The 60,948-nt window shown below is 38.6% G+C and overlaps 1 protein-coding gene across 1 annotated transcript; it reads right to left on the bottom strand.

Moving 5' to 3' along the window:
* Positions 1-2,740: 2,740 nt before the first annotated feature.
* On the bottom strand, positions 2,741-47,235 carry tspan2b (tetraspanin 2b). Its single transcript, XM_065286408.2, has 8 exons — positions 46,872-47,235; positions 20,605-20,704; positions 13,583-13,680; positions 13,360-13,434; positions 11,200-11,280; positions 10,955-11,014; positions 9,749-9,838; positions 2,741-6,492 (listed from the first exon to the last, which is right to left on the bottom strand). The coding sequence occupies exons 1-8, from the start codon at positions 46,938-46,940 to the stop codon at positions 6,427-6,429; spliced, it is 639 nt and encodes a 212-aa protein (XP_065142480.1). The 5' UTR covers positions 46,941-47,235; the 3' UTR covers positions 2,741-6,426.
* Between the last annotated feature and the right edge of the window lie 13,713 nt (positions 47,236-60,948).

The raw sequence follows: 60,948 nt of genomic DNA, 5'->3' as shown, positions 1-60,948 counted from the left end.
TAGGTCTTATTTTAATATACGTGATGCCCCTTGAAAATATTATTAGAAATCATGGGATCAGCTTCCACTGCCATGCAGACGATACTTTTTCCCACCTGGTACCTAAACTGTGGAACGGCCTTCCTGACAGTGTTTAGGACTCTCAGTTTAAATCTTCAGCCTAGTATAACATAACTGCATCCTGTAACTTTGCATTAACTCTTTCCGCGCGATTTACGAGTTATCTCGTCAATTAAGAGTAGACATGTCCTTGCCAATGACGCTTCCCTGGTGAGTTTTTACAGTAATTTGTAATTAAGCTATTATCCACTAGATGACGCTCTTACCCAATTTATAAAAAAACTGAAGCAAGATCGAATTTTTAACAGTTTAAACTCTGTGTATGTTTTGATCTTCCTTCTGAATCTGATCTTTAACAAAATTCCTTTAAAAAAAGTGCAATTATTTCAACTTTTTGTCCAAAATGTTGTATATTTAAAGAAACCTACCCATATTTGAGAGGTTATAGAAAGACAACAAATATGGATAGGATGAAAAGTTTTCCCCCCATTGTGTTTGTTTGAAAGCAGAGGATCTGTTCTTGTATTTAATATATTTGTATGTTTATATATTTGTAAAAGAAAGGTACCTGGAAGGAATTTGTGAAACTTTTGTGAAAATCATAAAAAATGCAAAAAAAAGGCTGTCAGGGAATGAGTTCATTTAATTTTTTGCATGCATAAACTTTAACAGCCATACAAAACAATGCCAATCTGAAAAAAAAAGAAACAACAAAAACAGAACAATAAAAAATTTCAAGACAGTTTATTTTTTTTCTTGCAGCAATGTTCCTGAGAAACCTGGATGCTGTTTTGACTCCATTTATCAAAATAAATTAAACACACAATTTATGAACATCAACATCAACACCTGCAGTGTTATTTGTGTTTACAGTACACAACATCTATACATCGTTTACACAAATAGCAGGAATAACACACAAACATTGTTTACAACAAAGCCAAGCTACACTACACGCTTCATGCTGTTTTACATTTTGAACAAATACAATTGAACTGAGTTGTTTGTTGCTATTAGAACAACACAGATCTGAAGCAACATTAAATGTGAACACTTTTAAGATGACTGACACTCTTTCTTGTGTTACTGTTTATTAGACTACTGTTTAACCTTTAAAATGCCCTTCAGCAGTGATGCACCAGCAGAAATGTCTGACCAACTAACGGTTGCCCCTCTATAAATTACAAATAATAATAATAATATAAAACATTCAACATAAAAAAACTCAACTAAATATTAAGCTGTCTTTTAGGATAAATTAAAAATTGCACTTTAATATTAAAATCAAATATATATACTGTACACTAACCAAATCTGCCTCTATACACATTAACCACACAAATCTTTATGATAACTATAACTACAGAAAGCATATACGTTTACATTAGTGCATTTTAAAGCGCATTACTTTTGTTACGGTTACGCCTGGCATCCACATTACTCGCAAGTTTTCCACGCTCATAAACTGAGACTTTAGTGAAAACTGCAGACCCTGTTTTAATGTGAAAATGCAGTAAAGTTGGACCTTACCGGACACTTGTAAACAAAAGCGTGAGTGCCCACATCCGCTTCCTGATTGGGTCTTATGGATCATTGCACATTCTTCCCTGGATCCATTATGCTATCGAAAGATGACAATGACCAGCCGCAACGACCGTGTAAACAACATGGAGGTGGAACGGCAAGCCTTGAAAATGTTCAAACGCTCTTTTAAGCATTAACTAAGGTTGCAGGCTAAATAATGCAACAGCAGTACTACAAATAAAAATAGTACTATACCAGCTATTGCCACAGATTAGTTTTGAGTTTCAATACAAAAAGCTAAAAGCCACTGTGCAGTTATAACACTGTGGCTGCATACAGCACATGCACAAGTACATGAATGGTCATTTTTCATGCGTTTACGGCCATGTATAGTGTGGATAGGGAACTTTTGTGAAACGCCTTTATAAAAAAAAGGATCATTTTTAAACAAAAATGCACTAATGTAAACAGGCCCTAAACCTTGCACAGATATGTATACAGTATGTTTCATGAAATAAAAACTTCAGGACTAAGACATGTGTGGCAATGTTCATTTATAACTTGGAGCTGGTTTAAAGCAAAGTTTTTATGTTGTACAGTATTTAAGGTGCTGTAATAAGTTAACAATATTTACATTTAAAAGAAATCCTAATTTTGCCACACAATAATGGTGGAAAATGTCACACTTTCAACCTTAAAGGTGCCAAAGAATGCATTGAATAATATGTTAAATTGTTCTCTGATATGAAGGTATGTAGAAGTGGTGTCAAACTTTTTCAGAGACAGTTTTACATACTGGATATATGTCTCCATTTACAACCCTAGGATTGATCCCCAGAATGAAATGGTTGATTATTACCTTATTTGAAAGGGTCATGAATAATAATGTTCAGCTCTGCTCTGATTGGCTGTTTTTCAGAGCTGCTCATTTAGTAGCTCTGTGTGTGTCTTATCAGATTTTGAGGAAAAATCAATTATTTGGAGATTGTTAATGGACGTTTATGAGTGGTACGTTTGTGTTTTTTTCAGTATGGACCTGCAAAACGTAACTTTAACGTCAATAGTAGAACTTCAGCATAAATGTTAGCATATAGCATTAACTAGCATATATCGCCAACTCAGCAGTTACAACTTTGTTTTTAGTATTGTTAAATATTGTAATTAATTAGGGCCCGAGCACACCGGGGTGTGAGGACCCTATTGTTCTTCAAGGAGTTATTATTATTATTATTTTTCTCCGACTTCAGCGGGACTTTAGAGGGCCTAAACATACTCAAAAACTCATGAAATTTTGCACGGATGTCAAGAGTGATGAAAATTTACATGTGGTGTAGGCTTTGGAATTAGGCGTGGGAAAACGGCTCTATAGCGCCACCTACAAATTTTCAACGAAGCAGCCCTCGGACTGTGTTTAACGTACAATTACGAAATTCGGTACGCTTCTGTAGCATGACAAGACCTACAAAAAAGTCTCTTGGAGCGAAGCCATAAACCAAACAGGAAGTCAGCTATTCTGAGTTATTTTTGTGATTTGGGCGCAGTTTTTGTCATTTCCAGGCGTCATACTTTAACTAACTCCTCCTACAGTTTTCGTCGGATCATCTTCATATTTGGCGAGTGTCATCTTAAGGCCTTTGTGATGCTAAATTGCGAAGGATTTGACTCTACATTAAAATTTGTGTCGGTTCTGGCCCGACAAAGTTTGATGTTTTCCGATGAAACAGGAAGTTGCTGGAACTCATGCATACAATGTCTGATCTGTCCCAAATTTCACATGATTGCTAAGAGTCCTGACCTGAACACATCTACATAACAATTTTCATTTATAGCCATAGCGCCACCAGCTGGCAACCTGAAGGAACATGTTTTAGCGCCACTTTCAAATATTCAATGCAGCAGCCCTTGGATTGTGTTTAACTTACATGTACGAATTTCGGTATGCTCATGTATTATTACAAGCCCTACAAAAAAGTCTCTTGGAGCAACGCCCTACACCAAACAGGAAGTCAGCTATTTTGAATTATTTCTCAGATTTTGGCTCAGTTTTTCTCATTTTCAGCAGTCATACTTTAACTAACTCCTCCTACAGTTTTCGTCGGATCATCATCATATTTGGCGAGTCTCATCTTAAGGCCTTTGTGATGCTAAATTGCGAAGGATTTGATTCTATATTAAAATTTGTGTCGGTTCTGGCCCGACAAAGTTGGATGTTTCGCTATGAAACAGGTTGCTGGAACTCAGGCATACAGTGTCCGATCTGTCCCAAACTTCACATGATTAATAAGAGTCCTGACCTGAACACATCTACATGTCAATAGTCACTTATGGTTATAGCGCCACCAGCTGGCAACAGGAAGTGACATGTTTACACTGATTATGCAATGTCCGATCTGTCCCAAACTTCACATGATTAATAAGAGTCCTGGACTTGAACATATCTACATGTCAATAGTCACTTATGGTTATAGCGCCACCAGCTGGCAACAGGAAGTGACATGTTTACACTGATTATGCAATGTCCGATCTTTCCCTAACTTCACATGATTAATAAGAGTCCTGGACTGAACACATCTACATGTCAATAGTCACTTATGGTTATAGCGCCACCAGCTGGCAACAGGAAGTGACATGTTTACACTGATTATGCAATGTCCGATCTTTCCCTAACTTCATATGATTAATAAGAGTCCTGGACTTAACACATCTACATGTCAATAGTCACTTATGGTCATAGCGCCACCAGCTGGCAACAGGAAGTGACATGTTTACACTGATTATGCAATGTCCGATCTTTCCCTAACTTCATATGATTAATAAGAGTCCTGAACTGAACACATCTTCATGTCAATAGTCACTTATAGTTATAGCGCCACCAGCTGTTAACAGGAAGTGACATGTTTACAATGATTATGCAATGTCTGATCTGTCCCAAACTTTACATAATTGACAAGAGTCCTGGACTGAACACATCTACATGCCAAAAGTCACTTATGGCCATAGCGCCACCTGCTGGCAACAAGAAGTAAGATGTTTTACACTGATTATTCAAAGTCAGATCTGCCCTACATTTTACATGATCAATAAGAGTCCTGGACTGAACACATCTACGTGCCAATATTTACATGTAGTCACTCATACTCTCATACACTTTTAAATGGTTCACCTATGTTTACATGCTTAAATGCCTATTTACTACTGTTCCCTTTAATTCTTATGCCACGGCGTGGCGGTGTCATGTGTGCGAGGGCCCTTCCATCACTGCTTGCAGTTTTAATTGAATGTGTAATTTAAAGGTATAGCGGAAGATTTTCTTTTTCCGGGTGGATCATCAAGACTATTGGTCATCCCAGTTGTCAATCATTCTGATGATATGTTTACGTAAAGCCGTGCTTGTACCTAGGTTCGCTTTCTGCGCATGCGCACTTTCAAGTGTTTATGTGTGGTGGGCTACGGTTTCAGCCATTCATTGAAGCTTGCATTCTCACCGTATTTTTTCTAAATGTCCAAAAAAATTTGGGAAATTCTTCCGCTATACCTTTAATGTTGGGCCGTACATCTCGGGTTTAACGTCACAGTCTGTGTTATGTTGAGATTGGCCTGTTTTCCAGCGGTCTTTTGCATGCACAAGGTTTATATAAATATAAGGGAAACATTCGTGTTTAAGTCTCACGATATGTCATTACCATGGCCGAACTCGTATTATTCATCTATGCCTATGTAAATACATTCTACGGCACCTTTAATATGCTATCAACTGGACAATTGTAAAATAATCATTTCAATAATTTCAAGTCACACTGCAAAACGCAGCTCTCGCTACTTGAAATTTGATATCAGCTACCCTAAAAAATCAAACATTTACTGATTCAGATTGAAGTTTTATATTTTTGTCTAATTACTTTCATTTCCTGTGCTTCAGTTTTCAGGTTCACCAGTATGCAACCACAGCGTCTTTAGTGTAGAGTCTTTATTTAGTTACGTAAGTAAAATAACCAGGAAACTCTACACCAAAAAATTTGCCATGTATATTATAAGAGAAGATTTGGCTTCAACAAGCCCAAGGATACTGGGCTGTGCCATTATGGATATTGCAAATGAACTGCAGAAACCTCAACAGAAACCTGATCATCTTTGCACGAGTCCCAACACTAAACAGGGAATTTGCTACATTTTGTTCTACGTTTCTTTTAAATAGAAAGAGTACGGATAAATTCTAGGTAAACCAAACCAAAAAAAGAGTTTACTAAAAACGTCAGCTCTTCAACATGCAAGTTTGCACATGTAAACCATTAGATTTCTGTATTGGAATGTCTCTGCGATGTAAAAGACTGTTTTGTTGGTGTCTCTGGGTAAGAGATCATTAAACCCACTCGCCATGGGCATGCCACAGAACCCCTGGCTTCACATTACATCATATTTTTATCTGACATGTGACGCCACATAGTAACTGCCAAGAATAACACACAAGCGTTTACATGCAAAGCTTTTGGTTTCGAGAGAGACCTGATCAGATTATGGCTTTTGGAAAAGCTATGCACTTCATTTGTATGTTTAACTTAAAATTATGTTAAAAAGATTTTAAAAGTTTTAAAATGATATCTTATTTTTGTTGCTTATGGAAAAGCTACGCACCTAACCAGCAGGCATAAATAAATACAGTCCAGCGATGTGATGAAGTAAATGAGAGAGGGGCTACATTTTGAAAGTGAAAAGAGTTTTGTTGTCCTGAGTTTACATGGTGGAATGAGTGGAACTTCTTGAACTTAGCCCAAATGGTGGTGTATGTCCAGCAAAGGTTAAGTGTCAAAGGTGAAAGGTCACTTAAGGATGAGGAGAACGGTGTTAGATCACCTCCCTGCTGTTACGGATTGCACAGCATAGAACCATACTGAAAACCATGCCGATAATCTGTAAAAAGAGACATGATGTGTTACACACATGTGACCTTGGACCACAAAATCGCACGGGTAAATTTGTAGCAATAGCCAACATTGTATAGGTCAAAAATTGTAGGTTTTTATGCTAAAAATCCTTAGGATATTAAGTAAAGCCATGAAGATATTTTGTACATTTCTTACAGTAAATATATAATGTATTTATAATTAGTAATATGTGTTGCTAAGGACTTCATTCAGACAACTTTAAAGATGATTTTCTCAATATTTAAATTTTTTGTACCCTCAAGTTCCAGATTTTCAAATCTCGGCCAAATATTGTCTTATCCTAACAAACCAAACATCAATAAAAACCTTTTTTATGCAACGTTCAGATGCATAAATCTCAATAAAAAAAAAAAAGACCGCTATGACTGATTTTGTGGTCCAGGGTCATATATAATGTACAGACATGACATGAACAAAATTATTCTATGTTGGTGGTTTTATAATATAGTTACACTAAGCACACATTGATTCACAGCAAAAAAGCGTCAACTGAAAGTTCGGTAAAACTTTACTTTTACCTTTAAATAATGTCTCTAAAATTATTTCAGTGATAGAACAACTTTTAACTGGACAAATTGTACTGTTGCTGCAACCCGAGCAGCCTCCTAGCTGCTACAAGCACACTCTGAAAGTGGCGGTGGAGGGTAGGAAACACAGCCCCGCCCCTCCCCCTGCCTGCAGAAGAGTGTCTGATACCAGGCACTGTTGCGCTTTTCAACCACATGGGGGAGCTGTAAGTCATTTTTACATGAAAACTACATAGTGTTGCTTTAAGGGGTGTTCATAAGACTGACAGGACACCTTCATAATCACAACATGACATGTGTCATGAACATGAAGGAGATTTTATGCACATTTATGATTTTAATTTAATTATCAAATTTTCAGGTGAATCTGTCTCCAAATGCAATAAAATATAATTTTATTAATTTTAATTAATAGTATTATTAAATGACAGCGTATTTACACTTAATGACATTTGAATGACAAATTTTATTTTTGCCACTGTAGTTGAGGTCAAGAAAAATATTCATGATGCTGTTATAAAACTATATGACAGAGTATTAACACGTAATGATATTTTAATGACGAATTCAATTTGTATCAATGGTAAAAAGTGGTCAGACACAATTATAATTGTATTAATTTTAATTAGTAGTATTATTAGATTTTGTTTATCTAACACCTGGAGAAAAAAAATGAAATGAAGAATATTCATGACACTGTTATAAAAATATATGACAGCCTATTTTAATGACAAATTTTATTTATGCCACTATAGTTGAGGTCAAGAAAAATATTCATAACGCTGTTATAAAACTATATGACAGAGTATTAACACGTAATGATATTTTAATGACAAATTCAATTTGTATCACTGGTAAAAGTGTTCAGACACAATTATAATGGCCCCACGCAGGCCCGTATCGGCCATAGGAAGGAACGGGAGAATTCCCGGTGGGCCGGTCTGTTTTTTTTTGGCCATGAGGGCCGGTGTTGTCATGCCACCGGGTTTAAGGTTGGTGTCCCTAGGTTGCCAGCCCCACTCGCGTAATTTGCAGGTGAGAGATGTCCACGTCCACTTTATGCCCAAGATGATTGTGTCCCGAGTCCTGACCACTTATTTGAACAATTCTTGCATTAGGGTTCATAAACATCTTAAACGCAGGACGCACATCGTTCTTAGTGATTGCCTGTAAAGTATGAACACGAGTTTTGTTTCAGACGCGGGTTATAAGTGTGCTTGCAGCGCGTCTAGAATTAAAATAAACTTGAACGTGACTTAATACGAACGGCCTCTAAAATGAAAATAATTTACAAATCATATTTTTAAATCTTAGTTATAGACAACATAACATTTGTTATAAAGTATGCCTACCTTACATTATTTATCAATATCCATGATCTAAGTACTAAAAACTTAGGATAGAATATAAGATATAATAAGATTTTTATTTTTCCATCTGTTTCCTCTGCATACTTGATCAATCTTGCTTGTGTATTGCATTGCATATCAGGGGTTTCCAAACCAAAAATAACCCTAAACCGAAGCGACAATGGTTTGAAAATAGGAAAAAGCAGTTGCGTAAACAATCCATGAGAATGCCACGGAAAAGAAAGTCTGTGGCAGGGCCACGGAAAAATTCGGAGATCCATGAGAATGCCACAGAAAAATGAGGAAAACATCTTTGTGAGATCATGTTGCGTGGGCCGGTCTAAGGCATAAAACTCCAGGGCTGAAAATGAGTCCCACTCCAGCCCTGGCCTCATGACAGCCAATGTCACAACCAACCACATGACAGTTTAATGTAATGTTAACCCATAAAGCTAGGTAGTTTCTTAATTTTGATAATTTATCTGCTTTGTCATGTTTATGACAGATTTATGACAAGTTATGTTGTCTTGGTAATGTCAAGTTGTCATGAGAAGTTATGATGCATTGGTTTATGTCAAGTTGTCATTACAAAGACATCTCAAACAATGTCATCTTTGCATTAAAAATGACATAATTGAGCGAATGAAACATGCATAAAATCTCCTTCATGTCATGATAACGAAAACATCTTATGAACACCCCTTCAAGTAAAGTGTTACTGAAAGTTTAATATAATGATGTTTGATGCTAGCCTGGCTCCGCCCTCCTACGTGCTTCCGCTTAATTTTCATTTCGCTTCAGCAGTACGTCTGGGATTTCTCTATAGAGTTTCGTTTTCTCCTGCAAAAATCTGCAGGACCAATCAGCGAACAGATGTGGGTGGCTAAGAACGATGACGTTGAGGTCGTGCGTCAGTTTGAGTTGTAGTTCAGTAATGGCAGCGGAGAAAGACGTGAGAAAAGCTATTCGGTCCATTGTTGCAAAACTGCCGAATATACAGAAGTTAAAGCCGGAGCAAGAACCAGGTTTGCTAAGTTTTGTTTGTCTGATTATTCTGACTTGTTGTTTCCGTTTGGTGCATGAAATACGTCACGACCACACGTTAGCGATTGGCTTTGGCAGATCCTGAGTGACTCTGGGCAGATCCAATAGTTTTAAACTTCAACAATGGACCCTCCTTAATGGAAGTAACGCTTTGCAATGGAGCGTGGCCAGACTCTCTGTACAAATGAAATGAATGTACGAGAGTCTGGTTGGAGCAGGCTAGTTTGATGCTTGTAGTTAAAGTAAACTTACAAATGCATAAAATTACATATCTGGAACTTTAATGGAAAAATGGCATTACCATGACTCCAGCGATTCCAATTCCTACATATCCCACGATGAAGAGTTTACTGTTGAAAAACTCTTCAATGGCCGAATCACATTTATTTGTCTACAAACAGAAGAAAATTATTATATGCATACTGTAAAATCTTTATATGCTTTTGCTATGTAGTTCAAGAATACAAAGACCTTCCACGGACGTTCCCAGCAAGCAGTTTTGCATTTAAAAGATGTCTAATATAAGATGTCTTAAAGGTGCAGTGTGTAAATTTTGGTGGAATCTAGTGGTGAGGTTGCGAATTGCAAACAACGGCTCAGTTCACGGCTCACCCCTCGCTTTGGAAATGCATAGAGAAGCTACGATATCTGCCACCGGACAAACATGTCATCTTCGGAGACAACTTAGTTTAAAAAAAGTTTGTCCGTTAAGAGCTGCTGTAGAAAAATGATGCACAAAATGGCGACATCCATGTAAGGGGACCATCGGTTTGTAGATAAAAACGTCTCATTCTAAGGTAATAAAAACATAACAGTTCATTATGAAAGGTCTTTATACACCCCTGATAATATAGTTTTGTATATTATTGTGCATTTCTGTCAAGAGATCTCTCTGAAAATTACACACTGCACCTTTAACAGCCCAGACGTCTAGGCTAAAACAAGGCAAAATTGGGGCTGTCAGTGACAAAATTTGAGATGTCTAACCATAGCCCAGAAATAAATTAAATACATAAATGAAACCTCACAGATTGTAACCACTGTTGACTTTGCTTACATGATGAAATATCACACATCTCACAAGTTATTTTTGCAAAAACGACCAAATTTAAGTAAAAATTTAACTTTAAGGATATTTTGGCTAAGAGTGTGTTATTCATACAGTAGCTAAACTATATGTTTGACGCATTTGGTGGCACATACTCAAAATGTGACCTCTGCATTTAACCCATGCCAGTAAGTAGTAAACACACCCACCCAGAGCAGTGGGATGCCGGGTCACTACAGCACCAGGGGTGCAATTGGGGTTAAGACGCTTTGCTTAAGGGCACCTCAGTCGCAACCTGCCGTCACTATATCGGGTCTATAGTAAACCAAGACTATGAAATGACAGCTATTGCTTGCTGGGTTGATTCATTTTCACGTTAAATGATCCCCATGTTAATTGTGGAATTCAAAAAAGATATACAAAAAGTAAATATACATTGCTATTAACCAAGATTCTCACCTTGTTTGAAAATCCTTGACACGAACTGGGGCTTTTTGAAGCTGAGCCACAGCAGTTCAACTGCCAAAATATACAAGCAAAGATACACATTAAATACGGGTAGAACCAGAAGTTATCAGCTTATTATATGCCTGGGGCTGACTATTTCCTAAATACTAAATATTTCATTACAGGGCAAATAAGAGCGAATTAGGAAATGATTACAGTGTGATGTACTGTAAAAACATTAGTAACATGGAACTCACAATGGTATAATAGGACTGGATGGTTGCAGTGTTGTTGTTGTTTTCAGATTTGTCATAGTACGTTTTTATTTCTGAAATGATCTGAAAAATAAATAAAAAACTTTTGTTAGAATCATTTTTAAATAAAACAACAGTGTTCATCTTTTACAACAGTGTTTCTCAAACTTTTTCAGCCCAAGGACCACTTCATCTTCCAATATTTTTCTGAGGACCACCTAACAGAATCTGACTCTAACACGCCCCCCAAAAAACAACAAAATAGGAAGGATAAGCTAAATTTAAGTTTAATATGCAACTGTTTTAAGTCAAAAACAAATTTTTTAAACACAAATGCAATGCTATTTCAGAAATTATTATATGAATTTTATTTCATTTGAAAAAGTAAATGTAAAATGAGTTGCAGCTTAATATGAACAACAAACTGCACATGTGAAAAAAAACTCCAATTAAACATACTGTAACAGCCTAGGTCCCACTTAATGTCATTCCAAAGAGCCATTAATTTAAAACTGAGGTGGTGGGTATATGAAGTTTATGGTTGTATCTATGGTAACAATATAATGCTGAAAAAAAATTCCCCTTAATGTCCAAAATCACTGAAATTACAGGGATTTTACACATGAAACAAAAACTAGTACATTACAAAACTAATAGATCTGTGGATTTTAGCTGCTTTCAGTTTATGCTTGACATTAAGCTTTATTCTACATTTAAATAGGTAAATAAGATCCATATCACACTCATTGAGAATTTAACTCATTTACTCACTTCAGTGCACATATCAAAAAAGTTTATAACATGGAACATAACATTGTTTTATGCAGTTTTTTGTCAAAGCTAATTATTACAGTAGCCCTATTTCAACAACAACAGCCATCTTAATAATTGGCAAACATTAGGCTAGCTTCTAATAAGACAGAATATGTTTTTAGATTTCGCAAGAGCAGTGAAATCAGGTGTATGTTTGTCAGCACGATACGCATACAGTGGTGCAAATGAACTGTTACTTGTTTAAATTGCATTATTGTGTGAGAACGATGCTTTGAATTTTGGAAAAACGGCAGTTTCATTTATTAAGACATGTAACGTAAATGTCATTGTTGATAAGCAAGTCATAATTGAGCAGACTTATCAGACAACAATTGTCGGAAAAGGCAGTGTTTTAAAGCTGGAAATACAACAAATAAAGTTAAAACAGCCATAGAGTCCGGTCTCTTAACTCACCACAGTCAGCTATCGCGTCTTGAGACGCAGGCGCGAGCGGGGGAGGCGATCGCGTTGAACTTGTGGACCAAAGCGCGAATATAAACACGTGACACAGCTGCTCGCACCAGTCACGTGTCTCGCGCTCTGCAGCTCATGCTGTATGAAACAGACGCACGCGCATCAACTCGTAACTGTAGGGCCCGTTGTCTAACTTACTAAATTTATTCTAGAGATGTCTTTTTTACAGACTGCATAAAGGGACGGATCAAATTACCTTGGGGGCCGGGTCTGACCCGTGGGCCGCCAATTGAATAGCCCTGGTATAAACACTTGCCTAATTTAGGTCATCTTTTGGCGGACCACTAGGGGGGTTTGGCGGACCACTAGTGGTCCGCGGACCACACTTTGAGAATTACTGTTTTACAATAACATGAGGATTTTCACTGCAATTATTGCATTGTTTTAAAGTATCACATAGGCCAGGGGTGTCAAACATACTGCCCATGGGCCGAACACGGCCCACAAAGGCGTCCAATCCGGCCCGCATGATTATTTAGTCATAAATATTAAATACATATTTTTAAAATCCTTTTACGTGGGACACTGCAGTCACGTGCACAGCAAAACGTGTAAAGACGGACCTCATGCGATCCTCGTTTACCCAAACAATTTGACGTTTTTGTGCCGTGTGCTTTCTAGTTTTCTTGATAAATAATTAGTAGTTTCAACACACTAAGGTTTGAAAAAGTTTTCTGGCCCTTACATGTTAACGTTATTTACCATCCGGCCCTCAACCTAAAATGAGTTTGACACCCCTGACTAAGTAAGAGAATCAGAATCATGTATAAAAGATTAACAAAGTATGGCAGAATTGAGATTTCTGGGTGAAGTGTTCCTTTATGTTTGAATCAATATTACAATATTATTATTTCTATACATCATTTGCAGAAATACCTCATCTTTATTTAGAAAGCCAAACACCCCGGCTGCAACTTCTGCTCCAAAGATGGTCAGAAGACAAGCGAAAAACTACCGTAAAAGACAAGACAAACAGGACATAAATCATTATGCAACCTGTAATTACAGAAATCACATGATAACATAAAACAGGACTTTTTAATGTAAGGTTCAATTTATTATCAAAAGTTGTATAAAATTGAAAAAAAAAATTACTCACCATTCCAAGAAGGCACTGAGACTCCCTCACGGCACCACAGCATCCAAAAAAGCCCACCAGCATCATCAGACCACCAGCCCCAATAAGGATATAGACACCTGTGAAGGATACACACGCAAGTCAACATATTACATCTCAAGTAACTCTCAACACATTCAGTTGGAACAGAAAACACATTTCTGATGAAATGCAATAGCAAAACAAAAATGTTTAAATGTCATTTCTTGTGCTTTCTGGAGCATGGGCAGTTGTATTTCTTTTACCATAGTATTTGTGTTATCATAGTTTAGAACAGCATGAGGCTGATGAGCAAAAAATATTCAGTCAGTTCTGCCATGAGAACACTTATAGTTTCAGAAAGGTGTAATGTAATATAACTACCATCAGAGGGCAGCAGAAATGCACCGTTAGTCTGAGCAAATGTCTGAGAACAGCCAGACCACATGAGAACACTTTAATGATGATATCATTCACTTTTGGGAGAGAGAGAGAGAGAGAGAGAGAGAGAGAGAGAGAGAGAGAGAGAGAGAGAGAGAGAGAGAGAGAGAGAGAGAGAGAGAGAGAGAGAGAGAGAGAGAGAGAGAGAGAGAGAGAGATCTATCACCTAGCATCAGCCTATAATACAAACAGCAGACTCGAATTGGTCAAACTACAGTGTGAGTGCGTGCTTCTGGGGGAGTATGGAGGGGGTCAATCACGCTCGGGCACGGTTCGATTGGGTTAGGTATAATATGAGTGAGCCCTTAGCCATTGGTTGCAGTTCGCAACCTTACCACTAGATGCTGCTAAAATTGATACATTGCACATTTAAATCATTGGCTGAATCCGAAACCGCATACCTTTCATATTATATAGTAGGCAAAAGGCAGTAGGCGAACGAATAATATGTCCGAAACCTCACATGGGTAGGCGAGAATTACCGGGATTTTGGACTATTTCTCGCAAGATTCAGAGGCACATGTACTTAAGTATCGTCCGAAACCGCATACTTACCTAAAATGTAGTAGGGGAAACAGTGCGAGTCCGAATCATCAGTATTCATTAAATCAGTAGGAGAGAAATCCCCGGATGCCCTACTGAGTCTGCCCAAATTGGGAAGCAAGCATCGGATGGACACTTCTATCCCAGCTTTCCCATGATGCCACGGGAAAGCAAAGCAATCGACCGGAGTCCAGCCAATCGGGGTGATTTCGATACGTTACACAGGGCTGTTCCTCAGCACCCTGACTTCATGCACAAACCAAGGATATCCCACAAAGTGCTCAGCTGATTCATCAAAATAAGGCTGCAGAATTGCCACAGCTGTGTTGAGATGGCAGTAAATATGTGATATAGTTTGTTAGAAAAATACATCTGAATAAAGTTTTGTTTCATATGGGATTCACTTCTATACGTTTTCATTTATTGTGATGGTTTTATTCATTCATTTTTTATCATGTTTCCTGATGTTTAAAGTAAATACAAGAGATTGCTTCACTAAAATGTATATAATCACATTGCCTGCATTTTCTAGTTTGTATCCAAGCACAGTTGTCATCTGAAAATACATATTACTTTACAATCTGCTTGTTTTACTTATTTTTGTCCACTACAAAATAATGTGTAATATAATATCTATAACACTGACAGAGACCGTAGTAGAGTTGTCAAGTTACTGATGCAATCAGGTGTTAGTGCACCTGTCCCTCATACAAACGCATACGTTTTCATGCCTGGTATTAGGTTTCTTCGAGTTCATGCACCGCTGTAAGAACCAACAGGTGGATGACATCAAAGTAGTGATGGGTGATTTCGAAGCACGCTTCGAATCATTGGTTCGGAGCTTGTTTCAAACTGGACAAAGTCACGTGATTTTAGCAAACGAGGCTTCATTACGTCATAACTGTTTCGAAAATCCGACGATTCACCACTAGGGGGAGTTGATCACAAATGACCAGTGTAGGTGAACTCGGTTTAATTTTATTATAAAAGTTCATAAAACATTCATCCTTCTGACTAATAACACTACACTGACATTTGGTCTACTTTTTGTTTATAGACAGATTTAATGACAAAAATGTGCAGAATTAAAAAGGGAGTTCGTTTAAATTATTTGTTTGTGATAAATAAAACTAAAAACACAGAATACACTTTTAATTATGTCTTAAATAAGTTAAATAACTTATTTTTCTTTAAAACATATTTTTAGAACAATCTTGCTATTATTTTGTAAAAAGTTGCTGTTTTTACACTATTTTGACCAGCAGGTGTCGCCAGCGTGTATGGTGTTTCGAACGCTTCGAAAAACTGAATCAATTTGCGAAGCAATTGGTTCAAGTGATTCGAAGCTTCAAAAAGCTTTGTTTCTCCCATCACTACATCAAAGAACTGTGAGAGTGATTCCAGAAATCTTACGGAGAAGTCTGATTTCTAGTCGCTCTTGAAGTATTCTACTGGATAGGTTAGAAAAGTATGTCGGCATCAGTGGTCAGGCATTAGCCTGGTTAAGGTCTTATTTATCCAACTACACAGAGGACGAAAGAGAGCAGTGAAGGGGGAGATGGGGAGGAGGAGGGATCCCGGAAACATTGCAGCTGGATGCAGAGGCCTGGAGGCTGCCTTATATACGCTCTTAATGATGATTGACCGGCCTGAATGTCGCCAAGTAAATAAAATAAGTTATCAAAAAAAAAAACCCACGCTGAAACCACGCCCGCTCGCAGGAAAGCTGCCGTCTCTCTTAACTTTTAAATATCGCTACAACCTGAATGGATGCTCGCGGTTTTGTAAGGGGCGGGGCCATGGGCCGTTGTAGGCCCGTCTAAAATCTGCAATTAAGTACTACATAATTTACAGCTTATGTGGTGTGTTTCAGCCATATATTTCTAACATTTATAGTGTGTTTAGAAACAATTTTTAAGATTTACTTTACAGGGACTTTAACATCAACCAAGATCATATTTACCAACGTCATTTAAGTATTTAGCAATTAACATATAGGTCACCTATTGTTAAATAAAAGTAAATCAAATATAGTTATATAGGAGGGTGTGCGACGCAACAGATGTGCTAGATGCATGCGTCGTATTGTGGCACTACGGCCACCTAAAACACCTTTTAGTAGGATCTCTTGACAGAAATGCAATATAATATATATAACTATATTATCAGTGGTGTATAAAGACATTACATAATGAACTGTATTGCTTTTATTACCTTAGTATGAGCTGTTTTTATCTACATACACCGCGGGTCCCCTTACATGGAAGTCGACGCCATGTTTTTACAGTAGCCCTAAACGGACAAACTGCTCAATAGAGGGCGCTTCATCCCTACGTTGTCTCAGCCCGACAACAGGGTTGAGCTGTTGGTTGCAATTCACAATTTCACCACTAGTGCCACAAAAATGTACATACACTACCTTTAAGTTTTGAGTCAGTCACCAAAAATGTATTTTTCTCCTTGTCCAGTAGTCATGCTCATTCCTCTGGACACATAGTGTTATTTACACCAACTAAGTCACTTTAAAAAATATTGTAAACTGTAATAGTTATGAAAACCAGTGTGATAGTAAGTGTGACCACATCCTCTATCTTTCTGAATTGACAAGAGTCTTGCTTCAGGCTGGCAATATTTACACCGTTGCCACAGGAGCCTTGGAAAGGCTATTCTTTGTCATTGCAGACTCTGTGATCTGAAAGTTAGGTTTGCAAAACTTGTGTGTGCGTGTGCATGCAGGAAGCACGCTCGAATTGTTGTCACAGGATGTACTTTACCTAAAGAAGCCCTGATCTGTTAACTGTCAGCATGATGTGGCTTTATATGAAAGGATGAACGGAGCCAACATGATGTCGTAGCTTTATGAGAGATGATTTGTGTTGTGGATGCGTTGGTTAACTAGTCCACACTTGTGATTTTATAGAAATGAATTCCATTGAAAAAACTGAAATCACAACAAACTTCCTGGTAAAAATTTGTGATATAGATGGCCAAAAATGATTGTGTGGATGATGATGTAGGCATGGAATAAACTTTTAAAAACAATTATTTCTAAATTGATAAATTGGCAAAAATTGCAAAAAAGGTTACTTTAATGCTAATATGAAAAACAAGCATATAAGAAAACATATATTTTTAAACAGAAGCGTCATGCCCATTGAAACTGAGTGGGCACGCGCCCCCTCGGTTTTTTGAGCCACATGGATTTTGCATGCAATCTCAAAATCAAAGAAGCGTCCATTAATCTGTTACTTTCTTTTAATCTGTTTAATATGCACAATTTTATCAATTCTGTACTGCATCCTTGTCACTTTTCAGAGATTTTTGCCGTTTTGATAGTGTTTTGATCGTGTTACATTACTTTATTCTGGTGGCAGGCGCTGCAGTCAGTGCAGCCGCTGTTGCTTTTTGCTATCTAAGGAATTAAAATGTGTAAGAAACGCTCACAACATTTCCAAACCCCAGTACGGTAATGTGCAGTTAACCTCCTCTGTGTAGAAAATGTATGGTTTAAAATGTGACCGTCTCGACGTTATAATAGTAGAGATTTCTAGATTCATCTTGGTACAACGCCAAAGTTCGCCAGAGTTCACGGGGACGCGGAATCACACATGCTCACATATGAGGTATAATTTTATGAAAAAATCCATTCCTCTAATAATTTTATCTAAATCTTTTTATTTTAAATCATTATTGAACATTAAAATCAATCACGTGGCAATAGCTTATGTCATTTTCGTTGTTTGTATACTTTATGGATTTAAAATTACATTAATTTCATAGGATAATGCAGTTGTTGTGCAAAATGCATTAATGACACAATTAAATAAGTCATTAAACAAAACGTAAATAAACAAAACATGCCATTTCAGATGTAAATACGATGCCAATATGTCATTAATCCAATTGAATCGTTTTTGAAATAAAAGTTAGTCAACAGTTGTTTTATTTTGGAGGTTTTTGCATGAAGGCAGGGGCGCTCAGATTGTTAGAAATGTAAGTGCCATGGAAAAGACTGAAAGCTCTTTAATATTTTGTTTGATGTCTGTGCATGCACAAATTTCTGTGAGCTGTGCACACTGTGCCCCCTTAAAAAAAATTGGTGCATGACGCCCCTGTTTTTAAATATATTTGAAAATATATAAAAAAATTGCCAAAAAATATGTACTTTTTTGAACATTTTGTACATTTTGAGATTTAATTCAAAGTAAATACATTTAAAGCATTAAAATATATATATTTAGCCCTATATTTCAATCCAAAAAATATATTCACGTCGCATTGGATGTATAAAAAAACATAACAGTTTTAAAAAGGTTCAAATTAAATATATTTTCAACTTCAAAAATATAATTAACTTGTATTTAGCATATATTTAAACAGAGGCGGACACTACTTGAGTATTTTAAGTAAATTTACCAAGCATCTGTGCTTTATCAGAGTGTTTGTCTTGGGAAAAATTACTTTATTTTTTACTAAAAAAATGTTCAGTACATTCTAAACCATAGAATCATACTGTGTATTCCTTTTATATTGAATATTAAAATTTATTTAAAACCTTATTACATAAAATTGTGTAGTTTTACTTTTCTTGAGTACAAAAGTACTTTTTACTTAAGTAAAAGTAAAAAATACTAGATGTTTAATGTACTTAAATATTAAATATAAACCAAAAACTTGAAATTATGAAATGTAGTGGAGTAAAAATTATGATAATATGCTTTGGAATGTATGTTTTCCAACGAAAAACACTGATAAAATACGAATACTTAAAAATAAACTTTTATGTACTTTTAAGTAGTGTCCGCCTCTGTATTTAAAATATATTTAGGCAAAAAAAATTTGTTTTGCCATATGGGATATACAATTAGAAATGTATTTGCTTGCCCTTGAAGTATATTTTGGTTATAACTAAATATATTTCCAAATTCAAAAATATATTCAATTGAGCATAACATTCTACAAAATGTATTTAGCATATATTTAATATATATATTTTGGGCCAGAGGAATTTATTTTTTTGCCGTATGGGAGCATTGCATGACTGTGATAGCACTGAAAGTCCAGCAAGCAATTTTGAAAGGCATCTAATAGCTGACAAACACAGCCCAGATGTCTATGCTAAAACAGGGCAAAATATGGGCGGTCAGTGAAAATGTAATAGATGCCACATTTTCCCTCAGTGAATGATACGATTAAGTTATTGTGATTCTGTCAATATAAATGTTAATATGTATCTATGTATATTTGTATGAAGGCAGTGCTTGCATATGGCAAACAAGTTGTTAAGATTGTTTGTGAGGCCATAAAGTGATACTTTCGTTATGAGATATTGATGTGGGTTTAAGTCTTGCTCTTTCACACTGATGTCTCACTACAGCCTCAAGCACTAACAAGCCACAAATGAGGGTGATGTCATTGACTAAAACAGGCCTTGAGGAGGTTGTTTGAGGATAAGAATGCTTTCTGATGTCAGAAAAGGTTGTGTCCGCCACATGCAGCGTAACTAACAGTAAGTAAAGCAGTAATGTGAAAGTCCAAACATCACTTTTTGTCACAAATGTTATTGTAATTTTAGAAACAGACTATAATATTTAGTACAATGTTGCTGTTCATAACCATGTTTTCATGTAACTCCTACTTGTGTGTGAGATGCTCATTTGTTTCCAGATAAATATTGATAAAAGCATGAGATATTTTCAATCCAGGATGTATTATTTGTAATGCTTGTGGTTTTATTCATCTATGTACACCTTTAAAATGTCACTTCCTGTGACCAAACCACTCCAATGTGCATGAACTTTGATAAGAGGACATGGAAATGTTGCCACCCTGAGCAGCTAATAACTTTTCCATCCAGCACCAATAAACACAAAGAGTCTGTCTGTCTTTTCACAGTTCATTTTAGGACCTCTTTAAATAAGACAGGGTGTGGGACAAAAACAATATTTTCAACGTACGCATGTTTGAAGAAATGTAGCATTTTGTTTACTTTTACAAATAAATACACATCGTCTGTGAAACTAGTCAAGTTAACTGCTTACCGATAAAGAATGTAGCTGGTCCATTTTCCCCCAACAGAGAGACAGTATTTGTATCGAGTCTTAGCCAGAGTCCTACGGCCAGAACCAACGAACCCATCAGCTACAAGAGAAAGAAAAGAAAGGTACTTTACAACACCCAACTGAATTGGAGAAAGAATTACCCAAACATTTTTCCCATCCCCAGTATAGCATGAACTGCAACATTTTCTGAAAAGCTTAACTCATATTAACTTGTACTGTACCAGTATTTTGTTACGTAAGTGCACAGTTAGTAAGTAGGCTACACTTTAAGTGCACATACTCTAAGTAAAAGTGCACATATACTCCTAAAAAGTGTGCATACGCAGAAAGCGAACCTAGGGACGAGCAAGTAAAAAATTCGTTTTTTAGCTCTGTTTTTGCTTAAAAAACAAATATTATGGTAGGTACAAAATATTATGGTAATTGTTGATTGGAAATAAGTTGCTTAACTCTTTCCTCGCCATTGACAAGTTATTTTGTCAATTAAGAGGAAACGCTTCCATGCCAATGACGAGTTTTTACAGCAATCCGTATTTCCAACTTATAAAAGCCGGAAGTATTCCCTTTAGGCAAACAGTTCAAACTCCATTTATGTTTTGAAGATTGCTCTGAATCTGATCTGATGTTTATATTTTTAAAGAAGAACATTTTCTGGAAGGCATTAAACTTTTGTGAAAATTATAAAAAAATCCTGGAAGTGTTACAAACTTAGTGGTAACTAATTCTGCAAACGGTTAGCTGTATAATTTCGGCCTTGTTCCTTATTTATTTGTTAAACCATTTTTGTTCACTATTACACATTGTTATAAAGAAATTGGTATAGCAATATTTTAAAATCTAATTGCCTAATAATTGTGCACACATTATAAAAAAGTGTAATCCCCTAAAAGAGACAAGTCACGCTTTTGTAATAGCAAAACAAAATTTGGACTTACTTATTGTACCGTTATAATTTTCCAGGGTACAGAATGCGCCACAGTTGAAAATAGCTGATGCTTTTATCTATACACAACTTTTTTATCTATTTGTTTAAATATTATGTATGCAAGTTGCCTTTGCATGCTGTTCAGTTATTAAAGAAGTCTAAACTTTGCTGGAATGGGGATTGTTTATTTTATGTTGTTTGTGAAATTTGTACAATAAAAAGGTTGTGTATTATGACTGCAACTGTCATGCATTCTGATTATGTCACTATATTAAAATCTTAGTGTAATTTTTCTACAAAAAATCTAATTCAGTATTTCCTCTCTCAGTAGAAAATGTTTTTAACAACCAGTCATGCATGTCTCCTGCATGTTTGTGCAACTCTCACCCCTGATTACGGTCAGAGCAAGCACCCTCTTTCTTAAAGTTTCTGCTAATATGACAATATTAACAGCAAAAGAGTGTTCACGCTTCAATATGTTAAGCATAACATTATAACAAAATGCAGTACACTACTCTTTCCTGAAGTCAATTAAATAAAGGCAGTGTCATTTGACCGTTAAAACATGTTCTGTGTGATTGGTCCCTTAGCGGGTGACTTTGGGCACTTTTTCATTCACTCAATTGAGTTGACTTCTTTCCAGAGGTGGAAAAAGTAATAAAATATTGTACTCAAGTAAAAGTAAAGTTACTTTAATAATATTTTACTTAAGTAAAAGTAAAGTTACTTTAATAATATTTTACTTAAGTAAAAGTAAAGTTACTTGTCTAAAAATCTACTCAAGTAAAAGTAAAAAGTAACTCATTTTAAATTTACTCAGAGTAAAAGTTACTTTTTTACAGCGGGGAGAGGTGGAGGATTCTAGTAGAGTTCAAAAACGACATGGGGATATAAATCTCAAACTAGTTGTTTTTAATTGTAGGAACATCTTTACAATTAAAGTGCAATAACAAAAAGTTAATAAAATAAAAAGCTTTTTTAAACTAAGAAACATTTATGGAATTGTTTAATGATTTTTACATGTGAGTTAGGCACTTTTGAAGGTGGTCAGCAGCTAGTAAATACAATCACTATAGTAAGGTTGTAATTGATGTATTGCTGGTACATACATTATTTTATTAAACTATATATAGTTTAAATGAGCATATAATGAGATAAATGCCATGGCTATATACCTTTGACACGTTTATTGTCTTCTAGCTTCCCTGACCTGGGTACCTGATGTCAGACCTTTATTCTTCTTTCAATCTCTCTCTCTTCTCTCTCTTTCTCTCTCTCTCTCTGCAATGTCTAATGACCTGCGCATTCTCGAGGACGTTCTGAAGTTGTGTTTGACTTGACGCGAAGCTGCTAGACCTCGGAAGATAATGCGCATATATTAAAAACGCGTCGTGCAAATGAGCGGCAAAAACACGCTCTGCAATTTCGTACTCAAAAGCATGAATCCTACCTTTCATAGGAATGAAACATTTGCTTCGCGTCAGTGGAAAGTGGTCGCTTAAATTTGACCATGGGTTTCTTTCATAAGATTTGAACTGAGGCGGGTCTGCATTAGCGCGCGCCTGTCTCGTCCGTCTCCATGGTTCTTTTTGCGCGTCCCCACCCATCAATCATCAGTTGGGCGTCTTTTCACCTTGCTTTTTTTAAATATTTTTTTACTCAGTAACGGATATGATTTAAAATGTAGCGAAGTACAATACTTTAAACAAAACATACTTAAGTAAAAGTACAGATTTTAAAAACTACTCAAAAAAGAAAAAGTACACAAAAAACTACTCAATTACAGTAACGTGAGTAAATGTAATTCGTTACTTTCCACCTCTGCTTCTTTCAGTTGTGGCTTGAGGTGACATCTCTCCGGATGAGCACCGAACCTACCCCTATACGCTGTTTTTTATCCTACTCCCCAAACCTAACCCTAAACCCAACATTTCAGGGGATTTAGGCCATAGCTGTATCCGGTCTAGCCAGAACTGTTGTTTATTATCCTACTCCCCAAACCTAACCCTAAACCCAACATTTCAGAGGTTTTAGGCCGTAGTTGTATCCTATCTAGCCAGAACCGTTGTTTATTATCCTATTCCTACTCCACACCTAACCCTAAACCCAGCATTTCAAAGAATTTAGGCCATAGCAGTATCCTATCTAGCCAGAACCGCTGTTTTTTATCCTACTGCCCAAACCTAACCCTAAACCCAACATTTCAGGGGATTTAGGCCATAGCAGTATCCTATCTAGCCAGAATCGCTGTTTTTATCCTACTCCCCAAACCTAACCCTAAACCCAGCATTTCAGGGAATTTAGGCCGTAGCAGTATCCTATCTAGCAAGAACCGCTTTTTTTCTCCTACTGCCCAAACCTTACCCTAAACCCAACATTTCAGGGGATTTAGGCCTTAGCTGTATCCTATCTAGCCAGAACTGCTGTTTTTTTATTCTACTCCCCAAGCCTAACCCTAAACCCAACATTTCAGGGAATTTAGGCCATAGCAGTATCCCATCTCCCCAAGCCTAACCCTAAACCCAGCATTTCAGGGAATTTAGGCCGTAGCAGTATCCTATCTAGCCAGAACCGCTGTTTTTTCTCCTACTGCCCAAACCTAACCCTAAACCCAACATTTCAGGGGATTTAGGCCTTAGCTGTATCTTATCTAGCCAGAACTGCTGTTTTTTTATTCTACTCCCCAAGCCTAACCCTAAACCCAGCATTTCAGGGAATTTAGGCCGTAGCATTATCCTATCTAGCCAGAACCGCTGTTTTTTATCCTACTCCCCAAACCTAACCCTAAACCCAACATTTCAGGGGATTTAGGCCGTAGCTGTATCCGGTCTAGCCAGAACTGCTGTTTATTATCCTACTCCCCAAACCTAACCCTAAACCCAACATTTCAGAGGTTTTAGGCCGTAGTTGTATCCTATCTAGCCAGAACCGTTGTTTATTATCCTATTCCTACCTCACACCTAACCCTAAACCCAGCATTTCAAAGAATTTAGGCCATAGCAGTATCCTATCTAGCCAGAATCGCTGTTTTTATCCTACTCCCCAAACCTAACCCTAAACCCAGCATTTCAGGGAATTTAGGCCGTAGCTGTATCCTATCTAGCCAGAACCGCTGTTTTTTATCCTACTGCCCAAACCTAACCCTAAACCCAACATTTCAGGGGATTTAGGCCTAAGCTGTATCCTATCTAGCCAGAACTGCTGTTTTTTTATTCTACTCCCCAAGCCTAACCCTAAACCCAGCATTTCAGGGAATTTAGGCCATAGCAGTATCCCATCTCCCCAAGCCTAACCCTAAACCCAGCATTTCAGGGAATTTAGGCCGTAGCAGTATCCTATCTAGCCAGAACCGCTGTTTTTTCTCCTACTGCCCAAACCTAACCCTAAACCCAACATTTCAGGGGATTTAGGCCTTAGCTGTATCTTATCTAGCCAGAACTGCTGTTTTTTATTCTACTCCCCAAGCCTAACCCTAAACCCAGCATTTCAGGAAATTTAGGCCGTAGCAGTATCCTATCTAGCCAGAACCGCTGTTTTTTATCCTACTGCCCTAACCTAACCCTTAACCCAACATTTCAGGGGATTTAGGCCATAGCTGTATCCTATCTAGCCAGAACCGTTGTTTATTATCCTACTGCCCAAACCTAACCCTAAACACAACATTTCAGGGGATTTAGGCCTTAGCTGTATCCTATCTAGCCAGAACCGCTGTTTTTTATCCTACTCCCCAAACCTAACCCTAAACCCAACATTTCAGGGGATTTAGGCCTTAGCTGTATCCTATCTAGCCAGAACCGCTGTTTTTATCCTACTCCCCAAACCTAACCCTAAACCCAACATTTCAGGGGATTTAGGCCTTAGCTGTATCCTATCTAGCCAGAACCGCTGTTTTTTATCCTACTCCCCAAACCTAACCCTAAACCCAACATTTCAGGGGATTTAGGCCTTAGCTGTATCCTATCTAGCCAGAACCGTTGTTTATTATCCTACTGCCCAAACCTAACCCTAAACACAACATTTCAGGGGATTTAGGCCTTAGCTGTATCCTATCTAGCCAGAACCGCTGTTTTTTATCCTACTCCCCAAACCTAACCCTAAACCCAACATTTCAGGGGATTTAGGCCGTAGCTGTATCCGGTCTAGCCAGAACTGCTGTTTATTATCCTACTCCCCAAACCTAACCCTAAACCCAACATTTCAGAGGTTTTAGGCCGTAGTTGTATCCTATCTAGCCAGAACCGTTGTTTATTATCCTATTCCTACCTCACACCTAACCCTAAACCCAGCATTTCAAAGAATTTAGGCCATAGCAGTATCCTATCTAGCCAGAATCGCTGTTTTTATCCTACTCCCCAAACCTAACCCTAAACCCAGCATTTCAGGGAATTTAGGCCGTAGCTGTATCCTATCTAGCCAGAACCGCTGTTTTTTATCCTACTGCCCAAACCTAACCCTAAACCCAACATTTCAGGGGATTTAGGCCTAAGCTGTATCCTATCTAGCCAGAACTGCTGTTTTTTTATTCTACTCCCCAAGCCTAACCCTAAACCCAGCATTTCAGGGAATTTAGGCCATAGCAGTATCCCATCTCCCCAAGCCTAACCCTAAACCCAGCATTTCAGGGAATTTAGGCCGTAGCAGTATCCTATCTAGCCAGAACCGCTGTTTTTTCTCCTACTGCCCAAACCTAACCCTAAACCCAACATTTCAGGGGATTTAGGCCTTAGCTGTATCTTATCTAGCCAGAACTGCTGTTTTTTATTCTACTCCCCAAGCCTAACCCTAAACCCAGCATTTCAGGAAATTTAGGCCGTAGCAGTATCCTATCTAGCCAGAACCGCTGTTTTTTATCCTACTGCCCTAACCTAACCCTTAACCCAACATTTCAGGGGATTTAGGCCATAGCTGTATCCTATCTAGCCAGAACCGTTGTTTATTATCCTACTGCCCAAACCTAACCCTAAACACAACATTTCAGGGGATTTAGGCCTTAGCTGTATCCTATCTAGCCAGAACCGCTGTTTTTTATCCTACTCCCCAAACCTAACCCTAAACCCAACATTTCAGGGGATTTAGGCCTTAGCTGTATCCTATCTAGCCAGAACCGCTGTTTTTATCCTACTCCCCAAACCTAACCCTAAACCCAACATTTCAGGGGATTTAGGCCTTAGCTGTATCCTATCTAGCCAGAACCGCTGTTTTTTATCCTACTCCCCAAACCTAACCCTAAACCCAACATTTCAGGGGATTTAGGCCTTAGCTGTATCCTATCTAGCCAGAACCGTTGTTTATTATCCTACTGCCCAAACCTAACCCTAAACACAACATTTCAGGGGATTTAGGCCTTAGCTGTATCCTATCTAGCCAGAACCGCTGTTTTTTATCCTACTCCCCAAACCTAACCCTAAACCCAACATTTCAGGGGATTTAGGCCTTAGCTGTATCCTATCTAGCCAGAACCGCTGTTTTTATCCTACTCCCCAAACCTAACCCTAAACCCAACATTTCAGGGAATTTAGGCCATAGCAGTATCCCATCTCCCCAAGCCTAACCCTAAACCCAGCATTTCAGGGAATTTAGGCCGTAGCAGTATCCTATCTAGCCAGAACCGCTGTTTTTTCTCCTACTGCCCAAACCTAACCCTAAACCCAACATTTCAGGGGATTTAGGCCTTAGCTGTATCTTATCTAGCCAGAACTGCTGTTTTTTATTCTACTCCCCAAGCCTAACCCTAAACCCAGCATTTCAGGAAATTTAGGCCGTAGCAGTATCCTATCTAGCCAGAACCGCTGTTTTTTATCCTACTGCCCTAACCTAACCCTTAACCCAACATTTCAGGGGATTTAGGCCATAGCTGTATCCTATCTAGCCAGAACCGTTGTTTATTATCCTACTGCCCAAACCTAACCCTAAACACAACATTTCAGGGGATTTAGGCCTTAGCTGTATCCTATCTAGCCAGAACCGCTGTTTTTTATCCTACTCCCCAAACCTAACCCTAAACCCAACATTTCAGGGGATTTAGGCCTTAGCTGTATCCTATCTAGCCAGAACCGCTGTTTTTATCCTACTCCCCAAACCTAACCCTAAACCCAACATTTCAGGGGATTTAGGCCTTAGCTGTATCCTATCTAGCCAGAACCGCTGTTTTTTATCCTACTCCCCAAACCTAACCCTAAACCCAACATTTCAGGGGATTTAGGCCTTAGCTGTATCCTATCTAGCCAGAACCGCTGTTTTTTATCCTACTCCCCAAACCTAACCCTAAACCCAACATTTCAGGGGATTTAGGCCTTAGCTGTAACCTATCTTACCAGAACCGCTGTTTTTTATCCTACTGCCCAAACCTAACCCTAAACACAACATTTCAGGGGATTTAGGCCTTAGCTGTATCCTATCTAGCCAGAACCGCTGTTTTTTATCCTACTCCCCAAACCTAACCCTAAACCCAACATTTCAGGGGATTTAGGCCTTAGCTGTAACCTATCTAACCAGAACCGCTGTTTTTTATCCTACTGCCCTAACCTAACCCTAAACACAACATTTCAGGGGATTTAGGCCATAGCTGTATCCTATCTAGCCAGAACCGTTGTTTATTATCCTAAACCTACCCCACACCTAACCCTAGACCCAACATTTCAGGGGATTTAAGCCATAGCTGTATCCTATCTAGCCAGAACCGCTGTTTTTATCCTACTCCCCAAACCTAACCCTAAACCCAACATTTTAGGGGATTTAGGCCTTAGCTGTATCCTATCTAGCAAGAACCTGACGAGATTCTCTACCTATGAGAAAGTTAAAGTCTACATGTTCATTTTAAGGACTTAAGATTGTTACATTAAAATTATTTTGAAATTTCACTTGAACACACGCACACGCAAAAAAATACACTACAAAGTAAAGCCAGCGCATGATGAAGTAAAATTAATTTGTTTTATTTAATTTTATATCTAAAATAAAATAATAATGATGAAAAATGGTTTAATCATGACTTACATGGTTCTTTTTTTCATAAATAAATCACAACTTTAATCCTACAATTTTAAAACGGAATAAACAAGTGGGTACATGACAACTACTCAATGTATGATTGAACCCAGAATCGAATCTTGGACAAGTGCCACCACCAGCGGCAATATATCCATTAGCTGGGCGTCCCTGTTCAGTACTCTTAAATGTCAAAACAACATCTCTGAGATGTCAGAAGGACAAAGAAGATCTAAAAGGCCAGAAAAATCTTATTACACATCCATAAAGATGATGCAAGGCCAGCAAGAGTTTCCTCACCATCTGCTGTCTCTAACAGCTGTCATTTAACATAACCCCCATGCAGGTGTCATAACCCTCAACCGCTCAGTAACCCCACTGAACTGTAATATCATCCAAGGGCTTTGCCCCACCCTGAGTCCCTTCCAATCATTACAGTGTCCTTTGGGCATAAGAGCTTATCTGCTGTTTGTCTGCAAATGATACACTCTGATATAGAAGACATTAAGCATTGTGTGTCTGGTTTACATCAACTAATTTGATGTTTCTATACTGCTTAATATATACACATACTCTGTTTCATTAGCTAATAATGTATTGCATGATGTGTATTGTAATATATTGTTCATTCAGAATGCAACATGATTAATACATGAGGAAGCATATCCTTCAGGAAGTTATACACTCCATCAAACCATTTCCCTAATCAGTTTTATCAGATTTATTGCTATAGCACTTTCCACAAATTAGCATTAGTCCAAAGCACATCTACAGTAAATAAATATTAATACAGGCAGTAGATATAAAAGCTTTTCAAACTCATGGTAGTATTGCAAAACAGATCTACATAGATTTGCAATACTAAGTGCCAAAACAATAGTTTGTAGGTTTGCATTCAGATCATTTTATCCGTAGTGTTATTAAACAAGCATGTTTATAATTTTTGTCATTGAACCCCCACAAAAAAACCACGCTGATAAAAATGTGTACCTTGTAATCCACTGCAAGTCACTTTGGATAAATGTGTCTGCCAAATGTGTAATTGACGCTTTGGGAACGCCTTTGCATGACGTGTCTGAAGTACGTATGTAGATTCAGTCTAATGGAAGGGACAGACTTCAAGGGTGGGATAATGTAGGACCCAGGAAGCTATAAAAGGGGCGTACAGCCAAGCCGGCTTAAACTTAAAAGTGACATTTCATAAGAGTTTTTTAAGATGTCAAATAAATCTTTGTTGTCCCCAGAGTACATAATTGAAGTTCTAGCTAAACATTTTTGGGTGTGTCCTTTTAAAAGCAAATGAGCTGATATCTGCACTAAATGGCAGTGCCGTGGTTGGATAATACCGCCCCTCAATCTCTTTCTGACATCACAGGGGGAGACACATTTCAATGACCTATGTTTTCACATGCTTGCAGAGAATGGTTTACCAAAACTAAGTTACTGGGTTGATCTTTTCACATTTTTTAGGATGATACAAGCACTGGGGACCCAATTATAGCACTTAAACATGGAAAAAGTTTGAATTCTGATTTTTAAAGGAACAGTATGTAAGAAATTTATGTCAATTAATCATAAAAAGACCCTGATATGTCATTAGACATTAAGAAATCATTTTCATTTCATATACTTATATCACTGACAACAGTAGTCTGGCCAGGATATTGTCATTTAAAAAGTGGAGTTGCAGCCCTCAACTGATGTTTATGTTGTCATTTTGTGTATTGGCCACCAGTTGTGTCATTGCAGTACCAGTTTTAGCCACAAGTTTTGTGATTGCAATACCAGTTTTGGCCACAATCCTACATACTGTTCCTTTAACTGTGCCAAAGCGAGGCAAGACAGGGATATAGGGAGTATGGCAGGGAGATGCAGTGTCTCATTTCCTTCTCTGGGAACCTTGGTTACGTTAACCATGTTAACATTCTGAACTTTCAACGCTGGCCTGATTCAAAAGACGTAAGTCTAGAATGAGCATGAGACGTCATCTTTTTTGGGTGGTGCATGCTGGGCAATGCTTTTTCTCTGCTGTGCTCTATATGAAGTTGAAGGCTGTGGGAAGTGCCCACAACTGAAAAGTTATATAATGCCTGCGACTGAAACCTCTAGATGACCAGGTTAACAAAATCGCTAAAGAGACCTGAATTAGGAAGTGTGGCATCAAGCAGGAGGGTTTTAACTAATGGTTTAATGTCATTCAAATTGAGCCACACCCTCTGCGGCCACCAAAGTAGACATAGACCGCACAATAGCTCTAGTGGTTGCCCTGGGACCCCTTAGAGAAACATCCGTGGCTCTACAGAGCTCCCTAATCTTTTTGGGACTTTTATCCTCTCCATAAATCTCAAAGCCAATCAGCTTGGTAAACCTGCAGAATGGACAATGTATGCAGGCAGGCACCAGCCTGATCTGCCGAAACAAACGCTGTACCCACTAAGGTCGATGTGGTTCTACATGGCTTAGTGGGATGCGTGGGAGGCTTTAATGATGATGCTGCGGAGGAGACAGAGAGCTCGCAAGCGTCTGTTCCACTTCGGGCATTGCCGCATAACCATTTCCTCTCAGCTCCAGCAGTTTGGAATAAAGCTGGGACTGAGGAGTAAACACATGGGCTGAATAGGGATTTGACTAGGACTTCGACATCTCGCTGTGGAGATCCTGGAGAAAAAGAAGGCTTTAACGAGAAGGCATGGATTCGGTCTTTAAAAACCACTCGTCCAGCTTGTTCTGGGAATGGGTGGTTTTAGACTCAGCGGGATATTTAATATGCAGCAGCTCAACAGCAAGAGTCATAACCTCCTTAACAAGGTGCAAATCAACCTCCTCCAACCTCCTCAGAGCCGGATAGCTGCAACGATGGGCACTCGCTCCGGGCAGGAGAAACTCCAGCATGGGCTCCTGAGGCCGGTGAGAAAGGACTGGAAGTAGCGGGAGAGGGCTGAAAAGGACAGAATCCATCTCCAACTCTTCTGCTTTATCCATCTGGGAACCCCAGGACAATGGACGCCGCCCTGCCTCGACAAGAGCGGTACCCAAGCCCCGGCCTTTACAAGGTCTGTTGTTCATTTAAAAGAGCAACAAATAGGATTGGAGCTTGCACAGTGGCAACCTCTCTCAATGCCGACAGTCAGCTCCCTCAAGATGCTCCACATCCAAACAGCAGACACAGAAATCTTGTGTATCCTTACCTGCAACAAAGCGAGAGCAAGGAGGAACACACCTCTCAAATTTCTCTACCATCTGCCATATTAACTTGAACTGAACTTCAACTACACACGCACTTGCTGAAAGCAAGGAAGCTAAAGCCAGCTTGGCTGGACGCTCCTTTTGTCCTGCCTATGACGTCCATCCCTTTCATTGGACTGATTCTATATATATGCTTCAGATGCGCCACGCAGAGGCGTTTCCAAATCGTTACTTCGGCGACGCAGCGCAAGTTCTCTCGAAAGAGAACTGGTATCATATGAAACCCAACATGCCATTCCACCTTATATGGCCAAAATTCCTGAGAAAAACAGGAAATTATAATTTACTAAACCGGTTTAGTATTATTTGGACTCCATATTTACTCCTTATTGTCTTATTCTTTGGTTGGTTCTCGATAACGTTATGTGTATATTTGCCTGTCATCTGTGGATTAAAGTTCTATGTTTAATACGTGTCGTCCTCCTCGTCTATCGTACATCCCGTGACAGAATACAGTAAAAAATATTTTTCAATTTGAAGCAACTGTCTTTCATGCCAGATGAGTAAGAAAAGCGAGACTTGAGAGTTGAGGCCAGTTTCCACTCTTAAAATTGTCTGGTGGGTCAATTTCTACTTTAGTTGCTTTACATGTATGGAAAGAAGTTTTATTGAATGTTTTATGGTGTCTTTAAATAGACCATTTTATGACACATTTTATGTAAAATGCATATCTGGAACAAAAGCGGTTTTAATTTCTGGTAAAAAAAGAACCAAGCAATGATTAAAGTACCAGACAGTTCTTTGATGGCTTTGAGTGGACAGCTGAACACACTGTAAACTCATCTCACATGTAGTGTAAGTTCATTTTATATTTGAAAGAGGTTTTCGTAAACAAAAACAATTAGGTTGAAAAAAATGTTAAAAAGTGGAACATTTAATACAGAGACATGAAACAAAAAAAAACTGAGAAGAAAAAGAAGGAAATAAAGAATCACTCTATTGAAATTCAGGAAAAGCTGATTCGATCTCCTAGCAGAAAACTTTGAGCTATGGAAAGTTTTCAAGCTTAAAAGTGTTCATGTGGTTTACTTAAAGGTGCATTGTGTAACTTTTAAAATGATGTCTTGACAGAAATGCAATTTTATATACATAATTATATTATGAACGTATATACACCTGAACGTATGTATAGAGCAGAATATCAAACCCAGTTTCACAGAGTTGTGTGGTAGTGGCGCAGGGTGTGAAAATTGTGCAAGAGATATAAAGTGTATAAAGACCTTACATAATGAACTGTATTGTTTTGATTACTTTGACATGGACCGTTTTTGTACATGCACCACGGGTCCCCTTTCAGTACATGGACGTTGTCATTTCCCACGGCGATGTTTCTATCTGTTCTATAGAGAGCATTTTGTCACTACGTTGTCTCAGACAATGACATGTTGACACGTCCTGTGGCGGATACCATAGCTTTACTAATAGGCGGAAATCCCGGGGGGGTCGGGGGGGACAGGACCCCCCCATCTGAGGGTTGTCCCCCCTTAAAATATAATTAAAATATGTGTATTGAAAATATTTTAATGATTGATAATACTTAAAATAGTTGTGTAAGAAGTAAAACAATACAAATGCAAATGGAGCACCAACAAAAAACGTTGTAAACATTTGGATTCCCCCCTCCCTTGCCTCACAGTGGTTTGGTCCACTGCCAGCACCACACAGTCGGGTGGTTGAGAAGTGTACGGAGCTGACGCGTTAATCAGCTATATCCCTCGTTTCCCATCACTTATCAGTTTATCCTCATATGTTTTAAAACGGAACTATTTGGACATATAAACATGAACATATTTCGTTTTATGAAAACAGGAGCAGATAAACGAACAAGAAAACATTTTTATGCATTCATGCAGAGGTGAGGCAGAGGTGAAAGTAACAAATTACATTTACTCACGTTACTGTAATTGAGTTTTTTTTTTGTGTACTTTTACTTTTTTTGAGTAGGTTTAAAATCTGTACTTTTACTTTTACTTAAGTTTGTTTTGTTTAAAGTATTGTACTTCGCTACATTTTAAATCATATCCGTTACTGAGTAAAAAATAAAATAAAAAAGCAAGGTGATAAAGAAGCGCCACGGATGATTGATTGATGGGCGGGGGAAAAAAAGAGCCATGGAGAGGGAAGAGACAGGCGTGGGCTAATGCAGACCCCTGGCCATTGACGCGAATCGATTGTTTCATTCAGGTAGGATTCATGCTCTTGGTACGGAATTGCCACAGGGTATTTACCGCTAATTTGCACGACGCGTTTTTAATACATGCGCATTATCCTTCGAGGTCTAGCAGCTTTGCGTCAAGTCAAACAACTTAAGAACGTCCTCGGGAATGCGCAGGTCATTAGACATTGCAGAGAGAGAGCGAGAGAGCGAGAGAGAGAGAGAGTGAAAGACCACAGGTACACAGGTATGGGAAGCTAGAATACAATAAACGTGTAAAGGATAAAAGTATATGGCACTCATCTCATTATATGCTCATTTAAACTAGGTATATAGTTTAATAAAATAATGTATGTTACCAGCAATACATCAACTACAACCTTACTATAGTGATTGTATTTACTAGCTGCTGACCTCATATTATTTTTGCTTCAAAAGTGCATAACTCACTTGTAAAAATCATTAAATAATTCCATAAATGTTTCTTGGTTATAAAAAAGCTTTTTGATCTATTAACTTTTTGTTATTGCAATTTAATTGTAAAGATGTTCCTACATTTAAAAACAACTAGTTTGAGATTTATATTCCCTTGTCGTTTTTGAACTTTACTAGAATCCTCCACCTCTACCGGCTGTAAAAAAGTAACTTTTACTCTGAGTAAAATTAAAATGACTTACTTTTACTTGAGCAGATTTTTAGACATTTAAGTAAAATATTATTAAAGTAACTTAACTTTTACTTAAGTAGAATATTTAATTAGTCTTTCCACCTCTGCATTCATGTGTATTAAAATTAAATTTGCGTCCGTTCATAGAGAAAGAGAAACGTTTTCTATCTGTACACATTTCCTTGCAAGTACAATTTTGTCTGTATTATTGGTGTCCCCTCCAAAAATTGTTCTTGAAAAATGTTGTTTATTGTCGCCCCTGGCTTTACTATGCGTTTTGAAAGGGAGGGGTCAGTGATGCTTTAATTAGGGAGATAGCAACATTCTGTAGCTACCATTGGAAAACGGTCAACTTGGCAAGCCTACGTCGCCTCAGCCAATCACATTGATCAGTGACATTAGTGGTGGGCGTTCAGAGTGTAACGACATTCAGTTACAGTTTAAGTTTTACCTATGCCTTCTCCTATAAAACATAATTTGAATTACAGTTAAACCTAAATATAATTTTCAGCAAAAGTACTGTTTATTGTAAAACATGTTAGGAACATGAAGAATAAACTTATAATAATACGTATAATAATAATACGTTTTTTATTTATTTATGGATTTGGCAGAAGCTTTTATCCAAAGCGACTTACAGTGCATTACAAGCTATACATTTTTAGCAATATTTGTGTTCCCTGTGTTCAAACCCTTGACCTTTTGCGCTGCAAACGCAATGCTCTACAAACGCAATGCTCTACCACTGAGCTATACAGGAACATACATGAACATTTTTCCTCACAAAGGTGGTTTATTCAGCTCACTTTTCAGTTCGGGCAGCCCGCCTAAGCTGGGAAACCCTACCGCCTTAACTAGGTCGTTCAAAAAAAAAGGCTGTCAAGTGCATCTCGAAAAATAGCGCAGACGCTCTTCACACCGCGAGTGGGCACGCTAACCACACAGCCGAAATGAGAAAGATGTGGTCTGGACCGTCACTGTCTGGAGGATAACTAGCCAGTTGATAAACATCTCGGAGAATAGCACGGACGCGCTTTACCCCACTAGTGTGCCTGAGAGCCACGCGGCCGAAATAAGATAAAGACGTGGTCCGTCATGTCTGGAGGATAGCCAGTTGATAAAACGCGTGTCCGTGAGAACTGTAAGTGGACTTATGTTTTGGGTTTATTTAAGCCTGTTATTGTATTAGTCTATAGTTCTTATAACTTTAAAGTAAGTTAGCTGGTGATTTTGTTGTTTGAACAATCTGCTAGCTAGGTTTCACGTGCCTGTTTAGATATAATTGTTGAGCGCTCTTGCTCACGTTATTTATGTGCATTATTTACATGCTAGTAGTTACACTCCTTTAAGATAATGTCATTAATAGTGGGAAAAATCAGTTTTTACAATTTTTGCGCTATCTATCATCATTCGCCAGACGTTCTACAACATCTGCTTTAGTTTGTGTTTATTAACCCTTTAGTTTCACTAAACATCACGCAGCTTTTCCCGTTAGAGGTAAAAACATTTAATTCATAATCTAGTATGTGTTCATTTTCTGTCATAGTTTCTTCAAAATTAAGTTTTATTTAAAAATATGTTTCAAATAAAAATATTTTAATTTTCATCATAATGCGTACGCCCCGCCCCACCCCCCGTCCAACCCTACCATCTTAACTAACAAATTTTCTGTGGGAAACTCTGTCCTCCATTGCCTTTCATTCAAAGAAAACAGTCTCTCCTTTCCTGCTTACTGCAGCGTTATGCGTTTTTATCATAGACTGTAAAAAAAGATGGACGACGCCTGTTCGCTCTCTTCCATTGGTGAAAAGTGAAGCCGCCAGTGTCCCAATACGGCGCTGACATCTTGGGTCTTGAGTCTGCGCAGTAGCGATTTCGGGACCAGTCATGCGCAGTAGTGGGCAGGAAGTGAAGCCGCGAAATCAAAACCCTTGGTTGGTTTTTATGCTAAGCTTCCAGGCTTCCCTAAAGGGGCATTGGAGAGGTAAGCCGTGGACTGAGCCATTGGTTACAATTCACAGTCTCACCGCTAGATGCTGCTAAAAATCCACACAGTGGACCTTTAACTTCCAATTAGTACAATGAAAGGGTGCGCTACCCTTTCAAAAAGTGCACATTTGTACGTAAAGATTGCATAGTAATATCTCAAAGGTACATATTGGTACCAAATGTTTGAATATCTGTACCTACATGGTACACATTAGATCCTTTTGTCAAGGGTACTTGCCTGGTGACAGCTGTTGTTCCTCTTGTTTCAGAGTATAGCACATTAGCTTAAAGCTGTTTACACAATGAAAAACAATAGCAAAAAGCTATTTTTAATGTTACACTATTAGTTAACAGGAACATGAAAAGAAGAAAATATTATTAAGAATGTTTCTTCTGTAGATTGGCAAAAGACGCATATAGAACATACTAAATATCTCAGTTCACAACAAAAAACTAAACCAAACATGCAAACAAAATAAACAAAATCACACCAACAAAAATAAACAAAATATCACCATTCTAGTCTAAAGAAAACCCTGGAATACCACATAAATACCACATACTGTATATAAATATAGTAATCTCCTAACATGTACCACCAAAGCACTTATAGAACATAAAGACTTTCTCGTAGTTATAATTACATACAGTATTACTACAGCAGATGAGAGTATGATATGATTTATTATAAGAGGAAAAACAGAACAGAGCCAGTGAGAAAGAGATCTATTGTCAGTTGCTCAGGGGTGCGGTTAGAGTATCAAGGGACTCTCATAGACATTATGTTGTTTCCTACCACCTGCTGCTTCTGCTTTGTGTAAATGTTGTGTATCTCATTGCATAGGTCTTATTTTACAGGCTAAAACCTACTGTGTGATTTAGCAAACCACCTGTCCAATTTTGTCAATTTGAGTGAGTCAGTAAAACAGCAAAATCTCTTACATACACACACAACATATTGCAACATCCTATAAATTCTAAATATAAAATCCTAAATATTTTCAATTAAAATAATAAAATAAATAAATAAATGAATAAATAAAATATTCCTATAAGCATTGTGTCTGGTTTTCATTAAACATGTCTACGATAAAGTTAACACCCAGGGTCAACATGTCAACATTTATAGATGTGATAACGCAGTTATGAATATATTTAATATACGTCAATTTACCTAAGCCAAGGTATGGCGACTCTGGTGACGTCATTCAATCTTACTACCTAGACATGACAGTATCATTTGTTTAATTTTAATTATTTCCTGACCCTGTCATACATGCTGGTGCAAAAACCATGCTCAGATATCAAAAAAGCATGGGAGCAACATGGGAGCAATTTGCAAACATGCATGCCAATTAAATTAATCAAAAGGTTATCCAAAGACCTCATAGGGTTAATGCTTATCCCAGACTGAAGATGTAGTTTTGAGTGCTGAAAGTTACAGTATATTATCCGAATATAAACCAGGGTCATTTATCATGAAAGATTAAGGAAAGCTGGATTCTTCTTTAAAATTTATTTCTTTTAGAAAGGAAAAGTAGTCAATGCAAATAGGCTAGTACAGAAGAGATATGATCTCTTTTCCTAGTTTGCACTGAAATCAAGTGAAGCTATAACCAAATGTATTTATTTTTTTAAGTGTATAGCTTGTAAGGCCATTATAAAGTCAAATACAAGAGCTCACTAGAAAACATCAGTGGCCACAATTCATTAATCTGCTCATCAAAATCATTGAAGAACAAAAAAATGCCCCAAAATACCAAGGAGGAGGGCCAAACATTTGTATATTTTTCTAATTTTTGCAGGAAAAAATAACTTCCCAAGTTTCAATAAAAACCTTTTTGTTAAATCACAGTGTGCATGTGGGGTTGGATATGGAGTATGTTCACATCTTCTTTGTTTTTGCTTTGTTTGATCCTTTCTGACCTCACACACTTATGTTTTTCAGTGTTATTAATAATTAATGATGCTCTTAGATTTAACATGCATCATGAAAATGTGGCTTACTTTCAACTGACAGTCAAAGACAAGACATTTTCTATTTTCTATTTGACTTATAAAATATGCAATGTGTATAAAAAGTGCAACACTGCTATTTAATCATAGATATTGTGGAATATTATATAATATTGTATACTGTCTAAAGATTTTTTTCTTTTACTGGCTTTCAGATTTCTGCTATTAAAATAAGTAATTATAAAAGTAAATAATATAAGTAATGTTATAATAAATATTGTATTATATTTTTTAATGAAAAGAAAAAAACCTGTTTGTATAAATTAGGGCTGTCACAATGATTAAATAATAGTTTCATCGTGATTGTTTGACCTCATCGTGATGATTTCAGATCACCACAATGATTGCACATCTCTCTAAAAAACACAAGGGGAGCTGTAGCGCCTGTATAAATGTGACAGTATCAGATGGCGTTCCTTAACTGACACTGTAATGCGCTACATTGCAAAGCCATTTAATAGACCCCTTCAAAGTTCACGTCACGGGCAGTTCCCACTACGCATGTCGGGGTCAGAAAAGTAATTACAGCAGATTGAGGTGCGTATTATTCGGTATCGTCAAAAATGCCTACTTGGGTCGTGGGCTTTGAAAATCGCACCAGGTCTGCCGTTAAGTTTTTCGGGATTCCTGCAGAATCTCAAAAAGAAAAAATACAACATCTGTGATCGCAAGCAATTAAACGTGCAGACTGGGACAATGCAAAGATCAGAGAGGCTTGTGTTTGTAGTGCTCACTTCATTTCAGGCAAGTCATCATTTTTTAGCCCTGTTAGATTAAACTAGAAAGCCTAAATGGTATGAACAGTTTGACCCCATGCTGCGTGCACACCTGATAGTCATTCAATGTTTACAAACCTTGAAGTGGTCTATACAGTGTAAAAAACAGCATTTAAGGAAATGCTGCAAACTTTGATAACCATTATGAACTATTATCATTAAATGATTACTTTTAAATAATGGTGCACCGCTACATCCAAAAGCCAGTGGGCGCTTTCGTGCAGAAACGCAATATGCGCTGTAGACGAAGAACCATACACACGCAGCTATGACCATAGATTTTTATAATAAAGGCTAGATGTCTTGTCCGCGCTGCTGGCCAATGGAGGTCGACGTCCGCACCTGGCGGCAATCTTACCTCAGACAGCTCGCTCACTCGTAGGATTGTGTTTAATGGTGCAGGTACTTTTAAATGACCACAACTTGCTCAATTTTCTACTGTTAGCTATGTTAGCTATAGCTATGACACGCAGCTCCAGGAAATGGCTTAAAGGGATAGTTCGGCCAAAAATGATATTAAACCCATGATTTACTCACCCCCAAGCTGTCCGAGTTGCATATGTCCATCGTTTTTCAGACAAACACATTTTCGGATATTTTAGAAAATGTTTTAGATCTTTCAGTCAATTAAATGTAATGTTACGGGGTCCACGACCTTCAAGTCCAAAAAAAGTGCGTCCATCCTTCACAAATTAAATCCAAACGGCTCCAGGATGATAAACAAAGGTCTTCTGAGGGTAATCCGGGCAGTGTTGTTGTAGAAATATCCATATTTAAAACTTTATAAACTAAAATAACTACCTTCCGGTAGCGGCGCCATCTTAGTCGCGTCCGCATTCAGGATGAGAGCTTACGCAGCCTACGGAGGCTACTCTGCTGCTGCTCTGTGCCCCTGCCCTCCGAATTTGTCATACGTCACTAAGAAAAGTGCGTACACTACGCTAATACTCTCTCCTGAATACAGAGGAGTCTAAGATGGCGGCGCTACCGGAAGGTATTTATTTTCGTTGATAAAGTTTTAAATATGGATATTTATCATCCTGGAGCTGTTTGGATTTAATTTGTGAAGGATGGACGCACTTTTTTCAGACTTGAAGGTCGTGGACCCCGTAACATTACATTTAATCAACTGAAAGATCTAAAACATTTTCTAAAATATCCAAAAATGTGTTTGTCTGAAAAACGATGGACATATGCAACTCGGACAGCTTGGGGGTGAGTAAATCATGGGTTTAATATCATTTTTGGCCGAACTATCCCTTTAAGGATATATTTATATTGCTGTTCTTCAAACCTTTTCAGGTATTTTCATGATAATAAAGAATATGTATAATGATTTATGTTTGACGAGTGTTGCCTTTTTAAATTCGTGTTATAAACAACTTAAAGGAACACGCCCACATTTTGGGAATTTAGCTTATTCATTGTATCCCCCAGAGTTAGATAAGTCCATACATACCTTTCTCATCTCCGTGTGTGCTGCAACTCGGTCTGACGCAGCCCCGCTAGCTTAGCTTAGCACAAAGAATGGAAGTGAATGGCTCCAGCTAGCATACTGCTCCCAAGTGACAAAATAACAAATATTTTCCTATTTATGTGTTGTGATTGGTATAGTAACACCATGTACAAATAACAAGGTCATATGAGACACAGCAATCTTTTAACAGTATACATACTGCGAGCAAATCACTCCTCCCAAGTAGCAGTGCTTCGTCCTCAGAGAATATAGTTCCCAGTATGTAAACGGTTAAAAGATGGCTGTGTCTCAGAAGACCATGTTATTTGTACACGTGATAAATACAAAATCATAACACATAAATAGGAACATTTTGGAGTTATTTTGTCACTTATTGGGAGCAGTATGCTAGCTGGAGCCATTCACTTCCAGTCTTTGTGCTAAGCTAGGCTAGCGGGGGCTGCGTCAGACCGAGTTGCAGCACACACGGAGATGAGAAAGGTATGTATGGACTTAACTAACCCTGGGGGATACGGCGAATAAGCTAAATTCCCAAAATGTGGGCGTGTTCCTTTAAACTAACAGTGATTTCAGATTGTTAAGGAATTACTGATCAAAATCCGTAGTACATGAAATAGCTGTGAGTAATATCGGCTGTGCAATTTAGAAAAGTTATTGGCCATGTATTATTAGTGTATATCGGCATTTATCTGTGCACCCCTACTTTTAAATATCTGTTATGTGTCTTAATATTCACTGCTAGGTAAACCTTGCAAAATATTTAATTTAAATAATCACAACAATGTGTGAAAACTATTTCATGAACAAAAAATTGTATGAGAATTAAGCAATAAAACAGGCAATTAATCGTCATAATTATATATATATATATATATTTATAACTGTGGAACATAAAACAGAAACTGACCATGGATATCAATGATCATTATTGAATGGCTGAGGCGCCTCACATGATCCAAGTTGGACGTTACAGTTTCCCAATTAGCCATGGTTGCTTCCGTACTGCATCTCCCTATACAGAATATCATTTTTTTGATAGCACATTTGTTTCAGAAAACATGTATGACTAGCAGTTAGTCAGGTGCAAAACATTACAGATGAGTGTGTCTTTGACCTCCTAAGACCTGGATGTCCACATTTGTGGACATCAAATTTGGCATGTTTGCACCATAATAGTTAATTCTGTGTAACTGGAACCTTTTGTACACAAACATGGACAAATAAACTGCTTCATGTTCTTAGAAAAATATTTGGTTATTATATTTATTGGTTCTTCCTAACCCCAAAATCTAAAAAAAGACAAACCAAATCCCGGGTCTTAGGAGGTTAAACATGTCAGGGGTCATTATTCTGTATCGCCTGTCTATTAATGTCTGTTCAATTCTGCCTGGTCTGAACTGAACTGCACTGTAAGGGTTTTTAATAGAAAGGCAACCCTGTTCCTGGAGAGCTTCCATTACTGCATGAACACACCTGCCTGTAATTTTCAAGTAACCCTGAACAACTTAATGAGTTGGTTCAGCTGTATTTAATTGGGGTTGGAGCTGAACTCTGCAGGACAGAAGCTCTCAAGGAGCAGGGTGGAGACCCCCAATTTAGGACTGTTTTAGAGCATATAGGATGTGAATGGAGATTAGGCTTAAACCTAAAAAGTAATTAGGGAAGCCTGTGACTTCTCATGCCACTGAAGCAGAGCATCATGAGATTGAAGTTGCACTATGGCCGTTTGCATCTCAAAGCCTTTTACAAAACACTGATGCACAATGCATGTGGTGCAGTGGAAAAAATTACACCGGAGCTTCCTTTATCTAAAGTTTGCCATGTTTAGGATAACTTCCTCTTGTTTGTGCAATGAAAAATGGCATGCAAGTAAAATAATACCATACTGAGGTGTTTTGATGTGAAGTTTAAATACAGTATTAGTGAACTGTGGAGTACAAATTGTATACTTGTCTTTTAGTATGCAAAACAACAATACATATTATGCAATAATAAAGATTTCCATCAGTACAGCACATTGTAAAATGATCACTTTACAAGTTAAATTCAGTTATCATTTTGGAAATAATTACGGTTATTTAGGATCTTTAAATCCACATTCGCTGAGATCAATTCAAATACTCGTCTCTGACAGAAGAGTAACACACAAGAGATTCATGGAAGTTTGTGTTTTGTGGTGGCTACTACACAGTGAGGACCAGCAGAACAGAAACCTCATTGACGCACTTAATAATGTCATCATTATGTGGATTTGTGTGGGGGGTTAAGTTTAGGGTTTTAGGCTTTGGGAAAAAAAAACAGAAGTCTAAGGAAAGTTCCAAGTATGATTGCTGGCAAAACAAACAGGTGTGAGTGGGTGACAAACTGCCAGGCCACAATGCCGTAACAGCTAAACATAGATGCAACTTGCTTTAAAAACACCTTCAGTAACGTAATGTAATATCAGGTTACTACAGTAAAATGTACATTCTTTACAGAAATAGACTTTTAAAACATATTAGAATTATGTGACTTTTCAACCCTGAAAATTTCTCTGATATCTTCAGGTTTACTTTGACTACTGGATGTATGCGAAGAATAACTGGCTTACCAGTGACATAGCCGCCATCTTAAAAGTGGGGGGCTGACAGTGCATTTGAGAGGACGCAGTAACAGGTCTACGCTCTTCGCGCTCCCGTCCTTTCAACTTCAAAGCTCAATCAGACAAGCGTGCGCGAAAGATGAAAATGCTCATTTGTGATTGGGTATTTGTTACTTTACTCAAATCTGCGTTACAAACAAAAACATAGGTGGGAATGGTTAAAAAAAGGGCTTGGGACAGAATCACCTTTTTAAAAATGTTGGGGCGGCATGTCATACGTGTCCCGCGTATTCTACAACCATGGGTAAAACAGGGGATAAATATTTAATCCATAGACTGTAAAAAAAGATGGACGACGCGTCGTCGCCTCCCACCACTGTAATGAATTGAAGCCAAAAATGTCCGAGCACGGTCGCCACCATGTTACATAAAAACGTCAGTTTGGAGCCAAGGCATGCGCAGAAGGAATCGTCCGCCCAAACGCCCGCGCGACCAATTCAACCACCCCAATCATAATGTCACGCCCAGGTTCTATTGCATCAAATTACATGCTAAAATGAAACTTACCACAATAATGAAGACTTGAACATATAACAGCGTGATAAAAACTACTTGAAAGGACCAAAACCATCTATCGGAAACTTTTATTGGAAGTGTAAATATTTTTTTTTATTCACTTTTCAAGGCTTATGACGCACACCCGATTTAATCTGGTTACCAAAGGAAGCACACTTTTAACTCATTCCTCGCCTGCTTTTTTATTGAAAAGTTGCCCCCAGCATTTTTTTGTGATTTTCCCAAAAGTTTCACAAAATGCCTTTCAGGAAAATATAACTTAAAACATAACTTAATTCAGAGAAGACACTTAATGTTATCTTGGTTGAAATGTGGAACTTTTAAAAGATATTACGCAGTGCCCGAAAATATTCTATAGACTATTTTCCGGCGCTGCATAATATCATGGCGCCTGTGCACCCATGGTACGGCAGCAAAGTTCCTTGATTATTACGCCAGAATTAGAGTATAGTTCCTAGCCATATTGGCCTAAAAAATATCAAAACTCTTTGGTCATTTTTAAGCGTGATGCTAATGGTCTAATCAGATTCAATTAATTATACTATGCTATGCCAAAAGTGGTACTGCCAGACCCAGAGACAGTGAGTACGTTTACATGATAAGAATAAGCGGATAACTATTAAAAATCTGCTTATTATAGAAAACTGTTTTCATGCGTTTACATGCAAATCAATAAACCGGCTATGCAGTCAATTGCGTTTACATGGGACTTGGAGAATTATCAGTTTTCTTGCAGGCAGTGACGTCACTGCCTATAGTACATAGTAGTCGATCAAAAAGTCAACGGCATATCTGTCTTTCTTAAGCTGTACTGTTGTATCTCTTCTCGTGTCTACAGCACCTGCAAATGTAACATGAGCTTCTATTTTCACAGTTTCTCTGCCAACTGCTTTAGTCGAGCGGAGACTTTTATGCGTTACTTTGCGCTTACTTCCGCGTGTGACGTTTATCTTTCATACGCGGAGACATACGCACATGGACAAAACCGTGAGAAAGCCGGTTAAGGTGTTTACATGCCACGCGAAATCGGCGTAATGAGCAAAAAACTACCTGTGCCGATCGTTTTTTTCTTACGCCGTTTATGGGCTTTCCCCGATAAAGGAAAACCGTTTTACGCGTTTACATGACCCCACGTGTTATCAGTTTATTAAGCATAATCGGCGTAAGACTGTGCATGTAAACGCACTCAGTGGCGGCTCGTGACTCCTCATCGGAAAGGTGCAAATTCAAAGTAAGTGTTCAGAGTGTCATGTGTGTGGTTTGTAATTTCAAAATATGTGTTCTGCACGTCGAGTGATCCTATGTGCATCAAGTTTCTTGTAAAAAAATAAGTGCCTTCTGCACACACGTCAAAACCAACACAGTCTCACACCCATGGCGTCAATATTTGACGACACTTGACCATGCGTCAATATGTTGACGCGGAGGGTATACCTTTCGCGTCACTTTTTGACGAACTGGGGACTTCAATACTATTAGGTACGCGAAATTAAACAGTTGTCAACTGACATTGGGGTTAGGGATAGGTTTGGGTAGGGATGTCATTATGTAAATCTAACCCTAAACCGACGCGAAAATGGTAGAAAATGGTAAGAAAATAGGAAAGAGAATTTCGCGTACCTGATAGTATTGAAGTCCCCAGTTCGTCAAAAAGTGACGCGAAAGGTATACCCTCCGCGTCAACATATTGACGCATGGTCAAGTGTCGTCAAATATTGACGCCATGGGGTGAGACTGGGTTGTCAAAACCATTTATGATAAAAGAGACGATCAAGTTCACAAAATACACGCAAAACACTCCCTTAACAGTAAACTTTGATTACGCATGAGATTATGCGAGAATCTGGCAAACGCGAGCATCCCTTTCATCATAAACCCTTTAGACGCGTCTGCAGCAGGCACTTATTTTGACAAGACACTTGATGCACATAAGTTCACTCGACACACAGAAAACATATTTTGAAATTACGAACCACACACATGACAGCTGTCATGTGTGTGGTTCGTAATTTCAAAATATGTTTCTGTACATACATGCTTCATACAGGCTACATACATGCTGTGACGAACTTCGCATGGAGCGCCCTCGAAAAAACAAGTCACCGGCCACCACTGCCCAGAGATCAGCTGAATGGATTCCAAAACGGTCAGAATCAAATGTTTAACTTTAGGGGGGCTGGAAAATGAGCATATTTTTAAAAAAGTAAAGTGTTCCTTTAATAGTCTGTTAAATCTTTCCCCTTACAAATGAACATTTTGTGCAACAGGTTCTGCGAATGTTGGAATCATACAATCTGATAGGTTCTTTATCCATACAATCTGATAGGTTTATTAACCTTTTTAAGACCAGAAAGGTTCATTCATACACAGGGTCTCCAGGTCTGCGTGCAAAAGGCTCACAAAACAAAAACGTATATTATTGTAAAGCAGTTTGGTTAACAGTAAAACTAGTGTAGCAAAGTTTCATTTGTGTAAACCCGTACTTCATTAGATTGTAGATTATTTAAACGACGATTAAATTGGTGCAACAGTGCACCAGAGTGTTCGGCTGATCCTCTCCAAACAAACACACGCGCTGTGTGAAGGAAAAAGGGGCGGATTTTCCCCAGTGGAAAATCTGATTTAAGTCGTACGAGGAGTGACCCTGTCAGCCCCCCGAGTCAAGCTTTCCGATTCCAGCATGAGGCACGTAAATATAACTCGCTTTGTGTTGCTCTGTGACTTTTAAACTGTAAACCTGCGCATAATTTACCGATTTGTAGTGCATGAGCAACGTTGTATTGAAATGATATCAGACGGCACATATTTAACAAAATGCCACACATATGAATATTACTGCTTTACTACTCACCCAGAATATAAAGTTGAACAAAAACAGGAGATATTTCACGCATTTCATTCCGCCTTCAACTTTCCCCATGTTGAAAGTAAAATAACGAGTGCGTCCAGTCGAGTTTAGGTTATAAACGCGGAGATGCTGTGTTTCACTCTGTTTGCTCTGTCAACATCTGCACTTGTAGCTCCGGATGATTTCTACAGCTTCTCTGTCCCGCCCATTTGAATGTGACAGACAGGGGTAACCCGAGGGGGGTTAGGGATGGGCAATGTTCCATCCCCGCACAGTGGCTGCTTTCATACGACTGTGCCAACCCAGCCAAAACTTGTAAAGGCTTTCTGTTGGATGGAGAATTACGAGCTCGAGCAGATAAACAAAGAGTTGTAGTTTACTTTATCAAAAAAAGTCATGTCAAATGTATTTATATAGCGCTTTTACAGTGTTGCATTGTTTTAATTGTATTTAATTGCATTGTTGTAACTCATGTTAAAGATATAAAATTACTTTATTCTCAATGTAATTTTGTGTATTAATTTTAATGTATTGTAGAAAATCAATAAAATGTTAATCACTTCATATCTGTCTTAAAGAGGTTTTTAATGTCAACACTGAAGATTATTTTCTTTGAATAATTCAATAATTGGTAGGCCTATTATTTGAAATGAATAAAGATGGCATTTATATTTAATAACACTTTTACAATTGTAAGGGCCTTAAAGATGCACTATAAAAATGCTGGGTTGTTTTAACCCATGGTTGGGTAAAATATGGACGAAAATGTGTAAATATCCATACTTTACCCAAACATAGCTTAAGCATAAATCATAGCTTAATTTAAACCCAAGAGTTGGGTTTGTCCATATTTAACCCAACCATGGGTTAATACCAACTTTTACACATCTGCTTACGTGTAGATTTTGTTGATGTACAATGTGTGAACACTCAATCTGCTGGTTATTTGGTTTAAAGCTTAACACACTACCATAAAAATTCACAGGAATTTACCATCCATTTCTTAATTCTCTGAAATTGTTATCAGCACTGACTTCCTTTCAGTTGCTATTAACTATACATAACGGAAATGTTTTGAAATGCTCTCAGAGAAATAAAAGCAGAACCAAGAACAGCACATCTGAATTCACAGACCTGGCTTAAATTAACCTCTTTAACTTGTTTTCACTTACTGAAGCTCTTTAAACCTAGCCTGGCTCCGCCCTCCTACGTGATTCCTCTTAATTTTCATTTCGCTTCAGCAGTACGTCTGGGATGGCTCTATAGAGTTTTGTTTTCTCCTGCAAAAATCTGCAGGACCAATCAGCGAACAGATGGGGGTGGCTAAGAACGATGACGTTGAGGTCGTGCGTCAGTTTGAGTTGTAGTTCAGTAATGGCAGCGGAGAAAGACGTGAGAAAAGCTATTCAGTCCGTTGTTGCAAAACTGCCGAATATACAGAAGTTAAAGCCGGAGCAAGAACCAGGTTTGCTAAGTTTTGTTTGTCTGATTATTCTGACTTGTTGTTTCCGTCCGGTTTCGGTGCATGATATACGTCACGACCACACGTTAGCGATTGGCGTTGGCAGATCCTGAGTGACTCTGGGCAGATCCAATAGTTTTAAACTTCAACAATGGACCCTCCTTAACGGAAGTAACGCTTTGCAATGGAGCCTGGCCAGACTCTCTGTACAAATGAAATGAATGTACGAGAGTCTGGTTGGACCAGGCTACTTTAAACCACCAATCTACAGGCCTCCCATCATCGTGATGCCCAGCCGATGGCTGACCAGCAACAGCTACACTTTATCGTAATGCCCAGCCGATGGCAGACCAGTGACCACAGACTGCTTCCCTTTAATTTCTACATTTTTCAATTCTTAAAGGGGCCATGGCACAAGACTTTTTTAAGATGTCAAATAAATCTTTGGTGTCCCCAGAGCACATATGAAAAGTTTAAGCTTAAAATACCATATAAATAATTTATTATAGCATGTTAAAATTGCCACTTTGTAGGTGTGAGCAAAAGTGTGCCGTTTTGGGTGTGTCCTTTAAAACGCAAATAAGCAGATGAAGTGCAAACACTGATCACAATGATGGTGGTATTTTGCAATTGAAACTCAATTGTGCTGTGAATTATTAACTCTCTTTCTCTCTTTCTCTCTGCACTAAATGGGAGTGCTGTGGTTGGATAGTGCAGATTAAGGGGCGGTATTTGTGATGACTGAAAGTGTAAATTAGGAAGCAAATGCAGGATGAGATGAAACACAGTTTATTGTAAGAGATGACACAGAAGATATGGTAGAACAGACAAGGGCTGCGGTGACTAATCCGGGTGCTCGTGGGTGAAGACTGGTTGACGGGTGAAACCGGATACACAAACAGGCAGAACTCCACGCGAAGAAGAGACCACAGGAACACACGAACACGAAACACTGGTAGGACATGTAGCGTAATCATCTGGCAGTGAGAGGAGAGAATGAGTGAGTATTTATGCCGTCTGGGTAACCACCGCCAGCTGGAGTAAAGCAATCACGCACACCTGCACTCACTCAGATTGTTAGTGATCAGACTCGCACATGCACACTTCAGTCATCCAAACAAACACAACACAGAAAGTCACGATGGACTTATCCTACCGTGACAGTACCCCCTCCCCCAAGGACGTCACCTGACGTTCTCGGGCTCCTAGACCTGTGATGGAAATCATCAATAAGGGAGTGATCCAATATGTCCCGGGCAGGAACCCAACTTCTCTCCTCCGGACCGTAACCTTCCCAATCCACCAAGTACTGAAATCCGCGCCCCCTCCGTCTAGAGTCCAGAATACGATTAATCGAATAAGTTGGTTCCCCATCTACGATACGAGGCGGGGGGGAACCAGGACAGGCGGATTAAGACGAGATTTAAACACGGGTTTAATTTTGGAAATGTGGAAAACCGGATGAATTCGTCTGTACACAGGAGGGAGATTAAGGCGGACTGTTACTGGGTTAATGATCTTAGCAACAGAGAAAGGGCCGATAAATTTGGGAGTCAACTTATTCGAGACGGAGCGCATCGGAATATTCTGAGTAGAAAGCCACACTTTTTGACCCACGACGTAAACGGGAGGCTTAGACCGGTGGCGATCAGCCTTAGCCTTGATGCGCAGTCTCGCTTGGAGTATAGCCTCACGTGCTCTACTCCAAGTGCGACGGCACCTCTGGACGAAAGCGTGTGTGGAGGGGACCGCGACCTCGGATTCCAGACTGGGAAATAAAGGTGGTTGGTTCCCTAAGCTACACTTAAACGGAGATAGGCCCGTGGCTGACACTGGTAATGAATTGTGCGTGTACTCCACCATAGAGGGTTGTTGGCTCCAGGAGGAAGGATTCTTGGAAGCCAAACATCGCAACACTCTCTCCACGTCCTGATTGGCTCGTTCGGTTTGACCATTGGTTTGAGGATGAAACCCCGAAGACAGACTAACCGTAGCCCCTAGCAACCTGCAGAACTCTCGCCAAAATTTAGATATAAATTGGGGACCTCTATCGGAGACCACGTCTGTCGGGAGGCCATGTAACCGGAATACGTGGTCTACGATAACGACCGCTGTCTCCTTGGCAGAAGGCAATTTGGGCAAGGGAATAAAATGAGCCGCCTTCGAGAATCGGTCCACTACGGTTAAAATCACCGTATTGCCCTGGGAGGGTGGGAGGGCGGTAATAAAATCGAGCGAAATATGGGACCAGGGTCTCGAAGGGACAGGCAGCAGTCTAAGTAATCCGTCAGGAGGACGATTAGACCAGTGGTTCTTAACGTTATTCCTGGAGGCCCACTGCCCTGCATGTTTTGTATGTCTCTTTTATCTGGCAGACTCAGTTCAGTTCATTGAGATCTCTTCTAATTAGCTGATGATTTGAATCAGGTGTGTTAAATAAGGGAGACATACAAAATGTGCAGGGCAGTGGGCCTCGAGGAATAACGTTAAAGCTCTACTGTGTACTTTATTGAGTTATTTCTTAACAAATACCCATGTTTTCTTTCAAAAGTATGTGCTCATTCATGTGTAATTACTTCCCACCCACTAATCAAAGTATTCTCGTAAGTGTAGAATCTGCTATTTAAAATGCATACCGTCGAAGCGCTCTCTGGCTGAATCCATGTTGTGCCTCCATCTTTGAAATACATTCGCCGACGAGGGACATTCCTGAAATTCAAGCTCCGCCTTTCGCGCTTTCACTCTACACTCACGCTGCCCGATAGCTGAAGCCTCCAGAGGTTGCATGTGTAGGCGCTATACGTCATCAAGACAGTCTTATTTCAGAATATTAACAATTATAAAGCTGACAATTATTCTTAGTTAATTGTAAATTGATGTAATATGCGTATGACTTGCGAATGTAATGCTCAGTTGATTTAAATAAACCAGGCTTGATGACGATTCCAGCCTGTGACCTGCGTAGCTGAATCCTTCGGATTTTACAACAACCGCACACCGTGATGAACCTGCGATCTAATGCTTTGATTTGAAAGCCTGTTGAAGACATATTCTCGAGGACATTAAAACAAATCGCCAAGGATGCGAAACGGGGATTTTAAACGACAACGTGACAGGAAAAACATCAAGACCAAAGTCACTATTGGAGTTAGTTTTCCAAGATGGGGCTCATGGGACACTGAAGTTGCACTTTCTATATTCTCCACAGGTAATTCAGCATATTCGTTTACATCTATACAGTCCATGTTGTAAACTTGAAGTTTTATAGTTCCTTGGCTAACTTTAGCATGATTATGCATAACACTTGTTAGTGTAAACATGCATGTGGTTTAATGTGTTCGAAAGGACACACGCCGTCTCTCCGCCCATTTATGTAATCTGAGGTACTGAGATAAATGTTTTCATCTTTTCTGACCTCTAGCACAAACACATGGTGACAGCCCTATTTTTAGCCTTTCATTGATAAAAGCGTCTGATCTGCGCGTCTTTCGTTTCATTTTACAAGCGTGTGAAAGTTGCGTGATCTTTTTTCACCAATATGAGAGAAAGCTCTTACATATACACGGACATGTAACGTTTACTTAAAACATAAGCATTGTACTTTGACATAATATTAGTTCGCGTCCATTTAAACCCGTCATGGTTGCTTTTTGTATGTGATTTTAAGCGGACATATCATGACAATCAGACTTTTTTCATGTTAAACATAAATCTGTGTGCTTTGATGGATCACAGGCAAAGGACATTGCAAATTGTTCATTTTTTCTCATTGCTTTTGCTTTGTAGCTACTGGAAGCCATGTTAACCTTGGCATGACACGGCCGGGCCACCGTACGAGTTAAAACGCGTTCCGAATGGGGAGGGCTAGAAAGTAATATTCAGTTGCTTGTCATATAGACTTTCACCGCTAGATGGGAGTAGATCTTACACAGTGGAGCTTTAAGAACCACTGGATTAGACGACTTACCCACAGCACAAACCGAACAAGCCAACACAAAATCGTGTGTGTCACGAGCCATCCCTGGCCACCAAAATCGTTGCTTAACCAAAAATTTGGTTCGACTGACCCCTGGATGGCAAGCTATACTGGAATTATGGCTCCATTTAAGTACCTCTGATCTCAGTCCCTCTGGCACAAATAATCGGTTCGGTGGGCAACGGGCCGGGGGCGTTACCCCTTCTAAGGCTTTAGTTACCTTCGATTCGATCTCCCATGAGAGCGCGGAGATGAATAGAGGCTCCGGTAAAATGGGCTCGGGAGAGGAAACACGATCGGAACGCTCAAAAATGCGGGACAAAGCATCAGGTTTGGTGTTTTTAGAACCTGGACGGTAGGACAATGTGAAATCGAAATGACCGAAAAATAAAGCCCACCGAGCCTGCCTAGAGTTCAAACGTTTAGCAGATTTAATATATTCTAGGTTCTTGTGATCAGTGAAGACTATGAAGGGCACACCCGACCCCTCAAGCCAATGACGCCATTCTTCCAGTGCTAGTTTAACAGCCAACAACTCCCGATTACCAATGTCATAATTACGTTCAGCAGGCGATAAGCGGTGGGAGTAAAACGCGCAGGGATGCACCTTTCCGTCTGAGGATGTGCGTTGGGATAACACGGCTCCTACCCCCACATCTGACGCATCGACCTCCACTATGAACTGGCGTTTACGATCAGGGGCCACGAGAATCGGGGCTGAAACGAAGCAGCCTTTCAGTTTGGCAAATGCAGTCTGGGCTGCATCCGACCACCTGAACGCCGTACTAGGGGAGGTCAAGGCGGTCAGAGGTGCGGCTAGTTGGCTGAAATTGCGAATAAAACGCCGGTAAAAATTGGCGAACCCCAGAAATCTCTGCAGGGCCTTGCGAGACTCTGGGGATGGCCAATCAACCACAGCCTTAACCTTCTCCGGATCCATACGGACACCCTCAGTCGAAATGATGTGCCCTAGAAAGGAAACAGACTGTGCATGAAATTCGCATTTCTCCGCCTTGACAAAAAGCCCATTCTCTAGCAACATAAGAAGCACTCGTCGTACGTGTTGCACATGTTCCTGGAGAGACGTAGAAAAAATCAGTATGTCATCCAGGTAGACATACAGAAACTGATCAACCATGTCTCGCAACACGTCATTAACGAGTGCTTGGAAGACTGCTGGCGAGTTAGATAATCCGAAAGGCATCACGCAGTACTCAAAATGGCCTCTAGGGGTGTTAAAAGCAGTTTTCCATTCATCCCCCTTCCTTATGCGGACCAAATTGTAAGCATTACGTAAATCCAGTTTTGTGAAGACGGAGGCTCCTTGCAACCTCTCGAAGGCCGAAGACATTAACGGTAAAGGATAAGTATTCTTTACCGTAATGTTATTCAACCCTCGGTAATCAATACAAGGACGCAAGGACCCATCCTTCTTACCAACAAAAAAGAACCCCGCCCCCACTGGAGATGAGGAAGGGCGAATGAACCCGGTTGCCAGAGAATCAGAAATGTATTTCTCCATGGCCTCCATCTCAGGAACAGAAAGAGAGTAAAGTTTGCCTTTAGGCGGAGACGTACCTGGCAGGAACTCTATAGCACAGTCATAGGGACGATGTGGAGGTAGAGAAGCGGCCTGGGACTTACTGAACACTCCCTTCAGGTCATGGTACTCAGCGGGCACGTTAGTTAAATCCATCGCCTCCTCCTGAAACACAGACGCAGAGACAGGTACACAAGCAGAGACAAGACAAGACTTATGACAAGCTTCACTCCAACCGGTGATAGTACCCAGCTTCCAGTTGACAGACGGGTTGTGTTTGAGCAGCCAGGGATGTCCAAGTACAATGGGAGCCAGAGGGGAAACCGTAACAAAAAACTGCAAAGTCTCAGAGTGGTTGCCAGAAATACAGATGGTGACGGGGTCTGTGATGTGGGTGATGACAGATAACTCACTTCCATTGAGTGCGAAGGGTGATATGGGTTTGGAAAGAGATGACAACGGAACTTGAAGCTTACGTGCAAAGTGATGATCGATTAAATTCCCCTCGGCTCCCGAGTCCAGTAGTGCGTCACAGGTGAGATGTATATTACGCCACCGCAGCTTCGCCGGGAGGAGGGTAGATGTTAGAGGGGTCTTTGCCGAAGAGATTCCGCCCGAAAGTAACCCCAGATTTACTCCCGGGCGCTGCCTTTTACCGGACACCGATGGAGTAGATGTCCGGCCTCCCCACAATACAGGCAAAGCCCAATGATCGACGGCGAATCCTCTCCTCCCGGGAAAACCGAGCTCGACCCACCTGCATGGGCTCCGGAACGGACAGGGAGGAACTGGCCGCAGTCTCTCTCGACGAGGGCGTTCTCTCCAGAATGGCGTGGGACAACACTTCATCGTCGTAAGCAGGAATTGTTCTCAAACGAATATCCGCTCGGATGGCAGCATCAATAAGACCATTTAGGGAGGCTGGGATCTCCCCATGTTGTAACTCGCGTTGAATGCGGCCGGTTAACCCATGCAGGAAAATATCCCACTGCGCCTCCCAGAGGTGTAAAGTACTCGAGTAAATGTACTTCGTTACTGTACTTAAGTATTTTTTGGGCTACTTTGTACTTGTACTGAGTATCAAAAATATAGGCAACTTTTACTCTCTACTCAATTACATTTTTGATTGGGTATTTGTACTCTTTACTCCACTACATTTGAAATAACACTTAACGTTACTCGCTACATTGTTTATTCGTCAAATAAAAACGAGACGAAAGTGTCAGAGGGTGATGATGGATAGAATCTGTGGTCGCGAGGTGTTACACGCACACACACAACTGAGGGACTTCATTTGGCGCTGCGCAGAGCAATAGTATGAAATCAAAGTACTGCGACAGCGAATCAAATGCATATGGAGAAGTCTGGTCTCGCGGTACTTTGATGTCAAACGCTGAATGGCTTGCGTTGAGCCACCGTAGCGGGACATCTGCGTGCTGCGTATGTCATAAACTGTAGAGAAAAGTTCGCGTCTGGACTGAAAGAAGAGATAAAGAGCAAACATATGGATGCATATCACATTTGCTTCAGTCAAGGGACCCTTTGTTAAACATGTGATGCTACAATCAAAACAAAAGTGATGCGCGATTGCAGGAGGGTCATCCCGCAACTCAAAGGCAAGCACAAATGTTTGTATACTCTGATGCTACTTTATCAGCTAACCTGAGTTACATAACTTGATATAACTTACTATATAAGCCAAAATAAACCAGCGATGTCCTGTACTGATTGCCTGAGTAACTTGAGTACATTATAAGATTGATAATAAGTGTACAATTTCACTGTCCTCACATTTAATCAAGTATGCTGTAATGTATTTACTGTAAAGAGGGATGCATGACGGAAGAAATGTAGTGCACTTAATGTGAGAGAGTGGTGTTAAGTACTACATGTGTTTACAATTAATCTTTCAAATGAACTACTTCACGTTTTTAATATGCATTATCATATATCTGTTGGTGTAATTTTAGTTTACTGGATTTTTTTTAAATATTAAAATTATATCTTTTTTAGGATAGGCCTATATAAGAATATTTGGTAACACTTTACAATAAGGTTCATTAGTTAACAGTAGTTAATGTATTAACCAACTTGAACAAACCATGAGCAATACATTTGTTACATTATTTATTCATCTTTGTTAATGTTAGTTAATAAAAATTTAAGCTTTAATTGTTTGTTCATGTTAGTTCAGAGTGCATGTTAATGTTAACAAGATTTAAATAAAGTATTAGTAATTGTTGAAATTAACATTAACAAAGATGAATAAATGCTGTATAAGTGCAGTTCATTATTAGTTCATGTTAACTAATGTAGCTAACTAATGTTAACTAATGAACCTTATTGTAAAGTGTTACCATATATTTATATCACAAAGTTAGGCTATATATTTTTCAGCATGGCACATTCAAGTACACAATGACACTAGACTAAAATTAAATGGGTTTAAATTAAATTTTATGTAGATTTCTAGACCAAAATCTCATGGCATTTAGTTGAATAAAATTAGACTAAAACTAAATCAATTCAGATGACAAAAATATGACTAAAACTAAATTAAATTTGAGTCAAAAGACTATGACTATGTTTAATCTGTGTTTGTTCTGCCAGGTCAAAATGTTGAGGTGTTTGATTTCTTTTCTATATTAGGAAATAAAACCTCATAAATAAACTTTCTTAGTTTTCACTGCCCAGACCTACAATGTCTCTTTGTGTTGAGGACTAGTGCATCTTTGAGCCAACATTCAGTACGAGTAAAAATACTTGAGTACTTTTAAATTGGGTTACTTTAATACTTTTACTCAAGTCATATTTAAATTGGTGACTTGTAACTTGTAGTGGAGTAATTTTTACAGTAAGGAATTTGTACTTTTACTCAAGTATGGCTTTCAGCTACTCTTTACACCTCTGGCGCCTCCTCATTCCAGTGTGTGTCCGCAGCTAGCGTGCGAAAGTCAATAGCGTAATCCGACACCGACCGTGTACCCTGACTCAGGTCGGCCAACTTCCTGGCGGCGTCTCTCCCTACTGCAGATCGATCGAACACCCTTCTCATCATAGCGGAGAGCGTCTCTAATTCTGGGTACACGGGTCGTGGTTCTCCCACACCGCTGTTCTCCAACGCGCCGCCTTTCCCGTCAGCAGGGATAACACAAACCCCACTTTACTCTCCTCCGTAGTGTACACTGTAAAAAAATTCCGTAGAAATTGCAGCTGGGTTGCCGGTAATTTACCGTAGATTTACATTTATGTTATTTACTGGCAAGAGTTTATTCAAAGTTAAATGAACATTAAACATTTACAAGTCTTTGTCTTTACAGAGTAAAACTAAAAAAACAGCATCAAGCAAGATTTTCTGGGAAACAAAATCTGAAGCAAAAAACAGAAAAAGGTTGATGATGATTTCTGGTTCCCAGAATGCTTTGCATGAGGGTGTAATTGTATAGTTTTATTCTGTAAAGATAAAGACTTGTTAATATTTAAAATGTATTTAACTTTGAACAAACTCTTGCCAGTAAATAACATAAATGTAAATCTACGGTAAATTACCGGCAACCCAGCTGCAATAACATTGTAATTTCTACGGAATTTTTTTACAGTGTAGGTCTGGGGCTGAAGGAAAAAATGAAGAGAACATTGAGATAGAAATGGTCTACAACATTCTGGATCACCTGCATATTTCTCTGGCGTGGATAATTTGGGTTCCTGACGGGACGCGCTCGCCGGTGGTGTAGGAGGAACAGACGGTGTGGGTGGCACAGTGGGGAGCGTCAGCTGTTGGATCGCCTGGGTGAGCTCGGACACCTTGTCTGTCATGTCCTTCATTCCCCGGCTCAGTTCCTCAATCCGGCTATCCTGGGTGGTGAAGCGATGTATGGCGGCGGCGATAAACTCTTCAAACCGAGCCGGGGATCCTTTACCTGCTGCTTCATTGCGGGCCAGATGATTCTGTGATGATTCTATGACATCATAAGGAGAGCCAAATTTCAACGACCTATTTTTTAATGTGCTTGTAGGGAATGGTTTACCAAAACTAAGTTATTGGGTTGGTCTTTTTTACATTTTCTAGGTTAATAGAAGCACTGGGGACCCAATCATAGCACTTAAATATGGAAAAAGTCAGATTTTCATGACATGGGCCCTTTAAATATTATAGTATAGTATTTTTCTATTGGATCACCCAAGTCTGCCAAGCAACAACCAACCCCTTCCTTTAACTTTTAATTTTTAATGAATAAAACTTGTAATTCCCATATTATTTTTTATAATATAGTACTCAATATATATAGTATATCTTCTATTTGATCACCTAGGTCTGGCTCTCTTTTAAGGTTTTTCTTTTAATTTTATTAACAAGCTGCTTTTGAACAATTAAACAATTTTGAAAATCAATATATAAAGAAAATTGAATTGAATTAATGCTGTTGTCTAGAGTTGATTTAATATCTGTATTCCCAATATACAATTTTTCTGTTTTGACCAAGAAGGGTGACATTGTATTTACACTTTCCCATTACATTTGGTGAAAGATACTTCAGAGCTCATTAGATTAAGTTATATTCTTTATAAGATTACTGTGTATGTGAACCCTGTGACACATGTGTTTGCTATTTTTAATCAAAGCACCAGGGGCTGCACAGTGTCGTGGTTAATTTACTTTCATTAAAAAAAAAGACAGATTGTCTACTAATCCAATAAAAGCACCACTATAATTTATCTTTGAAAGAACAGATGCCTCAGTCATTTGTACTGGCTGCATGGCTGCAATTGCAGGTACTACATACCGTACACTATAAAAAAACTGTTTAACAGTAGCACTAAAATTGGTTGACTGGCCCGTAATCAAAGTGGATTTTTTAATGCTAAACATAACCTATGTGCTATGCTTTGTAGAACTAAAATGGTTCCCCTATTTTTACAAGCTTTTTGTCCTATTTAGCACCATTGTTTTTGAATAATGTATTCTATAATTGATTAAACGTTTAAAATATTGGCAACAGTCAAATATTTTAAAAGCCAATGACTGGCAATCATTTTACTATTAAAATAGTTGAAAAGGATGAGTAAAGGTGTGTAACTGACACATGCCCTAGATGAACTAAAACTCGCAAGTACATATGTGCTACTGTGACTGAAAAGAAATAAAAGAAGTTAATATATAAAATTTTATTCAGGGCAAAATACATATGGCATTTTCATATTGCAGCCACAGTCCTGATAATCTGTTATTTGGGGCATCTGACCCTATAACAAACATATTTAGTAAACATCCAGGTCATTTTGCAGTTTAGTGAGGTTCCTGTTTACATTTGGGTCTGTAGGTCCCACAGAATCTTATCTTAAAACTCTGTCTTTGAGAGCACTGATCCCTGAGTTATGGGGCCGTATCTTATCAACAGAAAAGCCATAACCTGGCAACCTCACAAAAGGAGAGAGCAATAGTTGAACTATGTCTTCTGAGATAAAATATTGAAATTTAGGCAGTAAAAAGCTCTGCTCTTATTTCTGATGTAAAATGAGCAGAGACACTATACCTACAGTACATTATTGATTAATTGGGTGGGGTGCCACTAACCAATTGCATAATGTCTGTATCAGAAAAAGACTCAATGATTTAAAAAGCTAAATTCATTCTATGTACATTTCTATAAGAATGCACTTATTCTGGACCATTCTGGAACAACAGGCGGGTCTGAGCAGATGTACTGGTAAACCCCAAGAGAAAGAATAAGATAATCACATAATGACAGTGTGTTTGGCTTTTTTTGAAAAGGAAATCTCTCGGGTTATTCTCAGGGGCCCAGGCTGGCACTGCTGCATCAACATTATTTTGTTGTTCTAAAAATGTACTTACTCTAATGCTGCTTTGCACAAATGCAAAATTGTATATAGAGTTGCAAAAATAAAATAAATAGAAAGAAATATAGAAAAAAAATCTAAAACCAAATATATTACTGTAATTTATAAAATATTCTGATTTCATTTTAGTTTCATTTTATACTTTATGTGTCTTGTAGTGATGCAAATTATCCACAAGATGGTAGTATTTAAATGTCTTGTGTAGAGTCACACATGATCACAAAGAGGTATTTGTATAAGTAATTTCTTGAAAGATATTTTTTACCTGACATAATGTAGAAAAAATGATGGAATTTTGTCCCTACATTGTGGGTCATTGTCTCTGTCTGAAAATAATGTCTCATTATTCTCAAGCTTATAGGACTGTTTTTTTTTGGCTATTTGTGATAAAGAAAGAGAACCCTGCCTCCTCCATCTGTTGCACAGTAAACAAACCTTTTCATTTACTTAAAGGGGCAGGTCACACAATAATTTAATAAAAATAATAATTCTCATGTTAAAATATACCATTGATTGAAACTGACATCCAAGACAATTCTGATAGTTAAATAAAAGTAAAATTATCAAGTTAATGTTGTACACAGTGAAACAAGATTGTAAATATAAAATAATTTTCACTCCAACAAGGTTTGGTTAGATGATTTGTACAATATAAACATCAGTGACAGCAGCCATATTTTGACCACAAGGTGGAAAACTTACATTTGTAAAATCAGATTTTACATTTCTAAAGTCAGCTTGACCTTTGAACATAAAATGTACACCAGCATTGTTTTTCCTGACAATTGATAATGGTTTAAATGGAAAAAAAAAACAAAAAACACATTGAGCAGTGCATGTAAATGCTTTGCTCAATTATGAATTCAAATGAATAATTTTAAGACTATTATTAATATTTTTATCTATATTATTGTTGTTATGTGTACCTTGAAGTTATTTAACAAACGGCAGTTCAATAAAAAAAAAGGATATAACATTTTAAGCCATATTACATTAGTTCAGTCTTGAGGCATTTTAAGAAATAAGATGTCTTCTAACAAAGATTTCTTGGCATGATATAATTTTGCTCACAGTATTCACAGCAAAAGCTACAGCAAATTGTTTTTTGACAGACTTATGTAATTTAATACCTGCTATTGTTCGGTCTGACAGTAAAACTTTCCTTGGATGGTTTAGCTGCAACAGTGTTTTTCAGTTCAGCCACCCAATATGTTTCTGTGCATGTAAACTTTCAAGGTTATCA

This window comes from Paramisgurnus dabryanus, chromosome 21, assembly GCF_030506205.2.
Source record: "Paramisgurnus dabryanus chromosome 21, PD_genome_1.1, whole genome shotgun sequence".
NCBI classification, from domain to species: domain Eukaryota; kingdom Metazoa; phylum Chordata; class Actinopteri; order Cypriniformes; family Cobitidae; genus Paramisgurnus; species Paramisgurnus dabryanus.
Note: the sequence above shows the minus strand (reverse complement) of the source record. Positions and strands in the feature narration are given on the sequence as shown.

Coding starts and splice junctions, on each gene's coding strand:
- tspan2b (XM_065286408.2), bottom strand. CDS start 46,940: ATGGGGAAAGTTGAAGGCGGAATGAAATGCGTGAAATATCTCCTGTTT. Junction 20,705..46,871: donor TGTTCAACTTTATATTCTGG/GTGAGTAGTAAA, acceptor TTTCTCTTGTAG/CTGATGGGTTCGTTGGTTCT. Junction 6,493..9,748: donor TTGGAATCGCTGGAGTCATG/GTAATGCCATTT, acceptor CTCTTTTTACAG/ATTATCGGCATGGTTTTCAG.